Raw genomic sequence first — 71,773 nt, forward strand, 5'->3', positions numbered from 1 at the left:
GAAACGAAGTAAATCTAGCCTCAACATTGTCAACAAATTGGCTAACCGGCAAAATCATCTAAAATAGATCATAACTTGTAATTGATGTGAAAGTTCAAGCATATTTAAACCAGCGAGAGATACACACATGTATGTGTTTATACACTGTGATCTAACGGTTTCTAAACCCTGTGAAGCTTTCGTTGTACTATGACGAAAGCTGTAATCTAAAACTAGGTCTAAAACTAGATTTCGAGGTGCAAGATCACTGTGGTAAACACATATGTGTGTGCTTTATCATTGAATGGTATGGTTATGTAGATCCCCTCGATGTGAACTTGCTTGTAATAACAGAATGGAGCAAGAATGGGTGTCATTATTGATTTTGAGTCTTTGGCCCGCTCCCCTCTGAGACTCTGTAGCCTATAGTTGGTAGGGCGACGGTCCCGGTATGAATGGAGGTCGTAAGTTCGAACCTCGTGGCAGATTATAGTTGTTATGGTTGTTGAATTTTAACTATTTTAATCTTAGTATTTGAAGCTAAATACGTCATTTTAAAGCGAATTATAGTGCTTATTTTATTTTATTTTTTACGACTAGCTCGTTAACACGGTTTTCTCTACATACGTAAATAGAAATATTTTCTCTTTTTTTGGAATAAAACATAAATATATACGGATGTGTTCATAAGTTTAATGGTGAAAATAACGGCCCAAATAGACGTAAAAAACAATCACCCGATTCGATTTGTTTTCAACGCTTGTAGCGCTCGTATTGGGATAATTCGGGGCTTTGAAGCGTCTGTATTAGAACACCTGTTTCGGTCGCTTTACTCGTTTCCCGTGGAGGTCCACTGATCCACTGGTGGGGTATGTTTACTGCTTAATGCGGATAGCTTATTCCACTCGCTCAAAGCACTCACGAATCTCCGTGAATGTGATTTACTGGCAAGCGGCTATAGAGAAAAGCAACATTTTTTTTTTTTTATTACACTCAGGTAACGATTTAACCCGAAAATTATGAAAAAATAAACTACTTAAGTAATAACGCATAAAAACAGCAAAAAATATCTTTAGTTAACGAATAACTAGGAATCCTCCCTGATCACAACAATAAAATGGGGATTTCCCCTGTGATGTTTTTTGCAAGAAATAAAATTTATGTAAGGTTGTCTTCAATTATATAAAGTTGTGGAAAATACTTTAGCCAAATGTTGAGTCCAAGGCAATATAAGGTTTGACGTAATGCATAAATTATAATGCAGCTACCCTAGGAGAAACCAAAGGGAAGTAAGCAGCTCGAAATTCTTTGCGCAATATCTCCGGAAGTAAACAAGATATCGATTAGAAATGTTTACACATTACTCAAAGCAACCTAAGTAAGCTAGCAATCAGACTTTTTAAAAAATATAATAATTTGATTATTTACGAATATTAATATTCATATTTAGGAATATTAATATTCAGTCATATTCGGCCCTAAAATTAAAATGTGCCCTAAGTGACTTACATAGGGTGATAGCTTAAGCTACGAGTCTATACTCTTCAAAATGAGATATGACTCGACTGCCAATTATTCGGGGATAAGTTATTAATATTTATTCAAAAATTCAGAAATGTCGATCATTTTTTAGGAGAATAAATGTAATAATAACAATGACCCACCCGAAGTGTCCATCAGTTATTTTCCCCTGCTTGTCGGGTTAATTGCCTCTTTCAGTAACAAATCATGCAGTAGTACCTTTTAAAAAAAACTACTTGTTGCCTATAAATAATAACAGTCTTTAATTTTTATGCTTGTTTTGTCCCTTTTCAAAGCTCATGTTTAATATGTGGTGGTAAAACAATTTATGCTGAAAACTCAAAACAATTTTTGACAGTAATCTAAATTTTTCGAACCTGTGAGCTATACATAAGTTAATGCACTATAATGGAGCAGCAAAAAATGAGCAAAGCTGAGATTGAGGCAAATGAAAGCGCCATTAAACAGGTTTCTACAATGTTGCAAAGGCCTGATCAGCTCGACAAAGTGGAGCAATTTCGACGCAGAGTTGCCCGAAAGAAGGTATTTATTAATTTTTAATTAATATTTTTGATTATAATACTGAACTTTGTGACATAACACGTATGTTACTTATATGACGTTTTTGTGGGCCATTTTCTCTAAACAAGTGGTTTCCAAATTGGAATCTGAAAAGGTATAAAAGGGCCCATATAATAACATCTTTTATTTTATAGGATGAGTGTATGTTTTGTAATGAATTTTAATAATAACAAATGTTTTGTTTTACAGTACCATGATTTCAAACTATTATTGTACCGTAATAATTTCAATTTTCTCTGTTTTACACATTAAGGCAGGGGTTCCCAACTTGTGGTACGCGAAGGTTTTTCAGGTGGTACGCGAGTAGCCTTCCGTTTTTTGCACAAAACCCTGGATTTAAAACTTTATATTTTGTTTTTCTGGTTTTGTTTGCTTAAAAAAAATCCCTCCCACCCCCGAAGCCCATTCTTATTGTTACGAAACAATGCGATCTTCAAAATACAGGCCATGTCAATTGTCAACAAGGAGCACAGTTGATTTGAAAAGCGTAGAATGGCGCTGTTGGACAAGTGGGCGTTAATTCTGTCAAATGATTGCTCTTGAAGATATAATTTTCTGTTTTATAGCCTAAAAACTACAAATAGCGTTGAATAATGCTAGTTGTAAGCTTAAAATACATAAAAATAAGATTCAATCAAGTTATAGTTGTTCTGCAAGAAGTGGTACACGTGACACCACAGAGCGTCCAAGTGGTACGAGATCTTAAAAAGGTTGGGAACCCCTGCATTAAGGGGACCCAATTATTATTCTAACCTTTTTTTTAAACAACATCTCTTAAAGTCTATGCATACTGAGTAATGAAACTTACTAATCTACAGTTTTTTAAAACCCTGGAAGTATTCGTGATCATTAAATCAGATTGGAAGTTGTCTAACACGATTTTATCATAAAATTTAATTTCAATATTTTCTAGTTATTTTTTTGTGTGGTGTAATATAATTTTTTTTTTTTTTTTTATAGTTTAAATTCAATCAATTCTCTTTCCAAACTGAAATAGAGGACAATAGCTTAAATATTAGTTTACATTTTATGGGTTTCTTTCTAATGCTATTGGTATTTGTGGGTTTACAGAAAATAACATTTGTTGTATTTTAACAAACTGTAAATTACAAAGTTCAAAACTTGTGTCTAAAAGTAAAGAAACATTTTTGTTCAGGCATCTGTTGAGGCAAGATTAAAGGCAGCTGTGCAGTCACAACTGGATGGAGTTAAAACTGGATTGAGCCAGATGACAGAGGCTCTCAATGAAGTGAAAGAAATTAAATCTAACATGAGTGATGTGGATGACATGTACATGAACTGTGGATCGTTAAGTGACAAAATGAGGTGCTCAGAAACTGTAGTACACTGTAAAGATGATATTCAGTCACTCATAACATTGTTATCTTATATGGACATCCTGTCGATTTATATATATATACAGTGTCTTTAGTGTAAATTAGTTCTATTTCATTAAGTCAGTGTTTTTTTAACGTAGACCCCTTAAAAATTGTTTTGTGGTTTGCATGGACCATGGTCGGAGTGGGATTTTTAGAGATGATGGCTCAAATTCCAACAAATTAAAAACTGAAATAAAGTCTATTTGTGGTTAAGAAGAAGGCGCAAAAAAACGTTTTTTCACTTCAGCTATTTTAAATTTATTTCCTATTTTTAAATCATGCAGTATGAAAACAATAATGCCCTCATGAACCCCCTAAAATTCCCACTCATCCCGAAGGGTTCCACGTGCCCTAGTTTAAAAACCACTGGATTAAGAGCTACTATGTCTGACAGACTTGTAATAACTTTGTTGCTGATATATGTCACATGTTTCGAAACGCCAGATAATCACGTTGTAAAGCCATTATATATATACTAGTTGTAAATTCTATACTAGTTACTCATACTAAATTATATATATACTAGTTACTCATTGTAAATTATATACTACTTATTCAATGTAAATTATATACTAGTTACTCATTGTAAATGACAGATCTGGGTCTTGTAAATCCAAATTATTAGCTTTGTTCGTCTGCCATTGCCAAGAATACCAACCATATTTTTAAAGTTGGATACTTCTTATGTCTATACAATCTTTGATATTTCTGAAAGCACATTTTCTTTTCTGATCACGTTTGTTTTTTTAGACTGCTGTTTTTATTTTTAAAGAGATTAACTTGGTTTATGTTGCAAACTTAATTTTCCAATTACTTTTAAAGACATAAGCTTCAATGAACTTTTCAGAGACATTAAGCACATAAGTGCCCAGCATCGACAGTTGGCTGCAGCAATGGAGAACCTAAAGCACATATTTGGTGTTCCTGAAGAAGTGGCTAAAGCAAAGGAAAAACTTGAAGAAGGACAACTACTTGAGGTTCCCCAGTTTTTTTCGTAATAACTTTCTTTCAGCTCTTAATAAATTCAATAGAAATATGATCGCTTGACCATTTTTAGTACTGCCGTCAGGAATTTTTTTTTGAAGAGAGCTAACTGCTTCAGGTTCCCAAGTTTTCAATTTGCTTTACCTTATGTTTCAACTTTAAAAAAATTAAACTTATTTAATCACTATCAAACTATGGAGAACTTCTTTAACTTTTCATTTTATTTGCACGTCAACTCTCTAAAGCCTAAATGAAAGTTGTCAATTTTATTATGTTAAGAATTTTGTGTGGTACGACAATGTTTAGATTTTAATCCAAAACAGGGCTACTGACACAAAGTGTAGTTAGGGTAAAAAAACTGTTATTTTATGAAAGGTAGAGCGTTATGTGCAATTTAACAACCTGCCCCAATAAATGGCTAACTTATTTTTATGTTTACAGGCTCACCAAGTTCTTACAGACTTGGAAACGTCCAGGGACGACCTTTTGTATGAGCAGTACAAATTGGAGAACCACAGTGCCTCGGATATTAAGCAGCTTCAATCTTACTTTGCAGAGACTGAAACTTTATCTGTAAGTGCAGGTTCATATAAGACTTTGTCATGGGCCTTATATGTTATTCTACATATATTTTAGCTGGACTTGTTTTTGTTTGTTTACCTCCGGGGTTATTAAACTTTTGTTAACATGTATCCTAAACAATTTGTGTTTTTAAGAAGGGGTCAAAGCTTTTTTTTTTAAAATTCCTATTTTTAAATAATATACAAAGATTTTTATGGCATTCCTGGACCCCAGTTTACTTGTACCTGGTTTACCTGTATTTTTGTAAAAAATTGTTGTCACTTTTATTTTATTTTTTAAATATATTTTCTGTTTTGTATATTTAAACAACATACTGTTTAAATAGAGAAATCAGGTGGCACTGTATAAAGACAAATTGTATTTGATTCTCGACAAGCTTTCGCACAACCGTGCTTCATCAGGTCAACTGTTTAAATAGTTTCTTTTACTTGAATGTGCTTGGTTTTTTTATTACAATTTTAGTCAAACCAGTCATAAGAACTTATTTTTAAAATATTTTCCTTGAAAAGCTTTCTTTTATTTCTTGTTTTAGGAGGAATTGGGAAATGCTTGCTGGAAAATTCTTGCAAAAGTTTTAACCAATGTGAGAAAAGACTCGGCCATGATTGTAACTGTTCTTCGTATTGTTGAAAGGGAAGACAGGTTTGGCAATTGACAATAATACTTTTAACAGTGCTAACTTAATTTGGGTACAGTTCATAATATGCAAAATAATATGCAAAACAAAACGTTTTTTTTTGATAAAAAAACTTAAGCTGGGGTATTGTTGATATAAATAAAACAAAAAATATTTTTGATAAAAACTAGAGATAGACCGATATAACGGTTTACCAATAATATTGGCCGATATTTGGCTTCTATCGGTATCGGTGAATGTAGGTCGATAATTAAATATTATATAGTATAAATAGTACGAAAATATTATATAATTTTTTCGTGTACAAAAACAGTATAACAAACAACTTACCCGTTTTTGGAATAAAAAAATTTGGGTTTTAGCATCACCAAGTTAATATGCAAAATAATAGTTTAATATTTAGTAAAGGTATATAAAATAAAACGTTATTTGGATGTTATTTTTAATTAATTCAAATTTGAACATTTCCTAGGTATATAAAAAAAATCGGTATTAGGTATCGTTTGACAAAATTGTAAAAATCAGGTATCATATTGGTCTAAAAATGTGATATCGGTCGATCTCTTATAAAAACAATTGAAAAACGAGATTGCCGTGGATTTCGTATTTAATACAATTAGGTATTTTTGCTTGCAGGGCTGACACTAAGATGCAAGAACAAGAGCAACAGTCTGGATTTCTTCCTCCAGGAAGACCAAAGAAGTGGAGAGAGAGAGCAATGGAAACTTTGTGGAAAAGTGTTGATGACAGGTAATTTACGATGTTTTCCATCATTGTAGACTAGTAGGTAAACCTAATGGAATGTTTGCTTTTCACTAACAACATTGACATTTTTCTATCCGTTGCTTCAAATTGTTTTGCTTGAACGTAAGCCTCCTTTGTCAGAAGTAATTTATTTTATTTGTATAATTATAATACTAATTAGTTTTAATAGTTTTTATCTTTATAAAACATTTTTTTTTACAAAATTTTAGTTTTTATGGAAGTCTAACGTTTCCTTATTTTATCCAAAGTTTGTTTACAAAGACAGCTTTCTGCTTAAAGTGCTTAGTTGCTCTCTTCGTGTTTAAAAATATGCATTTTCTGTTGAATAATCTATAAGAAATATAAGATTGTATAAATGCGTACCAAGTTAGTTGAACTGCCCAAGTACCCAACCTTTGTGTGAATTGTAAGAGTCATTGTGCCTTTGCCGACTAACAAGAACTGCTTTTGATTGGCAGAATCGAGAGTGACGTTTACGATCTGCGCGAAGACGACAAGATGTGGCTTGTCAAGCATCTCGAAATCTTGCGCAAGAACACACTGGAGGATCTGAGAGTGATTAGGTTCCTTTGCCTTCCTTGCTTTCCGCCCAAGTACAACATATTTGATATGTACGTGAGATGGTATCACCTGTCGCTGGCAAAACACGTAAGTAGGCAATTCTGTGCGTTGTATTTAGATTGTAGATTATAAATACACATTAGGGATGTCTGATGCTTGTCATCTAATTTCGATACCTATACATAATATTTTCAACATACCAAAATGACGTGATTGATATGCCAAAACTAAAGTGATGAAATTCAAACGCAAGGTATTTTTGCGGGTTAATAGGCCAAACTTTGCTTCGGTGTTAAGAAGGTTACTTGTCATTAGGGATGTTCAAAGTAGAATACCAAGGTATTCTAGAATAATAGGTTTCGAATCTAGAATAACGAATTCAGAATATCGAATCCTAGTATAATTTTATTAAATTATTTAACCTCGTTTTTGTTTGGGGAAGGGATTTTTTGCTAACATGTGTACATTATAATAAAAAAAATCTCATATATGTTTAACATTCTTAACAACTGTCATTTGAAGCAGTTGTATAAACTGTAATATGTCCACTGTCCAGGTTGTTGCCAAAACTTATATTTTTGCCAATAGTGAGTACAATGCAACACCGAACACAGAACTATTTAGCAATTCGGCCCTGTTTTTAAAGCATTGTTGGGTTTTTGTGCTTCTTTTTTTGACTAAAATGATCTGTTATGCAGTCAAATAATAATGTACTGCAAAGAATAAGTTACTATTGACAATTACGCTGTGCATTACTGTATAACCTCGCTGAATATTGGCCTAAAGTTGACCTTAAGTAACCCTATAGCGCATTTGGTTACATCCAGCACCTCTTACAACGTAATGTTACGTTTGCAACTTAACGCATTTAGGGAAATTAGGAACTCCCCACCTGAAATTGCACGTTAGTCGCTCGCCCAATAATGCTTGATTGACACCTAATTATTAGACGAACGTTATCGCGAGACGCGGTAATTGGTCGCCCGAAAAAACGCTGACACTGCACTAACTGGTTACATTTAAGGCAATCACTATAAATTGGTCGCCGCAGCGACAGGCCAACTTACTACACGCGTTTGTGCAATTAGGCGCGACAGTCGGCGGTAAAACGTTAAATTATATCGGTTCCAATTACCCGAAATAAATGGCAGAATTGGATTCGAATCTCATCTGGATTCGAATCCAAGGATTCGATATTCTACTTTGAACATCCCTACTTGTCATAACTTGTTTACTCACTGTTTGTTGATAAATTTTCCTTAAACCATAGAAAACTTTCGGTTGCTTTGCAATAATGCTTGAATATTAATTTGCTGTCAGATCGGCACCGATGCCACCCTAGTATTGGACGAGATCCGATACTGTATTGGTTATCGGCTCCGATCCTGCATAATCGGACATTTTATTCTAGACATGCATATTTAAACTCGTATTAGCCCACTTTTGCGCTAACTTTATGTGTTAGTCCATGTTACTTAATCCTCCTAGGGAAATAGGGTGTACTGTTTTAATTTTACAATAGTGTGCTTTGAGTTACTTTTGGCAAATGTAAGTATAAGGCAAGAATGTTGCCTGTTGAAAAATGGTTTAGAAATCTGTTGATGATTTTTACACTCCTAAATTATTGAATAATCGTATTTTATCTGGAGATGTACTGCGAAAAAGTTTAGCCATGCCAAACTTTAATTGACACGTCATCTTTCATCTTAGCATTATCTTTTAAATTAATCACAATTTGCAGCTTTATTAAAAAAAGAACAACATTTTTGCTACGAATGGTCAAATTCACAGTATTGTTCTTCTAATCTTCTGTAAGTTTTTTTTGAATTTATTTATTCTTTTTAGCTAAAGAGGTTAATTGAAGAAGGCTTGGAGGGAAATGAAATTATATCGTTACTCACCTGGTTGAACCAATATGCAGGTATAAAGGGCTTATTTGGTATTTCACTTTTATGGAAACTACTTAAAGTAATAAATATAATTGATTGAATAGCTAGCAATATATGTTGCTTTTTATTTGTAATTTACACAAGTTGTCCGAAAAATTTTTCGAAACAGAATTTTGGAAAATCTATAACGTGCATGAGCCGTCAATATAACGTGTTTTAATTGTTATCTCTTTTCTAATTGTGCTATACTGATGGTGCAACTTTAATTTTTATCGTTCAGGACCTGACCTTATGGGCAACCCGGAGCTTGCATCCCACATCAAAACAAGTGAATTACCGGCGCTTTTGGAGGATTCTGTAAGCGAGAGTCTTATTCAAAAGTAAGAACAATTTTTCGAACTTATACTGCTGCATCGTGCTTGCCCAGTAGGTTTGTTCAAGACAACACAGTTTTATCGAATTTATTTGGGACCCCCTGGGTTTTTTTGGGTGCGTCTTAAAACCCCACAAACCAAATCGGAGAACGTATGGTTCATTATTAACTGTGCTACGTCAATTTGAAAATTCAGATTAAGGGTAAAATTTTGAAAAAAAAATGTTATCCCCCCCTGATTTTTTTTTAGTTTTTTTGCATTGCTTGCCTAGTGACCCAAATAGACAGGTCGTCTAAAATAACCTAATACGCTGGCAGCACTGAGCCTAAACGTTGAGATTGCAAAAAGTTATTTCTCGGCTAAGATGAGAGTTCTGGAAAAAATATCCGAACCTAAAAAAACTCCCGTAAAACACTGTCCTTAATAACACGCCGCGTTTTCTGCAGGACTACACGTTAGTAGTGTACCGGTATTGAAAGCCGAAGCCAACTGTTGCGCGCGTCAACCATGTCATACTTGTTTTATTTGAAACGCAAAAACAAGATAATAAATCTGTAAATTGTAACTGAGCGACAGTAAAAATTCCTTTGGTCCAGCATTCAACAAGCGGATCCCGGTAAAAACTCCTGCTACATTTATTCGATGTTTATTCACTTCGTCCAGGTTTATTGCTGAATCATACTATGTTAATACGGCCACGTAATTCTTCTATCAGGCACGTTTGCATTAAGCAGGAAAAATGGCGACTGTTTATTTCCAATCCAATTTACAACGTCAACACAAACGCCTGTCGCTTCATATTTGCACTAATGCGGCCCCACTACGTTTTGTGACCAGGTACTTCGCGACCACACAGAGCAACATGCTCCTGTGGACTGAAAAGTCGCTTCAGAAGGACGCAAGCGACTGGAGACGCGACGAGGAACCGGAGACCGACGTGGACGGTTACTACCGCACCTCACTCCCCGTTATCCTGTTTCAGATGATACAACAGACCATTCAGGTACCGCCGACCGTTCGTTGGCGGGCCTGTTCGTGAACCCGCCTGTTTAGATAGATAGAGATCGCTCTTATGGTGTAAACCAGGGCTAATCAACTATTTTTAACAAATGTCCAGTAAACAAAAGTTTAAAATTTTCTTAGATCTGTCATAACTCTCCTGAAATAATTTACAGTCATTCAAAATGTAACACGGTATAATTTACCTATGACCTTCGCTTCAACTGAGAATTTCTTATGTCCGTTACCAGAAAGGGGTTTTCAATGAACAGCTGCAGTTGTTTGCCAAGAAAAACTCATCAAATCGCATTTCTAAGTAAGTACTGAGACAGATAAGGTCCGGATTCAACACTGAAAAGGTCCGCATTCGGACCGCGGTCCTCCAGTTGAGTAGCCCTGGTGTAAACGATGTTATAAACCGACGTTTCGGCGGCGGATACCTGCTGGCCTCATCAGGGTTAATGAATAAAACGACAATGTGTTAGCCAGCTTATAGAAAACGAATATGGCAGTGATGTCTCGTATAACCATCACCTGCATGAGGTACTTTCGAGTCAAGAAAGTGCCTGTGATCCATGCAAGTCTACGACAATCTTAACATAGAGTTACCTCCATCAGGTAACATATTGATAGACCGATGTCATAAACCCACGTTAGCCAGCTTATGTAGTGTAGAAATTGTAGAATAAAAACTATAGATTGACGAAACTATTTCTACTCGAAATTAGCTGGCTAACGTATTCTCGTTTAATTATTATTAACCTTAATGAGGTCATCTGATATCTTCTGCCGAAACGTCAGTTTATATCTTCTTTCAAACCAGAAGAGCGATGTCTAGTTTTATCGTTAGTCTATAGCAGGGGTTCTTAAACTTTTTTCACCGCGGTCCCCTAAAATTTTTTTTTGTTTCGCGTGGACCACAGTAAGCAAGAGAAATAATTTTCAAAAATGACGTCATAAATTGACGTCACAACACAAATCGACTTAAGAAATCTGCAGTTTTCGGTCGGTCTAGAATAAGTCTAAATACATTCAGTGCAAAAAGGTTTTATTTTTGATTAAACACTAACAATAGATTACTTCTTAAATATACACTAATATTTCAGTTTGGCCTTCACGGACAAAAACGTTTTTTTTTAATTATTTAGACCGATGAGGTCAGTTTGTATCTGTTGGCGAGCCTTTAATTGATACCTAAAATTATTTAAACCAGAATATGGATTGCTGTATTTTTATATGTTGCTGAGGGAGCAAAATTTAATTTCGTTCGCTTAAAGTTGCGCTGCAACATTTTTTTCGGGATTTCCATCTTTACTCATTTTTGTTTAAATTATTTTCCAATTACCCTTCTTTCTGTCAATTTTTGATAAACAGTTCACTTCAAATTAAAAATGGCCTAAAAGTTTTTTTGTTTGCTTAAAGTGACAATGAAACTTGCCGCAATATATATTTTATTTCAAAACAATACCGAGATTGGTCTGTTTTTTTTACTGATGTGATTCTTTCCATTTTGCTTAAATTCTAATTTACATTCGTTTTTTCTCACAAGGTTGCCCAAGTCATTTCCGAAGAGTTAAAGAGGCGGGTGTTCGAAGTTTGCATCACGGAAATGAACAAGTTCGTCCGTTCGTACGGAGGTAAACGTTTACGAAATTACTCGCGCAAAAATAAAACATAAACTGTTTTGTTTGCCAAGATGAGCTCAACGTCTAACTCAGGGTTTCTTAAACTGGGGTCCATCTACCCCTTGGGGGTCTGTGAGCTAGTTTTAGAGGGTTCGTGAAGGCCAATTGAAATATTAGTGTATATTTAAGAAGTAAACAATTTTTCAAAGAAAACAGGTTATGACCGAAATTAGCAGATTTGTGAAGTCTATTTGTATTGTGACGTCAATATATGATGCTATTTAAAAAAAATTGCCTACCATGGTCAAAATTAAAAATTCAACTCTTCGTTTTGCAGAGGCCATTGAATCGTACAAGGATAAGCACTTTCAGGACCGTGAGCTTCCAATGTACTATCCCCTTTACATGGTGGCCGTCACCAATAATTGCGAGGCGTTCACCGAATTTGCATTCAAGTTGCAGGTGATTGAAGTTCGTTTTGCATGTTAAGAATGCAGCTAAATTTTTTTTACCGCTGCGCGGTCTACGTATCTTTACCAGGTTCAAGCACTCATACACAGCCCATTGTTATTTGTTCCCTGTTTGTCTGCTGTTATAACGTCAGTTGTGTGTATGACGATTCTTTATTGACAGTCGTAAAGTTGTTTGGTCACCCATTTATATTTTATAAAACGTTTTTGTTTTGGAATATTTAGGGTTGTTTTTTGACGTAGCATCAGTGTTGTAATGACTTTGGTAACTCATTTCAAATGGCTTGACTTGACTAAAGTATTTTGGACGAATTCCTTTGGTTGGAATGAAGTGTTTTCATTAGGAATTTTTATCGTAAAATCGGGTTATTTATCTCAAGTTTTCAACATCAGTATTGACTTGTTATTTTCATAAAACGACTTAATTAGGACTTAAGTTCTTTCCAAAAGCACTTGGACTTACGTCGTTTAAAAGCGACTTGTTTGAAACACTGCGTAGGACACACATTGTAATATTCACACAGAAAGCATTTTGTGGGCGTTTAAATGAAGATCGATTGGCTTTGATAGTTATCCTAAGAACCGTTGCTATTCATTTTTTATTGTTGTGTTGCCTTACTTTTTTGGTCGAATTTACTTACAATTCGGTCAAAAGATAATCGCTCAGCTAATAATAACATTTTTCTATTTATTTTTTGTGGTGGCTTTTACAGGGCGAGATGCACAGTGTAACGGAACAGACCGGCAACGCAGCGTCTAATGAACTTCTTCAGATGGACCGTGACCCTGGGGAAATTACGGGGGGAAACCCCTTCGAAGACACCAATGAAAATGACCTTCCTTTTGAACAGTAAGCAGTCGACTCGAATCATAATTAAACCCCTGGTTAATTCTGTTAAAGTGTGGCACATTGCGAAAGATGACATTCAAATAGAAATTGTATTGATCAATTTAATTTAAACAATTCAAAAATGCGTTTAGATAAAACGCGTAATTTTAAATCAATTAGGATTATGCTTGATTTCCGAAAAAAACCTTAAAATTTGCCCTAGTAAAACTAGAAACTCACCTAGTAATAATTATAAATATTAAACTAAAAAAATTATAATATATATTTTTTTAAGTTCTTATTTTCCTGTCTATCAGTAATTTTTGCTTAGATTTCGTCGTGAAATGGACCGAGTTGCCCAGTCGGCGTGCGGTTATCTACTGGACGAGGTTTTTCTCGATTTGGAGGTGAGAAAAATCCGTCTAATCGTTCTATCAAAAGCCAAACCGTTGGGTTCGAGTTTTACGCAGCGTTTAAAATAGAGAACTGGAAAAAGAAGGTATATGGAGGCACTGTATAAAGACAAATTGTATTGAGATATCGCCAAGCTTTCGCACAAAACCGTGCTTCTTCAAGTCAAATTTGAAAGAAGAGAATCGTTGCGGTTTTAAGGATGTTTTTTTATCTTTAAAATAGAAACAAGTTTTAAGGACACAGTCTTTTTCTATTTACTATACAGATGAATTTATAAAAAAATCTCCCTCCATAAAAAAATATTTTTCCCAGGTTACTGTATAAAGCAAGGCGCGTGCTATGGCTTTGTGTAGTTGAAATAGGACAGAAGTAGAGCAGCAACTAAAAACAGTTTTTAAACTTTTGCTTTAAATTGTCGTTTTACCATAATAATTTTCCCTTTGGGACAAAATACACGGGTTTTTTCAGTAATTTCACTAAAAATTAAAAAAAAATCCGTAATATTCAATAAAATCGACATTTCGCAATTTACAGACTCTTCAGCAATAACTCATGCCATCATCAGTGTAAAAATCAAGTGTCTCGATTGATGAGGGCACGAGTTATTGCTGAAACGTCTGAAAATTGCGAAATATCGATTTTATCGAATATTATATCTTCGATATTTTTACTGAAATTTTCCCTTTGCTTATTAGTCCCACTGCAAGTCGCTTTTCCAACGTTCGTGGCTGACCGACCGCTCGGCTGTCGATACAGTTTGCGTGACGATCGAGGATTACTACAGTGACTACGTTCACCTTAGGCCTCGCTACTTCCGCTGGATTATGAGGGAAGCCGAGAGACGGGTTGTGATCGAGTATCTGCGCGCCGTACTCGGAAGGTCAGTGTTGTTGGACCAATGGGCCATTGTGTACACTTATAGTGATGTTATATAATTAATTTAGGGTCAGAGCCGATGCCCTCAGCTAATTGGTAGTATTGCTACTCGTCGGATACTGAGGTTGCATAGACGCGGAACCGTTATATATATATAAGTGAGCTTACAGTTATTCCATACAGCGTTGGCTTAGAAGAAGAGTGGCATTTAATGGCCACCACGCTCACCTGACCTGACACCAATGGATTTATTTTTGGGGTTTTGTAAAGAACAATGCGTAGGAGAAGAACCCCAAAACAATAAATTTACTTTTAGACCCAAACCCTACTTTTTATAACCCTAAGCCTACTTTTCGTCCACTCTATATATATATAAATTAATATCGGGATTTCAGCCGTGGCTTGCGATTCATAGCAGAGACTCCACCTTGATAGGTTAATAACTGGAGTATCAATTAAATTTTTATATCTAAAACCAATTTGGGCCTGATATTCGGAAAAAAAATCACTTGAAACGTTTCAATTTCATCTACTTTGTTTGTTTGTTTGAGCATAGTAATGAAGTCATTTGTTATCGGATTTCGATACTTGTCCAAAATATCGGGTATCGGCATCGGCATTAATCGTCAAGAATCGGACATCCATTCTTCTATTGCAAAGATTGGGTTAGGCCGCCTTAGTGTTTGTTATCCGGTAATTTCTTCGTCGCGCAGCCCTAGAGCAGTGCTTCTTAAGCTTTTTTAGTTTCGTTCTCCCCTAGCATCTATATCCAGATTTCATTCACCCTTGTCTCATGATATGATAAAACTATCTCGTCTATTTTTAACCGCACAAAATGATGTAGGCTGTTTCGATTTTTGTTAAGATCAACTCAAGCTAAGTTTTACCATTGAAAATCTACAATTTCTCGAGTCCAGAAATGTAAAGCTACAAAAGCAGAAAACACAGTCACCAAATTTTGTACACACAGTGCAAAACAACTTCATTATTACATTAAGCAAAAAAAAACCCAGTTCAGTAGTCGATTTACTGCAGAGCTATCATACATTTCTGACGTTTCATCCTTATTTGCCCCTTTTGATTGGTTCACCCCTGCAAAAATTTTGTTCACCCAGGGGTGAACCATTCACCAGTTTAAGAAACACTGCCCTATCGCATCTTATCAATGTTTAAATGTCGTCGGATCGGATCATGATTTTCTAAATTAATAAATTAGCCGATGCTAAAATGTTTTTGTCATATTGCTTGGCGCGTCGCAAGTTAAATGATTTTGAGAACCACTGCTTTAATTTATTAAATTTGAGATTAAGAATGAAAAAAAGATGCATTTTTTTAATTTGTTTGGGTATATATTTAAAAGAGGGACATTTGTAATGTTCGCGCGAGAAAATAAGAAAAAAACGAAAATGAGTCAGAATTTTTCAAGGATTTATGTCTTATTAATATTAGTGCTGGTTATTCTGTGCAATTATTCCCATGGAATACAACATATCACACTTCACTAGGTGATACACCTACATTTTCTGGAGACCACACTCAGAGGAAAAATCGTTGTACTTTTGTCTTGTTTCAAAAAAGCCTTGAAAACGAAAAATCATTTCACGGTACAGGAAGAAGAAATATAGTGTTCTCGAAAATTGGTCATTGGTCATTGATTATCATTATTATTTACTTTGCACGTGTCAATCCAGATAAACGAACAAATATGCCAGTTAAGTCGGTGCGTATGTATGGCGAAGGCGCGGTTAATACGCCTCTGGCCTCTGTTAGCCACCAATATTAATGAGATATTATTAATACGTCTTTAGGAGAATAAAGTTCAACAACCAGCAAGAACGATCTCGGGCCGGGGAGAAGTTGTTGGAGGAACGCGAGCTTTTGTCTTCTCTTTTCAAGAAATTGTTGCCGTCTGGGGTTCGTTTGCTCTTAAGCGCTGTTTATCTAGCTAAACGCTGTTTATTAGAATGGTTAAAGCATTTTGCAATATAACCTAAAGGTAAAATCACTTTTAACTAATAAAAATGATAAGTCCAGTTACAGCCTAAATCATTTTCGTAGCAAGACAAGTCATTAGCTAATAAAGTATATATAAAAATATAAAGTAAGGTATACGTAGTAAAAGTATACGTAGTAAACAATTAAGAATGATCAACTTATTCTTTTGAGCATTATTGTAACATCAATTTACAGAGCTACATTATTAAAACTAGCGAAAACAAACTATTAAACTAAAATGCAATAAAACTGTTTCATGCGTACTAATATCAGGTAAACACCCCCATTTTTTTAAATTTATTAAATAAAGCACTATATTTAACCTTAAGTCAGTTTCCCTAATTGCTTAAAACAAAAGCCAAATATTTATAATTCTCTCAACAGACTTTAGTTAGTCCATATACAAGACATTTACCTAAAGTTACCTAAAGTGTGTTTAAGTGAAGTTTTTGACTTAATTAATTAGAACATGTTTGTAAGATACACATTAGGAAGACTCGAGTCTTTAGAGCAGTGCTTCTTACACTTTTTAAAGTTTTGTGAGCATCGATCTCCAGATTTCATTCACCCTTGTCTAATGATATGATAAAACTATCTCGTCTATATATAACAGCACAAAATGATTTAGGTTGTTTCGATTTTTGTTAAGATCAACTCAAGTTAAGTTTTACCATTGAAAATCTACAATTTCTCGAGTCCAGAAATGTAAAGCTACAAAAGCACAAAACACAGTCACCAAATTTTTGTACTTAAACACTCAGTGCAAACAAACTTAACTATTGCAATAAGCAAAAAAACACCAGTTCAGTAGTCGATTTTATTTCTGACGGTTCACCCTTATTCACCACTGCAAAAATTATGTTCACCCCGGGGTGAACCATTCACCATTTAAGAAACACTGCTTTAGAGGACGCATACTATGATGTTCAATAAACATTAAACATGAAAAATGCGGTAAGAGACTCCACCGAATCCAAAGCGATCCAATTTTGATCTCGACTTATGGGTTAAGAAACACTTAATCTAAAAATCACCCACTATCATATTTGTCGACAGCTTTATGCATTACAGACTGTGGTTAATGCGATGGATAATTGCTTACAAACGATTTCAAGAGCGCACGAAGAAAATACTGTATTAAAAAACGAACCGTCACTGTCTAAACGCAATTGGTTTGGCATAATTTATTGGAACCATTCATAAAAATCCGACCTTCTTTGCAGGGTGTTTCCCCGTGCGAGGCCCTCATTCCAATCGCCGAAGTCATCAAACTTCCCGACAAATCGATGATGTCACTCGAGCTGTCCGTAAGTCAAAATCGATCGCCTTTAAAAATGGTTCGCTTTGAAATAGTAGTAAACTAATTAGAAGTTAAATAATATTAAATAAAAATCAACTATGAATCAAAATTCTGGATCCGCGACTAATTAGTGAAGCGAAAAATATTCGACGACTTCCGCCCTCGGAACAACGAGAGTCTGCTTTGGCAATCACCGTATTTTATTTAAATTAAATTGCAAATTGGCAAAAAACAAACAATCAGTTTTAAAAATCCGTTTATTTTGAAAACTCCTTAAGTTATCGGCTGACATATCGGCTAAAATTTGCTGTTACCGATATATCGATGGGAGCGAAATATCGATCGATTGTAATTATCGGTCAACCGATATTACAATCCACCTTCAGTTCAATACCAACGAAAAGACACGAAAAAGTTAGTTGGCCACAACTTTTTACGCTGGTTTAACCAACAGGGCCTTGTGACCAAGTACAACGACGCCACCGTGGAACAGCTGCAAGCACTACTCGCGGTCAGGGGCGACTTCTCCGCCTCCGAAGCCAAAGAGGTGAGGCGTGACGTGACGTGATGTAACGCTATAATCAGTGACGTCATAAATGTGATGCTCGTGGATGACGTGGCCCTTAAGAACCAATCGATATTTTGAGCATGGGCCTTTTTCGACAACGGCAAATGGTTTAATTTTTTTTAGTTTTTTTATAAGAATTTTCAGCATGTCTCGTTATATTTTTAATTTCATGTGTCAATAGAAAATAAAAAAATAATGCATGATTACAAAAAAAATTAAGCATGCCGTTTTTCAAATGGTTGGAAAAAAATTCATTTTCACTTGTTTTTCGTTTGTTTTTCATTTTCCTTCCGCTTGGTATGCTACCGATTGCTTTTGCCTGCTCCGCGCGTTTCCGGCCAATCACGTCGCCCCGATTGGTGCCACGCCCACCGCTTCGACCAATAGCTGGCCGAGGATCTTAAAGAGGACAACCGGGACTCTCTGACCGACGACAGCGAACCAGAAATCCGGCTTTTTGCCGACGTGGAAAACGCCCCGGCCACTGGATTCTTTAGGAATTAACCCTAAGGTAGTTTTTTTTAAGTAATTGATTAAAAAGTCCGCACCACATTGGCACTGCTCGCTAGCGAGAAACTGAAAACAAAATTGTCGAGTGATGGCAGCTTATTTCGCAATATGGGAAATTTGCTTTATATGAAGTTGAACGGCTAGAAAAACAGAGAACCTATATTTGAATAAGCTAGTTTTGGAGGACTTACCTAATAATTCAGTAGAATCTTGCCTTTTATCCTATAGGAAAACCTGGCTTTTTATTGGGCAGCATGTCTAAAATTTAAAATAACTAAACATTTCCCTACTTGCTACTTACCTACTACTTATAACTGACCCACCATCACAATTAAAAATGTTAAAATGTTTACCTTTCTTTCTACCACCGTGGCGGCAGCTGCTCCGTATTGGATACAGGTTGTCAGAGGAATGGGCTCAGACCACTACTGATTTACTTAGACATTCCTGACTTCTTTTTCGGTCATTGGGAAGAACCCAGCCACCACCATTTTACTCCCTTTCTCTCAGTTAAGACCACTATTGATGGACAACAAATAAAGTAAAACAGAGAATGTAATAACTTTTTAAATCTCAAATTCGGGTCCATGCGTTACCCACAGCTAGTGTGGTTGTATTCTATAGTTGGGTGACTTGCAATCATACTTTAAACCTTTTTGCACACACAAAAAAGCCCTGTTTTCGCCCATGGACTAAAAAATACGGTTGTAATATTAAAATTTAACACTGCACAGTAAGAATATCGGGCTTTGTTAGAGAGTCTTGCACACTTTTTGTGTTCGGCCCCAAAATATCACTAAAATATGACTACTGATTTAAGCTGTATAATTCCCGGTAATAATACAAAGAAGATTAATCATAAATTAATATTTGTCTTTATTACACTATAGATTCCAAAAATCTTTATCACTCATCGTAAGACTTCACAGGTTATTAATGTATGCATCAAGGTATGACTGTGGACTACATTCGTAAAGGTTTCCTTTCGGTTCAATTCTTTTCAAGTTTCTAGGCTTAAAACAAATAAGTTTTATTTACTCAGATATCCGTTTGAATTTTGTAATGCTCGTTTGAAACATTTCATTTTGCTTGTGTGGCATGGTTTCATTATCGTCCAGCTTTTCGTTTTGAATTTCATTACGGTTGATGAGCAAACGTGATTTTTCGAAATATGAAGCTCCAGTTACCAGAGTGGACGTCGCTGTAGAAGTGACGCATTCGACATACAAAAACGATTTGCACATTATACACTTTGGCATTGATTAAGATGATTTTGACAAAAAACGTTGTAATAGCTATTGAAAAGTTTGTGTAAAAAGTGTGAATGATTCCGTCTTTAGGAAAGTTATAAGTTGAAGAGCAATTGCCGACGCGTTATTCGATATATTACCAAGACGTTATAAATTGGCGCAAAGCGCTAACGCAGTACTATGTATGGGTTAATTAGAATCACGCTTAGACACCTTTAAACAAAAGAGATTCTCGCAAATTGGTCTAAAATTTACTAGGAAAGCGCATGTTTATTTTTAGCTGTAACGTAGTTCAATCGGCAAAAGCAATGAATTGGAATCGAAGACATGGTTACGTGTCTCTAGGGTTCGCCTTTGCTTAAGCCGCAGTTTGTTTGTTGAGTGTCATCCTACGAAATAAATGGAACAAATATAGATAATTTTCAGGTATTATGATCAACTAATCAAATTATTGTTTTAGTGAGCAAGGGTATTTTAGGGCTGAATTATCAGAGTCGCAAATTAATAACGAGCTTTATGATATAAAACTAAAACACACATGAGTGTGGTGTGTATAATTGCTTAATCGTACTATCAATCATGACGTAACACATCATAGTATACCGGAGCCTTCAGAGAAGCTAACTAACCGAAATCAGTTGATCAATGTTTCAGTGACTCGGTATGTTTTCGTAGATCCCTTCTGTATAAAGTCGCGCATACGAGCACGATGCATCAGGCAATGGTGGATGGTTGTTTCTCCATACTGGTTCCGTCTGGGCCTGTGTAGCTCAGTTTATATAGCGACGGTCCCGAGATGGTCAAAGGGCGTGAGTTCGAACCTCACCGCAGGCTGGTTGTTGGTAAATGTAGGATCGACTTTCACAAATATACTAACAGAATACACATTGAATTCACTATAGGTCTATAGTTTAAGTTGTTGTTCATGCACTTTGCCGAGGTTTATTTCTAAATCTTGGTGAAATGTTGATCATTAAACATGAAAGTGCTCAAGAAGCAAATTTCAAATCGCAAATGTTCTTAAGGGGGTGTTCACACTTGCGCAATTGCGAACAACAAAGGGAGCACTGGTAGGACGTTTTTAGGGGAACTAAAGTATTTTAATACAACCATGAAATCTCCACTGACTCTTGGTCGATTTGTTCAGCTCTGTACTGAGGTGTGCGACGGAGAATGGAACTTACGCACACCAGTCAAAACCTCTGGCGGGCTGTACGAAGCGGCTGGTCTTCAATATGTAACCAGCGTTCCAGCCAAGACCGCCCCTTCATCATTGCTAAGCCGTATTAATAATCTAATCGATGGATAATCTTAGATGGAAAACTGACCAGCTATTTGCTATCACATTGCTTGATTTTGTGAAAAAAAATATGTTAGGTTGCGTTTTAGTAATTCTTCTGTTTGTATATGGACTGTAAAATTCTGTTGAGTTAGTTACGAAATGATGTGATGTTTTTTCTGATTACGTTTAGTGGTAAACGCCACTCGTGTCTTACTTTGCATACCAAACAAATATGTGCTAGCTTTATTACAACCTTGACTTGTATTCCGACATTAGCGCTGTGCAATAAAATAAATGTTGTTCTATGACATTTATTAGTATTTTGAATCAGCTTTTTAAAGTTGGCGAAAAGCGCGTAAACGGCGCGCACCAATTGCTGGTTATCTATTTTGGTTGAGCACTGTTCAAAGGAAAGGGTGCTTTGTGTGAAACGGTGGTAACTTTTTTGAGCGCGACCCAAATCTGAGTTTAATGAACTTGTCACGACCCAAGGCTCGCATCAAAAAATGTATTTTTTTACATGCATGAAATAGAAAAATACAGACAACCAGACGTAGTAGCCTACACAGTTCTATGAAACAATGATTTATTACAAACAAATGATTGATTCTAACTTTTTACAAAAGGCCTACTACCTGCAACTAATATCCTCATAGTTGAAAGGCACAAACCTATAGCTAGCATCGAAAGAAACGAACCTATTGGTCAAACTGAAACGGATGCTCGAACTGAAACGGATGGTTTTACGTTTGAAAGGAAATATATGGAAGTTGTTCATCAATTCGTTTCCGATTAATTTACCCTTGTATATATAAAATTATATTATGTTACAATCGACTTGCCTTCGGCTATTGAAAGCATTTTTCACTGTTAAATAAACTATATTTACCGGTACTTCACATTCTGTTTCGATGACGACCTTTGACATTTGAAAAAAAATTAACGCAAACTAATTCGAAATGACGTCATTATTGTACTTACAAGCAAAATAGAATACGAAATGTTCAAATGCATGTTTTGCACCCCCAGCTGTTGACCTGATCTTTTTTATACAGTTTTTTTTTAAGGTGATTAGTAGGCCTACAGATGTTATACCTAGGGCAGGTGAGTCCGCGACTCATGCGTAAAGAATAAGGTTGAGTCAGGAGTCTGGCTCCTACCAAATAAACCGACTGTGTCGAGTTCGAGTGCGTAAAAACTTTTTCAAGTCCTATCAAAACGACAGTGCTTGGCCTGCTAATCAGAAATAACCCATAAACCTCAGATATTTTAAACATAAGTTTTGCCCACAACGTCACAATGGTTTGACTCGATCGCCAATCGCGGTGGTAAAATCTGTTTAGATCAGTGGTTCTAAACATTTTCTATTTGCGGAATCATTTTGGTGGTTTTAAAGCGGCCACGTACTAAAATTTCAACTAATAAAAAAATATAACACCCGACATTTTCTTATACACGTACCAATTTTCCAAATGATCGACTTATTTTATTTTTTATAATACCATTACGGCTTTGCTAAATTAGGCTTTAATTAATAATTACTGGCGAACTTTAAGTGCATAATTTTAGTCACTAAAAAAATGCAGAGTCATAAAATGTTATATTCAAGCAATAAAATCTTATATTGAGAACCCGTAGTCACAGATTTAGATTGTTGTGATTTTTAAAGTTTGGGTACTATAGGCTCCTATCATTGCCAAATTTTTATATTGTGCAAAAGAATGTTTACTGTAGCCTACTGTTAAATAATGTTCAATTTTGAAGGTGTCTTCACGTTTTGTAATGTAATTATTTTGACCGCCAGCATTTTGAACCAAGAATCCACCCTCTGTTTTGGGTTTGTATATTGTTAAGCTTCTATTTTGTGTTTGAACAATATCATTAAAGTATTCAACAATATGATTAATAATAAAATGCTCATTTTCTAGTTTTACCGATACGGTTGTTTATTCTAAAACACTTTTAGGCCTCGTTTTGTTTGAATGTAATTGGGACTGTCTTTTATAAAGTAGTGTAAATAACTATTTAATACCAGGCGAAAACTGTTCCACAATTTGAACTGTTTAATTTTATCGTAGGCCTAATTAATTATCGTTAATCGAAAGTTTAGGAAAAAGATTGTCCCTGTAGCCAATATGTTTCTAATTATGTTAAACATTTTTGGGTCACTTAATAGTCTCTGAACAGATATACAAATAAATTTTGCTGTAAGACAATTTCTCTTTTTAGGAGTTTATGTTTGTCAGTAAATCGAATAAAAATCAAAGAGTATCAGCAAAACATAAAAGAGTATAGGCTATCAGAAAATCATATAATAAAACGCGTTAGGTCTATTCTTTCAATTATTTTCTTTACGAAGATTGTAGTTTTATTGCATAAAAATTAGGAATATAAATCATCCCTTATGTTAGTGTCATGATCATTGTTTTCACAAGCAAGGTTAAAATAGTTGTAGTAGATTTTTTCCAGCATCCAATTTGCTGCGCAGTTCAGCTTCTGTAATACATTTCAAACCTGTTATTTATAGAAATCTAAACGCATTGCAAGTTGTACAAGAGAGAACCTGTTTGTCAAAAATTCTTCCCGAAACAAGTAGGCTAAAAATAATTATAGAGATAACTTTCGTGTTTGAAATTGCTGTTCTTCAAAATACGCTATTCAGTGGCAGCATAAAATTTATGGTTTAACTCGTACTTACACGGGCATGTCGGCGGTTGTTCGTTCCAAATCTGAAGCGAACCATCTTCGACACAAGTTGTTGCTGCAGCTCCGTTCACGGGGCCGCCATCGCATTCAAACGTGCAAGTGCTTCCTACCAAGTTTCCATTGTCGCACGAGAACGACCCGTCGACCGGCGGAGCAAGAACCTCACATTCCTTCTCTGCAGAATTCGATTATTGTGCTGTTACTATTATCTTCAAATGTCTGTGGCATGGTCGTCGGTCGTGGACCAATCAAAACTTGAGCAGTAAACAAAAACGGCGTCACAATTAAACGTTGTTTCGTATAGGTCCTAGAACCTGGGGGATTAGTTTTGATATCGGTGTCGTAAGCGCCACGTTGACATTTAACGCTCAACGTCCACCCTGTAGAAATAGGCTTCGTGATTTAGGAGGGGTCATTATTGTGGTTATACAAGCAAAATAGAAGACAAATGTTTAAAAGGCATGTTTTAGATGCCGCCAGTTGTTAACCTTTTTTTAAAACAGTTTTCATAGGTGAATATTAAACCTACAGATGTAGGTTATCACCCAGAGCTGCATGAGTCCGACTCCGGCCTAAAAAAATAGGTTAAGTCTTGAGTCCGGTTCTCGCCAAATTAACCGACTGTGTCGAGTCCGAGTCCGTAGAAACCATAAGTCCTATCCAAACGACAGTGCTCGGCCTGCTTATCAGAAATAACCCATGCACCGTTATTATTTTAAATATAAATTACTCTCCAAAAGCCACCAGCTGTACGCCACCCATTCCTTTGCCTTCTCGATTCTTTAGCAAGCTATTAGGTTGATCCTAGCTTGGTTAATGAACTTGGATATATTTAATTCTAGATGGAATTTCTTTAATACGAGCACAGCCGATTTGTCGTTAAAAATATTTTAACGTTTGTCTAATATATCCATATATATATATATAATGACTAGGTAAATGAACATTTACGTTGGCAGAAGGGTGCAGGCACGTCCCAAGTAAGTATGCTGTCCCGTATCGTGCACTCAGATGAGGCGCTTCCAATGCGATCGTATCCTGCATCACAGTCGAAGGAACAAGTGCTGCCAAAATGGTTGCTGTTGGTGCAGGTCATTTGCCCGTTTTGGGGAATAGCAATACTCTCGCAACGTTCTCCTATTGAAAAATGCCAACTGTTTGTATCAATTTGTGCATTTAAAACAAAAAAACGACACGCGTAGGCGACGTGGCTAAATTTGTTTTGGAATAACAAAAGCAACGTTGCAATGAGTTAATTCAATGACTTTGACTGAAGTGCTGTTAAGTCACTGTTTTCAAATGACTTCGCTAGACTTAAGTCATTTTGGTAAAATTACATGACTTGGCCTAAGTCGTTTGGACAAAGGACTTGACTTGGACGTAAGTCATTGAAATAAAATGTTTTCATTTTACATTTTGTTTCAAAATTAACTTATTTATTTCAATGGTGCAAGTAAAACAATCAGATTGCTACATGTTTTTTTTCTTATTTTATAGTTGACTTATTGCTGCAAATCGGACGAGTTTACCATTTTTGAAGGTTTATCGTTTTATTTTGTGATTTGACTCGCAGAAAACTTAGTCTGATAATAATTAATGACTTAGTTTGGACTTGGGTAACTGAAGACTTCAGTGGAACTTGAGTCATTTTAAAATGTCTTGTTTACAACGCTGACAAAAAATTCTTTCTATATTAACATAGCGCATGATTTCGTCTTTTTGAATTCTACAAAATCTTTCGAAAAGCCGATTTTGATACACATTTGATTTCCTCCGGTAGTTGTAATTGTTAACCGACGTTTCGGCAACCTATTTAAGTCGCCTTCTTCTTCCCGAAACGTTGGTTAACAAATACATTCACCAGAAGAGCTGTTTTTGATTATTTACTATGCAACAGTTTATACATTAGAGGCCACAATATGTTCAGTTCCTTAATTAAGCACAATTTCGTTATCTCGCGTTTAAAACGTATTCTATATTATTTGAAGTTGAAAAACAGAATTTATATTTAGTCATTTTGAGGCACTTCCGCTTTTATGAAACTTAGCGCTTGAGTGAGAATCGAAATTAGCGTTACACTTACTCTGACATGTTGGCTCATTATTGCTCCACACCCCGCGAAAGTCGTCGAAATTCCCGTTCTCGAGGCAAATCAATTCATTAGAACCGACAAGGTTGTACGTTACGTCGCAGACATAGCTAAACAAAACACATTCTCAAATCTTGAGCAAACACACACACGTTTTCTTCGTGGCAGATAAGCATTTATCAGTAAAAAAAAAGCCACATGCGTACTGCAAGTTATTGTACACGTTTTATACTGTAATATAACCAGGCAAGACAAATGTCCTGGTGCCCATAGAATTACTTGCAAACGGTGTTCAGTTGATTGCCGTTGGTGCAGCTTACGACGCCGTTGTTGGGATTGGATAGCGCAGGCTCGCAAACTGTACTCCGGCATTGTGGAGCCGGAAGACTCCAGCGAAGTTCGCTATCTGCAAATCCAAGCTTTCAACTTATGGTTCGGGGGTTGACGATTTTAAGCATTTGCATTATAGGGTATATGGCGACGATTTGATATATAATTTAGCTAGTCATATTTGGTTCGTTTTGGGTTTTAAGTGTTGTAATGCATTGAATGAGTGACTTAACTTAAGTCGTTTTGGCAAAATGACTTGACTTGTCTTGAGCTACTCGGACAAAGGGCTTAACACGGACTGTACTCATTATGGAAAATGTCATACAATAAACTTTTAAGCATTTGTGTATGTGCTATTGTCATTTAAGTTACGGTTAGGAGATGATACTGTGCATGCGTTTTCTGCATCGTATTTCATGGAATCTCAATTACGCCAACTGAACCATATATTCCAAAATATAAACCAGCTGGTTAGTTGGCTAAAAATGAAAAAAAAACATATATCAAGTTTGTAGAGCTCTTCTGGCAAATGTAATTTTTATTCCGACGTTTCGACGTCCTATACAGGTCGTCTTCATCAGGGTAAATAACACTGAATGCGAGTACAGTGCACGATAAACAAAGGAAAAAAAGGAAAAAAACTCGCATTCAGTGTTATTTACCCCGTACTCGCATTCAGTGTTATTTACCCTGATGAAGACGACCTGTATAGGACGTCGAAACGTCGGAATAAAAATTACATTTGCCAGAAGAGCTCTACAAACCTGATATTATGCCTGGCAGCAATAGCTTAAACATATATCAATTTTGTTGTTTAGAGTTGACTAACCAGACAAGACACCTATACGGACTTTTCCAAATATACATAAACTAAAGTTTTACTTCGTGCAACTGGTACAGGTAGCTTTGGTATGTGCTTCAAATCTAAGTTATGTACGCTCGGTCGCTCGGTCAAGAAATATTGAAACGCTTTGGCGGTATAGCATGTCCGGCTTACCGCAAAAGTTGGAAGTGGTTCCGATGTGATCGTAACCTGGGTTGCAGACGAAAATGCACTCGCTGCCTTCGAAAAACTCGTTGTTGCACCTCATTATGCCATTCCGCGGTGCCTGCTGGGTCGGACATACCGTTCCTAGACGTGGAAAAAAATAATGCAAAACGGTTCGTTTCAAAGAGGCACTCGGTTCGAAATGATATCTAAGGGTGTGTTCAATCCGTTGTTTATCAATCATTTGTTCGCGGCAACCTAAATACTAATTTTAAATATAACCGCGAAGCTTTCGTGGCCGAATTAACCTTACTGAAGATCGCGACCCATAGGTTGACAAACACTGGTTAATTACACCAATAAAAAAGTGTAAAATTAAATTAAATAGAAAAAAATAGGAATAAGCGCCGATGCTTAACTATTATTCTGTGTCAACGGTAATACCCACCGTTTTTCTTTTGTGCTTTTTTTGTTTGGTTTTCAACAATACTCTGTATTCCCCATACCTTCTTACTGCCGACTTTAAGCCTGCAATTATGGCCCCAAAATATCCTTGATATATATATATATATATATATATAATATAGTCAACATCTTGCAGATGTGTTTGTATAACTTTCAGTTGTGCTTTTAAACAATTAACATGTCATTAAATACGTTCTTGTCGAGTCTGTTTTAATCCAATAAAAACAGTATAATCTATGTTTACAATTGCTATCAACAGATCTGATGTTGCCTGGACTTCACAGTACACCTCTTACGCTTAGCGCAAGGGTGCGAAGTCCAGCCAAAGAACGACTGTCTCTCGAAACAGCTTTATGACAATTGGGTGTATCTTTATATAATCCAAAAACCATCGGCGGCAGGTTTTAGCCAGTCGATCACTGCTCCGCCGACGCGTATATTAACAAGTAAAACTCATAGTTAAAAACATGAGTAAAAACAGGGTCAGACGTTTTGTTTAGAAGGAAAATATATAATTCGCCAAGTGGCATCCTCAGCTTCTTAATTCGACTGAGGATGCCACTCGACAAATTGTATTTTCCTTCTAAATGAAACGTCTGATCCTGTTTTTACTCATGTTTATCACTATGAGTTTTACTTGTTACTTACTACGACATGTTGGGGCCGGGCCGTTCCACGTGGCGACGTCTTCAAAGATGTTGCACGTCAGAGAGGCGACTCCCACCAGCTCGAAGTTGCGATTGCATGAGAAGGTGCAGACGCTCTTGTCATTGTTGTAGTCGCTACACACCTTTTTGCCATTTTCGATCTTGACGTTCGGGCATTCTGAAGCGAAAGTCAACGGAAAGTAGAAATTTGTAAAAATACCAGCAATGGTGAAAAGAATACCACCGCTTTGGCCACAATATCAATATAGTCCAACATGATACAATCATTCAAGAAATGTTGTGTGGTGCTACAGAGCTCTTTAAAATCTTATATTTGTGTTGGTGGGTGGGTCATTGAGTAACCCCCATATTTTATAACACTGGGTGCGACGCTTTTAACAATAGATTCCGAAGTAGACATACTATAGAAACGTGAGCTGTTCACCAATCAATCATCTTGCGCCACAAAACAGCTTTTTGTAGGATTGAGTCAAATTAATCAATTTAAGATTCAGGGGTTTCTTAAACTTACGCGCTCTTGACATGATTCATCAACACTGAGCAGAAGGCGTCGTCGTACTAAACCCTCTTTAAAAATCACTGCCTTGTAGCATTTGTTTAGTTTAGATTACGATAACCTTTATTGTAAGTGGTTTCCGTGCAAAGCTTGTTTACCGCCAACCCGATGTTATCTATAAGAGTTGTTGTCAGTGAAAACTGACGCATGATGGCATTTGGGGTTTAAACTTCGTCGAGATGCGGATCCGTTTTGTAAGGCAGCTCTTCCACTTATCCAGACAAGGTGACTATACAAGTGGCGCTTACTGGTTATCGAATTGTTAATCGACGCCGGTGGCTGTTTATTCAAAAAATCTCTCCTATTTATTTTCGTTGTACAACGATATGAATAAATTAGCAATCACGGCTCAATGGTCTTGGAAGATCCACTCCTTGTGATAGTTTTGTGTAATAAGCCTAAGGCATAATATAAAGTTCCTATCTACATACTTTTCTACTCGGAGCATTTGGAAGCTCCGATTTTGAAGACCAAATCGAACATTTAATTGTCTCGATATAGCTTTTATTTTACTCGTTGGAGCGTTATACATTTACCTGCTCTAAGACACCTCAGCAAAGGAGCGTTGCATTTATCAGTGTTGCAGCAACATCGGCACACGGCACTGTAAGGATGATCGAAGTTACACTGGGTCGGCCACCAGGCTGGTCGTATGTTCTGCAAATAAGGTAGCCCTAGTAAAATATGAGTTAAAAACACAGTTTAAAAAAAATACCTGTAAATCAGACCACGTATATACTTGCATTTTAAATTTGTTCGATTTTTTATCATTGATTCCCAACTCTAAAACAGCTATTAAACCACAATTACCGGCTAAATAGCGGCTACAGTGAGCAAATTTTTCGTGACATTGAAAATAATAATTAATTTTACTTGCAAGTTCTTGTTTTAACAATAACTCACCGTAAATCGACATTAGTAATTTTGCCTTCGATGTTTCGACAGCTTGGTGATCACGATTTTACTGTTTGAAACTTACCTGTACATAATTGTTGTCACACGCGGTTGCTTGCTTGCAGCGTTTAGTGATACTGAATTCTTTACCGTTTCTTCTCACCTCGTTTTCACACGCTCGCTGTGTGTAAAAAAATATTTTTTTAGTATTCATCGTAGCCCCACACCAGAGTTGGATCAATTACATTAATTCAGTTCAACTACAATTACAATTACTTTCTTAAATGTTTCAATTACATTACAATTACAAATAGATTTAAACCTGTAATTAATTACATCACTTACAATTGATTAAACTCTGCACCACACAGCGTTTATGGTACAACTTATTTATTTAATTACTTTACAACAGTGGTTTGAATATACACCGAATGACATCGCAGACTTAACGAATCTGTCGATCAACGATGCAAGCAAGGCAGGTTAGAAAAACAACTATAATCTTTCACAAGGTTCGAACTTACGACCTCCATGCATACCGGGACCGTCGCCCTACCAACAATAGGCTACAGAGTCTCACAGGGGAGCAGGTCAATATCAATAATGACGCCCATGCTTGCTACATTATGTTAGTACAAGCAAGCTCACATCGAGGGGATCTACATAACCTTACCATTCAATGATAAAACACACACATATTTGGTTACCACAGTGATCTTGCACCTCGAAATCCGTTAGATCACAGTGTATAAACACATACATGTGTGTATCTCTGACTGGTTTAAGTATGGTTGAACTTTCACATCAATTACAAGTTATGATCTATTTTAGATGATTTTGCCGGTTAGCCTTTAAATATGTTGACAAAGTTGAGGCTAGATTTACTTCGTTTCTTTGGCACGTTGTTATTTCCGTACAATCTTCATTCTTTTTGGCATTTTGGCAGGTCACACAGGATAGAGCTGTACAGGATAAAATATAAATAAGACAATCGTAACAGCAGTGTACTGTCCATACGACGTTTGTACATAAAAGAAGCGTGTCAAACCTCTTAGAACGCGCAAAATGTCATTGTTATAAGTTTACATGCAGTTGCCTTCAGGGCCGGATCATACCTTTTAGACTTAAAGGACTTAATCACGTAAAACTTTGATTCCCTATTATGTGTCCTTCAACATATAAGCACAATAAACCAAATATGATATTATACATCGAAGATATAGAGAGGTTTAAGATAATACGCAAAAATGTATTTCAACCGGGCCATTATTAAGCTCTGAGTCGTCTGATCAACTCGAATTATTTCATTAAACATTGTGGCACCTTCGGAAATTTGGCTATGAAAGCTCCTGTGGTGTCCCCCTCCCTTGGTGCTCTAAGCAAGTGCTTATTTTGCTTAATGTGTGTAAAATTTTCACTTAAAAAAAAGTTGTTGCTTTGATGTCACTTTTCTATAAAAACATTTGTGCTACGAAGAATCTTCAGCATGGACAGTAATGGACTTATAAAGCGTTATAAAACAGATTGTTAATTTTGCTAAAAGTCGAAAATGTTCAAAATAACCAGCACGAGCCTATTTTTTTTACTTCATTAATTTTTGTATGACGTTCTATAAATAATACTAAAATATAAATTTAGTTTAATTTATCATTTTATGAGATTTCCATAGTCTATATTTAAACACAAATTGGTTGTGCTGAGATTAAACCTTCTGACAAACGCACAGTTCGAGTAGCCGACGTACAAATCGTTAGGTCTTTTCTATTCACATTTTTTATTATCCTCTTACAATTAAAAAAATCTGTTTTCAACCGTATAATCAATTTACATAACTTCAGGTATAATTGAAAGTGCAATAAATATTAACAAAAACTAGCTCATTAAATGCCAAATGTAAAATATTTGTTTGAATATTGTCGTAATTGACAACTTACTGATCAGTTTTATTCCACTTATTACGAGACATTGTTATTTTGAATTAAGTTGTTTTAAGATGTTCTTTGAAATGAAAGTTACACCTAAAGTAAGTTAACTTATCGGAAATGTTTTGCAGAAGTAAAATCAAATTATAACAAAAACTACATACCTGAAGCCGAAACGGCAATGGTGGCCGCTACCGCAATACAAACGAATATCTTCATTTCTGATGTGCCTGATATTGTGTTGTGCTTCTGACAGGAGTGGACGACGAGTACGTCAATGAAAATGGTACTTGAGGCTTGGTAAGTTTATATTGTCCAATTGCGGAGCTGCACGTTTTAACCATAAACATTTTTTCAGGTAAAAAAGCCGTTTTTCCGGATCGTACATAGCCTTATAATCAGAATTTTTTTCAACCAAAACGACCTGCAACGTAGAGTATTCACAACCCCGGACTTATCAAAGCCAAGTGCCGTCTTCTTAGATTAGATGTTACGATAGAATTTCGTAAAGGAGCACTTTCCCTTATCTGACATTGCTTATCCTGAACTCAGCTCAAATAAACTATCCGGGCAATTTGCAAGACACCTGACGTCATGAGTGCGTTTGCCGGAGGGGAATATTTCATTGCAAGCGTCGGCAGTTTTTAAATTCAACATTGCGATACCGAAATATATATTAGCACCATAGTTACCTAACCGACTTCAAGCCAGACAAGCCAGTTAAACCGTTGCGCTGTTCTGATCAATTTGTTAATTATACGCCGAAATGCGTAAAGCCCGTAGACGTGTTTCACATTATTGATCCTCTTTCTTATACTGTTTGTTTTGTTCGTTTTCAGTAGAGTAATTTTGATCGTTAACATAAACCGCCAAGCCATTTGAATTTACAAACATTTGTTTAAACTTAAACTTTGGCTGTCACACTGCTCGGAACAGTTTGGGCCACCGGTACTTAACCAGTTCAATCATTGACGTGAGAATGTTCATAGCAGTCCTATAGCGAATGACCATGGGGTATGACTCATAAACGGCATTCCTTTAATTCTCGCTTTCACACGGGTCACGAACCACGATAAGTTTTACTTTTGGTTTACCAATTATTTAATTATATGAAATAGCTAATAGAATACAGAATTCAGTTCTCTATCTTCATACAAATTTAGAGTTTTGTTAAATGTTTCTAGTCAACCCATTCCTTTTAAACTTTTTATCGGAATGCCGGCCCGAAGATTTCAGGATAACTTTTACCACTCACGGTTCTCAATTTTTCAAGTGCGACCCTCAATAATCTGTTTTTTTTTGTGAACATTTTGCGACCCGAAAATGTGTGTAGTATGTAATGTTGGATTTCAGTAAATTTGGCAGATTTTTAACAAACAATTTATAATAAATGTGATTGGCGTTTTATTTCACTGGCCTTTTTACCGAGCTGTTTAGCTTCAAGGTAGTTCCGTAAACTACCACATGATTTGACAAAGCGTTTGACATGAATGGACTTAACTTATAAGAATAGCCGTAGTAAAGTCTAAATCGGCAAAGATTTACTTTAAGCCCATCAGAATAAGAACTAAGCGACCTAAATACAATCTGAACAACATTTTACGTAACCCCAAACCCCACCCCTAACTTACTAAAACCCAACAATACCTTAGTCAAGTCGAGTCATCTACCAAGAAGACCTCAACACAAGTCATTTGGAAACAGTGATCAAGAGGACTTAAGTCAATCGAATCTTGAAAACGTTCTCATGCAGGGGCGGGCAATATACGGCCCGCGCCGGGATCGCAGACAGTTTGTGGTCTTACATGATAATGCGGCCCGCGTCCACAGTCTGCCGTAATCCCCCACTACTTGCTTACCACGTCAAAAACAGTGACTGTTAGTTATTCTTTAGTTCTTTGTTTTCTTTGTGTTTTAAGTTTCTTTGTTTTGGGTTAAATATAGATTTAGAATTTACAATTAATATTTTGCCATGGATTTTGCCAAGAAACTTAAAGGAGTGCCGCAAACTTTAAGGTTTGGATGCCTAAAAATACATTGCCACTCAATTCGGCAAAGAACAGTATGTTTGCAATTAAAGTGTGTGTGTGTTTAAAGATTACAACAAAATACGATTTATTCCTTGTATAGGTGGATAAATACACGACCAATGTATCGTTTCAGGAATACGGCCCGGCAATTACTTTATTTTACAATATCCAGAACGCCGTCTGGTGAAGTTGCCCGCCTCTGTTCTTATGAATGCGTCTTAGGAAGTGGACAATAAAGTCTTAAATCAATTGAATCAAATGTATAGAGTTTCGTTAAACCGTTGTAGCCAACAAACCCCCTTTAAACACAATAAGTATACTTTGAGTCAATAGACTTAAGTCACTACAACACTGGCGAAGACCGGTGACCAAATGGCACCGTTCAAACTATAGACGTCAGTCGTCTATACCTGAGTTGCGGCGCCCCATCGCCATAAACAAGAACTCTCCCTACAAGTTTTAGGTGCTATTTAGATCGTATACCGATGGTTTAGCCTCGTGTTTATTGTGACAGGTTTAGTCCTACTCTATCCCCACGAGTTTAGGTCATGTCCAGTATGGCAATTAATATTGCGTATTTGATTTATGTCGCTTTTAATTACTTTTAATACAATTAGTCATTGCAAGATATTGTTGCTTTATAAAAGTCTTACTGTTTAATTCCTCAGAATGGCTATTTATATCTAAGAAAATTCCATTTATTAATTTACATTAGTTTCATTTATATCCTGAATCGTCCCTGCAGACCCACTTTGTTACCTATTGGAATTACTTTTCTAACGTGATTTTTAACCACTTTTTCTGCTTTGGCTGTTTTTGCTGCATTTTGTAGCTTTCTTTATATTGAACGAAAATTGGCTGCTCGCACATCACCAAGAGGCTTCATTGCATGTTAGAATTGTTTATTCGCAAGCGCAAAAGCCGGTTAGTTTCTTCGAACGGGAACCGATCGAGGCACGTAACAAATGTTTTGCGACAGACTAGATAAAGATAGTTTTACAGCGTTAACTATAAAATTTAATTGTTAAGTACAATAGAATTACAATGAAGCTGCTCGATGAGATATAGTTTGTTGCTACATATAGAGTTAGCTTTCTTCGATTTCAGAAGGTTTCCAGAAGGTGGAAGCATATAGCCTTGCAAAGTTAACAATAATTGCTGAAGCGACGGATCCACTGAATCCTATAAAACAAATGCTTCTGTTAAAAGTAAAGCTTACAAGACTATGGTAAAATAAACCTTATGAAGACATGCTTCTTTTTACTAAATAGTGTAAGGATGTCTGATAATATTGGATCGAACTGGATGTTCGATGTCAAGTGGTGGTATCGCTACTCGTCCGATACTATAGGGTTGTATCGGTGCCGACCCAAAACCAAATAGTTAAAATAATTTTAACCAAGTTTTGCGATTCTACACAGCGATGTATACTATGCAAAAGTATATTTTCGAAAAAAAGTTAAGTAAACAACTGAACACATCTAAAATTGACAATAGGGTGTATCTTTATAGAATCCAAAACCATCGGCAGCAGGTTATAGCCAGTCAATCACTGCTCCGCTGACGCGTATATTAACAAGTAAAACTCATAGTTAAAAACATGAGTAAAAACAGGATCAGACGTTTTTTTAAAAGGAAAATATATTTCGCCGAGTGGCATCATCAGTTCCTTAATTCGAATGATTCATTATAAACGGTAAAGCAAATTCTGGCCTAATGACATTAATAAAATTATCCACAGTTAACGGTTTGTTTATTTTGTTTGTTTTTATAATAGTAGTGATGTATTTTGATCTCGGATCTTACCGTGATACTTTTTAATCCAAAATAGAAGGTATCGGTATCGAAATGTTAAGATTCGATCATTACTGCTTAGAACATACTGCTCCAAATAGGCTAAAGCTGTTATACTTGCAACAAATACATGGCGCGCTGACACAGCTAAAGCTATATGCGACGGACCTGTACTATTAGTTTCTCTTTACGAGGTTTATACATCTTCGCAAGTTGGTGGAGTGGGATTGGACCAAATTCCGATCAATTCACTGTTGCCATCATATGTGCAAACAGTCGTTGATTCGCCGACCAAGCCAAAGCCTGCACTGCAGGAATATTCGCATGTGCTGAAGATCAGATTGCCGTTCGTGCATGTCACTTGACCATTCACCGGGTTCTCCTGTGGTGGTTGGCAGAAAATAGCTGCAAAAAGCGAAGAAAAAGTGGTTTATGTTTTTAGTCGCTTTTACTAAATATTGTATCAGAAGAACTTATCTCAGTTACTTTTAGGGCGGTGAAGTCTGACCCGGGGCTTAGGATTCGACAAAGTCGATTTATTTCGCTGGGGTCCGATTCGGAACTCGAGTAAAGGCCCGTTTACACTACAGCTGCACTGAGCGGAGCTGAGCTGCACTGGGCGTGAAATTATTTTCACTACAGCTGCAGTGAGCTGCGCTGGGCGTAAAAATCGCCCCAAAACGTAACATGTTTCAATAGCTGCACTGCGGGCTTGAGTTTAGCAAAGCGTGAAAATCGCTCCAAAGCGTAACTTTAAGCTAGCTGCAGCTGCTGCACGGGGCTTGAGTTTAGCAAAGCTTGAAACGCTCGCCACAATAGAATTTAAATGTAAATTACGCTTTGCTCAACTCAGTGCAGCTGTAGTGTAAACGGGCCTTAAGACCACGTATAAGACTACCCGAGTTCCGAGCTTGAGGCATACGCATGCGCGTTGCGAAGGCCAAAATTGCGAAACTAGGAATTGTAAAGATGGAATAGCATATATGGCTGGATATTTTCCAAATAATAATTGTGGGTAGATAGTGTACATAACCCTTCCTTTTAGTGGATTCCTGTGCATGCAAGTTAAGTAAATCGGTTGATTGGATGCTGTTGATTTGAAGCTGGTTTCGGGACTCAGGATTCGATGAAGTCGGTCTATTTCGCTCGAGTTGGACTCGAGATGACTTTGGGGCAAAAGTGCGCATGCGTATAACTAAATTCAAAAACGACAAGGCCGCAAACTGTGATTTCTTCCTGTGAAGATAGAATAGCATATGGTGGAATATTTTCCAAACAAGAATTGTGGGTTGATGAAATATATGACCCTATACCTTTCAATGTATTTCTGTATATGCAAGTTAGGTAAATGTGTTAAAACCATGCTGTAGAGTCGAAGCTAGTTCGAAAAAAATGACTATAGGCAGGCTTGAGTAAAAGTATACTTACGGAGGCATACTGGTGGTTCTGGATTTGACCATACCCCGATCGGCCCTGCGTTTTCATTTGGATTGCAGATGGTGAAAGATGGACCCACGAGAGCATGTGTTTGGACGCAGGCGAATGAACAAATGCTATCCATCAGGTTGTCGTTTGTGCAGAATACAGTCCCGTTTGCCGGATCTTGTTGTTCTGGTATACATGTGATGGCTGCACAGGAAACAAAAAAAAAGAATGGTAAGGGATGACCCATAGCCTTAAAAGCTACAACTTGAAAAGCGAAATACGTCATTTTGCCCAGTTTTATTCCACGGAATCCCTTCGAAAAGCATTTTACAGGTATAGGGATTTTGAATTACTTGTATCTGCGGACGATTCGCGAATATAAAATAAGGAGACGCTAAGTTATTTCATATCGAATAACTTAAAGCGTTTGCATTGCCAAAATTTTTAAGGCGTTACATTGCGAAATTAACGTTTTTCATTTTGGCTTTGTTGCTATGAAACATTTTATTCGTTGAGGGGTGGGCCAGAGTTTCGATAAATTTTAAAAGGAGGGTGGGGCCAAAAAGTTTAGAAAAACCGATCCCAACCTAAAGTTCTGGATGTGTCCCTGCACGGAGAGCCTTCTTTATCCTAACCCAGTGTTCCCTAACATTTTATACATCAGGGCGCAACTATATAGAGACATTTGAAAACGTGGTGGCGAACCTCCGAAATATGAGCAATGCCTCAACTAAAACATACGAAAAAACAACATTTAGCAATCAAATCGTATTACTTGCAAAATTGAGATAAATAGGTTATTATAAAATGTTGAGCGACAGCGCTCAATTTCAACCCAAGTTCATTGACTCGATGATTTAAGTTCAACTCAGGTCATTAGTCCAAACGACTTGAGTCAAGACAATTCATTTGAAAACAGTGACTTGAGTGCACATCCAATAGAAAATAATATTGCTACTTTAAACTAAATAAGCAATAAAACATAATATCACCATTCTGAAAGATTTTTTCTAGTTTACTGTGTGACTAAAGGTTAGCGCCCTAACTCTTTCCAAAAATTTCAGCTAATTTAATGTGGTTAATACATTTTTGTTCGAATCGATAACGACATTGTAATTTAATTATAAACAACAACTCAAACACTTTTTTACAGGGTTTATGACTTTTGTAATTTAAAAATTTAAAGTCAGCAAACTGTAAAAACGTAATTCTAATTAGCACAACGCAACTCTATAACCACAATGGACAAATTCAACTTAAAGCGTGCAATAACGTGAATGGACTAGTAATGATAATTATCAGCTTGGTTTGCAAAAGTAAGTTGCCTGAAAATTTTATTGCACAAAAAAAATGTTCTTCTTCAGGGGCGTCGTGTTGATTTAGAAAAAAAAATTCTTTCGCGGACCCGAAAAGGACCGCGAGCCCAGTTTGAGAACCACTGACTTAAGTCATTACAACACCTTAATATATATACCTGCGCAAGTGGGCGAGTCATCACTCCAGGTTCCGTAAGTCGGAAAATTGTCGCTGTCTTCGTCACAGGTGAGCACACTTGCCCCGATAACTGCAAAGCCGCGATTGCACCCGAACGTGCAAACGCTGCCGTTGTAGTTCGAGTTTGTGCAGGACACACCGCCGTTCAACGGCGCAACTTGTTCTGGTTGGCAGTTAATTTCTGCAAGAAGTCATGTGATTTATTGATGTAAATACGCCAAAACTTTGCCTTCCTTACTGATGTTCAAGAACAAGGTAAAACAGTTAAAAAATCAGAATACTATATTGCACTAGGAAAAATTCTCGCAGCATTTCGAGTTGAATGGGCCAGGCTTTAAACGTATATCTTCTTACTATGTGCTATATTTTATCTCTTGTGGGTCTTCTTTTTCCGCCGTGTAACTTATTATCACGTATTAAAAAAAATATGTCATACAGTTATGATTAAGGGTTATTCATAGAGAAACATCACGTACAAAATTTTATTTTTATATTTTATTATGAGTGAAAAGTATCCTGGTAGTTAGCACCAGGTTTTTTTTTTTTTTTAAGGTTTGGTTTGGGTGACCGCTAAGTAGTTTTAAGATACCGCAAGTGTTTCGGACCGTTTCGGTCCCCCAAAACACCTTAAAAAAACACTGGTTAGCACTATTATTGCTACAGCTAAAAATAGTGTTGAAACAGTCGTGCAATACACAAACATAACAATGACCAGCGGATTATTGTTCAAATACAAATAAGAAACGTTTATGTAGGATGTTGCCAATATTTATGATATATATGAAGTACACTAATTTTAAATCAGTCAGAACATTTTTCGTTGACTTTGAAGTTCATGCTGATTGTGGGTTACTTTACAAATGGATCTATATGTAGTTATAAAGCATTTTTCGCATGTTTAAAAATTCGCTTTTAACTCAGGGCATGTTCGAAACAGATCGCTTAAATTCGTTTGGCCTATACTTACGTGCACATGTTGGGAATACGCGATCCCATCTTCCCAGAGTATTTGAACTCACGGTAAAAAAGCAGGTGACCTCCGAACCACCTTGCACAACGTACCCGTCGTTGCAAGAATAAGTGCAAACGCTGTTTTCAAAGTTCTCGTTGGTGCAATCCACAGATCCATCCGCTGGTGCCGGTGCGGGCGGTTCACAAGTGATGCCTGGGGAAAAAATAAGACCGTTTAGAGCAGTGGTTCTAAACTTTGTTTAAAAAATTACGCAACGGTTCCCTAGCAATTTTGTAAAAGGCTTACGGTCCCCTTAAAAATATACACACTAATGAACACAAAATAACACGTTGTTTTTAATGGTATCAATGGAATGGGTGCACTTGCTTTTTTGCTATCAGGTCGGCTATGTTTGGTTCCGTTTTAATAAGGAATCGCATTATTTTAATTCCATCATTGGAACAACGAAACACTATGAAGTCATAATTCAACTGAAAGCATGCAATCATGTGAAAGAACAACTAATCATAGCTTGTGATGACGAGCGCAAACACGTTGGAATTACATTAGCGTAATGTCACTTTGCGCGTATAGGTCGAGCCTGAGTTTGACTTTCTTTCTTTTGTCCCACAATTAGGCCCATGTATGGCATAGTTATTATTATTGTGTTTTCTAAGCTTGGTTTGGAAAAGTAAGTAGCCTGAAACCAAGCATCACAGTTTGAGAATCACTAGTTTAGAGTAAAAAAATAATAATCTATAAAATAATCACGGCGTCTTTGCATAACAAACAAATTAATATGTTTTTTAGGAGGTGTGAGAAATAAGATTCCGAACAGTTTTGTTTTAAACTTGATCGCTTTTAAGCAACATGAATTCAGTCAGTTATTTTTATCCAAGGGTTAGTCATGTACAAAAATAGTTAGGAATTGCGTCTGCAATACAACTGCGTCAAACATCTTGTCAAATAGCAGACATGATGTCAATATTAACAGCAATATCTCACGGATGCAAGTTGGCACTGTTTGCGGCGCCCAATCGACTGCTCCTTCGAAATAGCGACATAGCAATACTCCGGGAGAAGACAGTCCGTAACCATCAGCACATGTAAAAGTGCACTCGCTAAGGTAGTTATTCGAATCTGTACAAACTACGTCTCCGTTGTCTGGCGCCTCCAGCGGTGGTAGACAGACGTCGGCTGCAAAAAAACAAGTTTTTTTCAACCAATATTTTGTAGCGCATTTTTAGGCGAAGCTTAATAAAAGTGTACTTGTGTTTGTTCAGGCGACAAAATGCAAATTACCGTTGTGCTTTTTAGTCGGAATAATTTATTTGTAAACGGCCCCTTATTGCCTTAAGCATAGTTTTTGGTTTAAGGTTTAACTCGTGGATTTCACCGCCACAATGAAAAGATTTGCCTGTGAAATACTTATTATGTGTTTATCCATGCATGGTTTGTTACGTTGGTGAGTGTGCGTGTGCATTTATAAATTAATGTGGCGCAAATATGTTGGAAAGTCTAACTTCAAACTCCAGGTATCATCCTTCATATCGAAATATAGATGTAACAAATTATGAGTTTTTTAAGTCGAAAGAAACTATTTTGGAATTTTGTGATCCTGTCGTTGTAAACTAAAATTTGCGACATATCAGTTTTGTAGAAAGGTATTTGATTGTAGCTTTATACCAATGGAACCAATCAAACGCCTTTAGTTTGACCTGCACCCTAAAACGAACTAATGCTTTTTTTTAAAGAGGTCAACCCGGGAATGGTTTGATTGTAAACACAGTACAGACACCTTTCGGCAATTTGGTAAGTCGTGTAACGTAAGGAGAACGCCCACTTCGAAGAGTCTGTGGTGATGGTGTCGAATTTCCTTCGCATCATTTCATTTATTTTTCACTGTTTTGTTTTTTTATCTTGCAGCAAACTATGTAGCCTAATAAATTGGGTTAAGTTGAGTTGCAAATAGACTCTCTTACATAAAACGGATTTCAAACAAAAAAGAATATATAGGCCAATCTGGATGCTTTAAAAACAACGGCTCAAGTCAAAAAAGAAAAAACAAATGGTGCAGATCACAAAAATTTATTGCAACTCAAACAACAGTGTATTACTGTTTAAAAGAACAGTTTAAGAACATAACGTTATTTTAAAATCTTTCCTGATCCGCTAAACACCAGGTGCTGCTATATCTGCAATTGTGTTAAATTCCAAAACGAAAAATCACCTAAAAAAGTTGTAACCTACAACTGCGTAAGGTCAAACCTACGTTCACATGTTGGTCTTTCGCCAGTCCATTCCCCAATATCGCCGCCATCAGATAACTCACATTCCCGGGTGCTGTCTCCTACCAAAACGTAGCCGTCCACGCACGAGAAACTAAAACAAACAAACGGCCATGCATACTTTGTCAGAAAGCTGAACAGCGCATAACGACATTTAAGCTATGACATTTTTTCATTTACGTTATAACCTTTTTTTTTATAAATAAGTGCGAAAACAAAAAGTAAACAATCTCATACAAACAGAGAAATATTTGTTTTTGTCATATATTTACCTTGTGATTAATTGTTAGTTATAGAAATTTAGGATTTTTTTATAACAATTCTACTAATTATCTGGACCTCAATACACGCTGATTAAATTGAATGTTGTCTTTATGAAATTTATGTCTCTAGCACATTTCTCTTTAACCTTTTTCCCCGTTGTGTTACAAGCTTTTAATATTTCGTATACCCTACAAGTAGAGGGAGACATGAAAAAAAAGGGAGATGTCGTCACATCTTTATATCACAACCTGAGGCCACAAAACAAAAAACCTTGAGAACTTGCAGTTTTCGGCAAACTCGTATGCACGTATGCTGAAGGAATCGAGACGAATTACATTCAGTGAGGGAAGGCGTTCGCGCGAAACCGGAAAAAGTCTGCTTTTATTAGGTTTAAATTGCAATTTTTCAGTTCAGCGCTTTAGGCTCAAAATCCTGGGATACGCTTAGGTATAGAATAGAATATACCCGGTTGAAGAGTTAAGCTCGGGCGACGGAACATTTTTAACTTTTATTTATTTGTAAAATAAAAGTGTATTAAAGTAATTATATGTGTGATCCCGCTGACATAATTTTTTACCATTTGAATTTTCTGAACTAACCTAATACTACACTTTAAAAAAACACTGTTTTTAAAGTAGGTGTCATCGTAAGATTGTAATCGTTAGTCCGAGATATGTCAAGGAAATGTTCACCTGCACACGCTGGTCAGTCCGTTTCCGTCTGAGCAGCTTACATTGCCGTTTAGGATAGCTCCTTGTGCTGGGAGACAAACGATTGCATGGCAGGTCGGGCGAGGGTTGCTCCAAGTTTGGTCATTCTCTGTGTGCAAGTAAATCTTTTTGTCGATCATGCGATTTGCTTTAATGATAATAACATGAAGTGATCACGCGGTTCTACTGCCAAAGATTGCCCGCGGCCCCTGAGTCGCGTGCTCTAGTCCAACTTCTAGCTTGTTAATTCATTAGCAAAATGCGGCTAATTCTAATTCTAATCTAATTCGGATTTTACCAAAAATGCTACTTTGTCCAACAGCATTTTTAGTTTCTCAGCTTAAACACAGAATTTCAATTAAAATTTTTTGGTTGGAACGTCTTGTATGCATTTTTACAGTCTAAAAAACACAAAAAGGCATAAAAAATTAGCACACACATAACTACCATTTCACGTTCTTTTAAGAATAAATTGCGATTAAATTAAATTGTTTTTAAATAATTAAATGTGATTCTAGTTCAAATTCTAGTTAAAACTTCATATTTTAAGAATTCGATGTGTAATTCTAATCTAATTTCAGAAAACTTAAAACGATCTAATTCTAATTTTAATCTAATTTAGAAAAACTAAAATGCTTTAATTTTAATTCTAATTTAATTGTTAATAGCTAAAATAAATCTAGTAGTCCAAGTCTGCTCTAGTCACGAGTTTCTAAACATTATTGTGTTGCGCATGGTCGTAATGCATATTACGCGACTACTCGCCAATACATGGTCATACTATTGGAATTAAACCGTTTGCCTACTTTGGGCTCCATTGTTATACTGGCAAGGCAAACAAAGGTAAAATATATTTTTTTTACCAATCTTGGTTAAACGTCGGATGTTTCATACTTAAATGCTGAAAGCAATTGGCACGGTTGAAAAAGATGGTAGTATTAAGTTGGGGAAATTTCGCACAACCGTGTTTCATCACGTTAGAGTCTGACCAGAGTCGTTGATATAAAAACACAATTTTTCAGCGTTTCACTTGTTTTCATACGTTTTTTTACGCCTACAACATTTCTTTTTGTAAAGATTTTTTCGAAATAACAGTGTCCGGTTTTGCTTTTTAGTTCAGTAACGCTATGTGTTGTATACTTACGACAGGTTGTGCTACTAGCTCCGGTCATACTGTAACCAGGTAAGCACGAAAAACTACAAAGGCTGCCGACATTGTTGTCGTCTGTGCAGGAAACTCCTCCATTTTCAGGAGCCTCTTGTGCTGGACACAAAAGCGCTGAAAAGCCAAGATTAAACAAGTTTAGCGTGGGATAGAATCAGTGGAGTTTTTAACTCATGAAAACAAGATAACTTTAGGTTGCTCTTTTTAGAACAATATTTCAACAAGGTCACTAACCAAACAAACACTACCTTTAACAAAGATATTCAGCAGTAAAATTATTTTATGGAATTTGTTTATCAAGGGTTGCAAACTTCTGTTTGATTGCGATCGACTGAAAGAAAAAAAACTAAAGACTTCAAAAAGTCACAGGAACAAACATTACGGTGCACCCTTTTTTCTGTGACTTATTTTGCACTTTTAAAACGAAAAATAATCAACCTTTACAAAATTGCTGCGTAAAAGGACAAACTTCTGTTAGCCTACATTCCAAGCCAGCGATGAAGTTCAATTTGTTAAGTCATAATACGCTTGGCCACCAACAACAATTGTATTGTTTCTCAGGTGTACAACAGTTACTATAATAACGTGACCAGTATTTTTCGACATGCCAAAGCCGTCAGGTAACCGGTATGATAAAGCATATTGATACAAGCTGGTACCCTATACGGACAAACACATACTATAACTTCACTACTTGTGCTGCCTGAGTTTATTCTTGTCTGATCAATGGACAACCTGATGTATATCAATAAACTGACAGGTTACATGTATATATGAAAAAAATTAAAATAGGAAAGGAAAGGAAAATGTACCTTCGCATATCGGAAACGCTGCATCCCATCGCCCGGTTCCCCCGAAGTCACGGCAAACTGTTTGAGAGTTTCCGACCAAAATGTGCCCGGGATCGCACTCGAAGTCGCACACGCTCAAGTCGTTGTTCGCATTCGTGCAGGTCACCACTCCGTTTTGCGGGTTCGCAATCACGAAACACGTCTCAACTTAAACGAAAATTCATTTGCTGACCGTTTTAAAAGAAAGCGGTACGTTGAAATTGTTTGCAGGTTCACAGTAAGGTTGAGTAGGATGATAAATTGTTATAGATTATTATATAAAAAAAAAATACGCCATGCCATATGTTGCGATTAAAGCTTCAGTCTAATCCAGTGGTTCTCAACCTTTTTTCTTCCGTGGCCCATTTACGTTGGAAAAGGATTATCTGTGGCCTCATAATTTTATAAAAGGAAAAACTGTAAAATAGGTTTAGAACAAAACACAGCAGAACATATTTCAAAACAGATTATTTATTCAACCGTGCATTAGTGAGATACTTGCGGCTAAACAATGCGTTTTCATTCCTTATTATTCCTCTCCAAGCCATTACTCCTGTAAAACTAAATATAGTGACACAAATTAAACTAAATCTATTTTTTTTTTAATTGGTCTGTGGCCCACCTGAAATGTTCTTATCGCCCACCAGTGAGCCATGGCCCACTGGATGAGAACCGCTGGTCTAATCTCTAATGCATAGTCCGGTTACTGATTGGTTTTCAATTTGTAATAAACACCTAAATAACATCCAATTTTTTATTTCTGAGTGTATTACTTTGTACCATGTTTGTAAAGCATGCGCTTTATCAGTCCAGAATGACCAAGTTTACACATATTTTCGATCAATACTTTGGGTATAGATGTCTCATATGACATTAACAATATAGTTGGCAATGTTTGTTCAACGTTATATGCTATTCGGGTCAAATCTTTGGGTATTGCTGTACCGAGATTAGTATAAATGCTTAATTAGTATAGCTCTCGCTTGAAATCAGAACTACTGTAAAATAAAGTTCACATTTGCCCTTTTCAAACCCACATTGGTGAATAAGAAGACGAACGTATTCAAAAAATAAATATACCGATACAACTTGGCGCAGGTAAGTCCCACAGAGGGTTATCTCCGACTAGGACGCAAGTTGTTGTGTCGAGCCCATCTAATATATAGCCTGGGTTGCAACTGAAAGTGCAAGCGCTGTCGAGGAAGTTCTCATTTGTGCAAGACACGTCGCCGTTGGCTGGGTCTGACTGCGGCGGCACGCACACGATTGCTGCAAAATAAAGATTGAAAATTTGTTCGGGCAACTCTGGTTTGATCCTGGTCATGAATTTCACAGTCGCTAGAAGCGAATCCGTGGTCGAGTTGCAAATATTCAACTGAGTCAGTTTAAGCGCTCGAAGCGCCACAACTTTGCTTTCATTGATAAAAGATTGCAGAATGTTACGGTATGTTAGAAGGAGGTTTGCAAAATATGAGTACATAACTCGATGTATAAGAGCTTCATAGACCTAAACCACGTTAAAATCTACACAAGCGCAACAAAACATACAATGGGTTGATAGCTTATTTTAAAAGTTTGATATTGGTGCCACGATACGATCGCCAAATTACAAAGACGTAACATTTGTGCAAACCGTATAAACAATAAATTAACTAGTAACTTAATTGGCAGAGGTTGCATCTGAGTTGATGCAGGGCTCATGGCTGTGAGTGTGGACACTAACAAAAATGTGGAAACATGATAGGCGCCTTTAATTTGAAAACACAATTGCATACTATAAGGGCGAACAACACGCCACTTACTTAACTTGAGTAACAAGTGCAATTTTTTTGAAAGGTGATAGTCATGGTGTCCAGCCGAGAAACATATTTGCATTTGCGGTTTAGCACGTTTAATTGATAGCAATAGGGAAAAAAAACATTGAGAACTTGATGCCAGCTATTTTTTGGTTCCAAAACGCATCACAGTATTTTTGTGGTTCAATTTTTGAACCAGGTCGCCGAGCCGGAACACAAGCCATCGCCTTTGCGGGCATTTAAAAAAGAGAACGAAATATTTTGTGAAATACCATTTGCCTGCATCAAAGTTAAATTGTTTGGCACAAATATTGTGCAAAATACCCAACATGAAGCATCAAGATTTTAACAAGCAAGTAATCTCACCCTCCAGAGATTGTTTGACCTTTCAGGCATAAAATAGTTGAAAATTTTGCGATTTTGCCAAATAAAATCATTAGAAAGTTTTTTTTAATGTTTTAACAATTTATAATAAATAACTAACCGTCGCAGGTGGGAGGATTGGGGCTCGACCATTCACCCAACGGGTCGCTGTTGCCGTCATCCTCGCAAACCATGGTCGTGATTCCGTTGGGACTGTAACCGGCGTTGCAGGAAAACTCGCACGCGCTGGCCAGGTAGTTGCCGTTGGAGCATTGAACGCTGCCGTTCGCCGGCGCCACTTGCTCGGGGTTGCACCTGATAGCTGAGCCAAGCAAAACAAAGGCGTTTGGTCAGGTAAAGCAGTGGTTCTCAACCGGGGTGCCGCGGCGCCCTGGTGTCCCATTTCTAATGCTGAAAGGTGACGATAGGTATTTGAAGTTTTTTTTCATTTGAAGTTTGAATCTGATGTTTGCTCGATTGGTAAGCTTTTTGATACAACTACTTTTGTACGATTTGAGATCATTATTTCAAATGACATTTTCCTTTATATTTTAAGTTGATTGTGTTGTTCCAGTTCTATTTATAGTGACATTTCAGTAAAACACTCAACGAAAATTCTAGTGGGGGTGCCGCAAAATGTAAACAAACTATTTATTAGGGCAGTTGGTGTTGTACTTAGGTGGGGTGTTTGTGGTTAGGTAAAATGTTGTATAGGCCTGTTTCTGGCCATTTAGATCTCATTCCGACCTTATTCCGAAGTAGGTTTGTCCGACATTAATGTTGTTTATATTTCGGTCTTATGGTTGTAGTACACCTTAGCTTGGATTGTGTCAACAAGTTCCCTAGTGCAGTAAGTCATTAAATCAAGCTGACGAAAAGCGCAGTCTAACGTAAGCCAAATCAGAAAAATGGCTTTCGCTTGATGACCTAATAAATACTGTGCTACAATCAGATTTTAAGCAAACTGCCCCTATAGGTTTTAGCGTCGTAATGTATTCGAAGTCTTAATATGGAATTTGCTCCGGCAGGCATCATATCAGTATAGCGAAATCGCTCTTCCGGGGTAAAGTAAGTTATAAACCGACGTTTCGGCAGCAGATACCAGCTGACCTCACCAGGGTTGAAAACGAGAATGCGTTAGCGAGGTTATATATTGAAAAAGTATAAAATAAAAGACTATGTTAGATTAAAATATTAATATCATTAGATTGAAATCGCTCTTCTGGTGTAAACGAAGCATAAACCGACGTTTCAGCAGCAGATACCAGCTGACCTCACCAGGGTTAGTAATAATTAAAACGAGAATGCGTTAGCGAGGTTATATAGGTACGGAAAAGAAATACAAAATAAAAGACTATATGTTAGATTTACATCATACTATCAATAATAGAAGTCTTTCGTCTGGTGTAAACAAACTATTGGAACTTATGCCTACTGACGCAGGTCCGTGGCGTGTTGTCGGACCAGATTCCAATCGGTTGATCGTCTCCTGCTGAAAGGCAGGTTGTTGCTGGCGAGCCAACCAGAGCGTGTGCAAGATTGCACGTGAAAGTGCAAACGCTGTCCATGAAGTTGCTGTTAGTGCAATCGACTGTGCCGTTGGCAGGTGCCTCTTGTTCGGGTTGACAGGTAATGGCTGTAAAGCGTAAATTATTATCACTACTTTAACGCTTTAGCTTAGTAAACACGAGACAAAGGTTATGTTTTGATTCTGCAGCAAACCACATATGCCAAGTCATAACAGTATTCGGCAAATGGCGTTTAAGACATAGCACCTTGTCTTCCTTATTACATTCACCCCACTTATTTTAAGCCTATTCATTTCCGGTGTTAATTAAGGTAAATAAGTTAAACTAAAAGTGTTCGTTCAGTTGGTGTTCAGAATAATACGTGTGACCTTTTTTTCACTATAATCCATGCACCCTGAAACGAAACGAACTAATTATTGTTCAGTGTTGAAACGACTTAAGTCAATGACTTGATTCAAGTGCGTTAAGTCGCTGTTTTTCAATGACTTGACTTGACTGTGCTTTAATTAAATATTTTTAGTAAAATTAGGTTAATTAGGCCGATTGTTAGGATAAAAAGATGTCAACTTGCTGTTTGTTTTTAATCAGAATGGAACGTTTTCACCATTTTGAGAACTTCAGTATTATTTTTTATGCTAATGCTGTTACTTGACATTGCCTTGCGCACTGAGAAAAAGTTTAGCAAAGCTGTTTGTTTTATGCAAAAAAATTAAGATATATAACCCATTTTCATAAAAATACATGCTTAATGAAACACTTTATTTCAACCCGAGTCATTTGTCCAGACTTAATTAAAGTAAAGTCAAATCATTTTACCGAAAGACTTTAATTATGTCAAGCCTCTTTCCCTAATGACTTAAGTCAAGTCAAGTCATATTACCAAAATACTTTAGTTACGTCAAGTCAAGTCATTTTTTTCCAAATTACTTAAGTCAAGTCAAGCCATTTGAAAACAGTGATTTAAGCGCACTTAAGTCAAGTCATTGACTTAAATCATTACCTCACTGTATATAAGGTGCTTTATCTTACGAGAACAAGATGTCGGCTAGCCGCTCCATAAGGTTGATCAGTTAAAGATGCCGCAACATGTTAAAGTCTCAAACCATGTCGCTTAACCTTATTTGGCCTGTACTTACGTGCACACGTTGGGAATGCGCGATCCCATCTTCCCAGAGTACTTGTACTCGTGGCAAACAAGCAGGTGACCTCCGAACCACCTTGCACAACGTACCCGTTGTCGCAAGAATATGTGCAAACGCTGTTTTCAAAGTTCTCGTTGGTGCAAACCACAGATCCATCCGCTGGTGCCGGTGCGGGCGGTTCACAAGTGATGCCTGGAAAACGAACAAAATGCTGTCTTTAGCAAACTACATAATTGTCAAAATATACCATTTCTCTTTTTCTATCTTATAGGCAACTGGTTTTGTTTACTGGTTCTATGAAATTTAGAAGATTTATTGACGAACGAGTTTCACAAATACGTTGCCTTGAAAGAAATTACCAAACTTATTTTTAAACAAATTATTTGATTTAATTGGGGCTTAATTATTCTGTTTCAATCCCGTTATTCAATTTTGCTAAATAGTTGCATGATTTCTGTTTTCAACTGCTTCCCCTATAGATGAAATATTTATTTGGCTATGGTTTCCACGCTTAAGTTTAAAAGCGTAATCTCACGTATGCAAGTTGGCACTGTTTGCGGCGCCCAATCCACTGCTCCCTCGAAATAGCGACATCCCAATACTCCAGGAGAAGACAGACCGTAACCATCAGCACATGTGAAATAGCAATCGCTGAGGTAGTTGTTCGAATCTGTACAAACTACGTCTCCGTTGTCTGGCGCCTCCAGCGGTGGTAGACAAACATCGGCTGAGATGAAATAGGAAAAATAAATCCTCTTGTTATAACCAACTAAGGGTACATTTTTAACCTGGCCGCTCTAGTTAAAATTAGCTTCTTTAGCTAAAAAACTAGTAATTTTGCTTGTGAACGGGCATTGGAAAAATCAGGAATGACGTCACACAGTTACGTCATAGCGTGATGCATAAAGTAACATTGAAAAATTTCGATGCAAGTTACATCTAAACGTGACGTTATTAAGAAATAAGAAGACCGCACAGATCGTTTATATTAAAAGTTCGAGGGTTGCTGCTTTCAATACAAAATCTACATTTCAAAGATTTCGCGTAAGGCGGAAGCAACGCCTTTATATGGTTCAATTTTCTCCAAGAATTATTTTCGAATGTGCTATGATACGCAGGGCGCCCTTGGTCTGGTTAAACTACAGTTTAGAGAGCCTTAGCTGACCTTTGGATTGGCGCAGGCCTCTTCGTGGCTAACCAAGTAAATACTCACGAACGCATTCCGGACTAGTGCCTGTCCACTCTCCAGCAATCCCGGTTGAGTCGGCTACGCATGTTCGCGTAATGTCGCCCACAAGGTTGTACCCGTCGCTGCAGGAATAACTATCGTACAAGAATAATGTTGAAATAACAATTTTCTTACTTTTTGCCCTCACTGGAATAGTGAACGTCACACCGATCGCTTCATAAAACGTGCTTTTTGCAATTAGGAAAGATAATTGCGACTCAATGTTGGCACAATGTTTTATAACCAAACAGCCTATACTTCTGCACGTAGCATATCTATGAATTATAGATCTAATTTATTAATCTGTATCAACTTGACGGCCAGCCAACCATTTTATATTTCGTGTTATCGGGATACTAGGAATCACATCCTATCTTTATATTTGCAAGTGACATGATAATTGTCGTATCCCCAAAGCGTTCATTGAAGTAGTAGTATTCCTTTGTCACCTGCAAACGCTGCTTAGCAAATCGCCATCGGAGCAGTCAACATTGCCGTTGACCAAGGAGTTCTCTTGCGGTGGAAGACAGACGACAAGAATACACGTTGCCACTGGGTTACTCCAAGTCAGGTCGTCCTCTGTAAAAGTTACGAAGTTTTGCATGTGTCGGTAGTTTTTTTTTAATTTCATTAGTGTTGTAAACAAGTCATTTTTAAATGACTCAACTCCCAGTTAAGTCAATTTTGAAATAACTTGAGCCCTATAGTCAAGTCATTTGTGGAATAACTCAAGTCCAAGTCAAGTGAAAAACAAATACAAAAGATAACTAGTTCTAGTCTAATAAGTCATCAGTTTTTTAACTAGTAAGTCGTCAGTTGCCGAGTCAAGCCCCAGAAGTTATTATTAGAGCAAGTCAACTTCAATATGAGCGACCAATATAAAGAACAATAAAAAATTAAAATTTTCTGCTCCGATTAGGTCGTCCAATTATTATAAGATTTAACTTAAATAAAAATAGCAAAAAAAAACAAAATGAAGCAATTTAATCATTTTACTTGTAGAAATTGATATAAATAGCTCAATTTGATAACAAAATCTTAAACGAAAATACTTAATTTCAAAATCATTTGACTTTATGATTTCAGTCCAAGTCAATTTCGTCCCAAAGACTGAAATCAAGTCAAGTCTTTTTACGAAAACCAGTCAAGTCAAGTCATTTGAAAACAGCGACATGACTTGACTTAAGTCTTTACAACACTGCTTTTTGTGGCGCTAATAATAATTTTTGCGATGCATTGCGACAGTATAGTCAGATAGTATTTTTCTTGGCGTCGCGACTTGTCCTGTTATATAGGCCTGGTAAGGCACGGCGCATAAGACGAATGATTCGAAAACCAAACTCTTATATAATTAACGCTCACGGCATAATGTGGTGTCTGGTCCGATCATGACGTATGATGGATCACATGTGTAAGTGCAAGTGCTTCCAACGTCGTCTCCGTTCGTGCAAGAAACTCCTCCATTCGTTGGTGGTATTTGCGGCGGGCATTGCGTCGCTACACATTAAAAATGCATTGGTAAGTTTGCACGAAAAAGGGTACTTTGCCTAAATATTACAAAAAAAAATGATTATACACTAACTTCTTGAGTATGGTCTTTTGTTTAACAGTGCTACTTATACTATAAGTTACTCGGGCAACCCGTCACATTTTATCTAACATGAACAAACTTTCTTAAGTAACTCGGCCAAGTTTTTAGGAAAAATAGGAATATAAAAGACGGTGTTTATAACGTTTCCATCTTGCAGGGGCTTTGAATATCCTACTTGGTCGCAGTCTATTTCTTCCAATAAACAAATCAGCTGGCTGTTATTGATTGTAGAACGACAAGGGTAAAATTACAACTGATCAATTCATATATACGAGGGGTGTTCAACAAGCGGCACGCGTGCCAAATGTGTCAAGCGAGCTATAAAAAAATGGCATGCAAGCCCCCCTAAATTAGTTAATTTGCTATTCAGCCAAATTCGAATTTTTTATACAATAAATTGCCATTCTTTATTCAGAATATAAAAGTCAGTTCAACGACGGACATTTAGTTGCAGTATTTTATTATTTGAAAAAAAAACCTTTATTATTAGAAAAGAATTATATAATTAAACTTTGGCACAGGAGGAAGTTATAGGTTAAAAATTGGCACGCCGGCATGTTTGTGTTGGACACCCTGAATATACAAACTCGCATCAAAGCGTCCAGAAGCTTTAGCATCGAATCGAAACGCAAGAAAAAAATTTACTCACATTGACAAATCGGAGGAGGGAAACTCCACGAGGCGACGTCGTCGATCACATTACACGTCGAACTGATTTCTCCCACGAGAAAATAGCCAGGCGAGCAGGAGTAAGTACAGGAGCTCAAGTCGTTGTTTCCATCCGAGCACACCACTCGCCCGTGTATGGGATTAACACGCGCGGAGCAACCTGTAGACAAAATACTGTAAAGTGCACAGAACAATAGCCTATTCTCTATGAAAAAAATTGTTGTCTATTCTGTAAAGCACGTGTTGGTCAAAATGCGGCTAATAGTCACAAACGCTTTTAAAGTCACTAAAGTTGTTTGTTTTAAACGAATGCGGTATTTTTTTTAAGTGCGCTCATGGCACACAGCAACCTATGAACAATATAGTGTGAAGTCCTGTGCACAGAACAATAATTTCTTTGAAAAAAATTGTTAAATGCGGCTAATAGTTAAAAACGCCTTTGAAATGGCCAAAGTATGTTTGTTTTAAATGAATGAGGTATTCTTTTTCGGGGGGTGCACTGATGTCAAGAAGGGTTGGGATAAAATTTACGCAATTTACGCAAATAATACGAAAAACAATTTGGAACGTGAGCCGACTGAGCCGTGCTTAGCACTGTTGGAGATTTTGAAGTCACCCGGTTGCCTTGTGGGATCGCGTTTTAATTATTATAGATATCTTCACAAACTGTGCTTAAAGTGACCAAAGAAACGGTATCTTAGACAGAGAATAGCTTGTTCATTGCAGAACCGGTTTAATCAGTTTTGGCAGTTGTGACGCGCGGCGGTCAGCCACGCAGGACTTCGATATTTGCATACTAGTTCTGTAATCACGCGGTTTATTTGCAGTTTTAAATGGCATATCTGGACGAATATGCACAACTGTTTTTCTTGTTAAAAATTACAAACTTAGCGTTATTTTAAAACAACAAATGCCTCGTTAACCAAGGTTATCTAGGCTTACGCTAACCTCTGAAGTTCGCCAAAAAAATATGACAAAATATAAGTTTAATTTTCATCAAACGTTATGCCTTATTTCAGGCCTTATTCCGATGAAATTACGACTTGAATTCAATTACTGTTCAAGTTGCGAGCTTAACTTGGATGTTATTAAATAATTTGGAAGTTTACAGCAAAATGTATCCATGTGGCAACTAACCATTTAATCCATCGTCTATAGCTTAAACACTTACTCATTTCGCCAAGGTCGACTCATTTCGCCAAGGTCAAACCCAGTACAACACAGTTACTTGTCACTTACTGCCAAGGCAACCCAGCATCGGAGCGTTGCACCCATCCGTGTTGCAGCAACATCGGCACACTGTGCTTTGGCTTTTGATGTTACACTGGGTTGGATACCAAGCAGGGAGCATGTTCTGCACATAAAAACGTTTTTAATGAATACGCATTGACGACATATCGGTTACTCGACTCTACAGTTAAACTTATAGTTAAGTCGTACATCTAGCACCGACGGATGGCAATTTGTTTTTCAAGTTTCTGCCAAAAGTTTCCTGTGCATTTGTGCATACAAGCTACGTGCTTAAATTTACAAAATCATTTGTTGGGATCTTTACAGAAATGTAGAAAATCATTAACCAAAGTTTTTAAGAGAAACGTCCCAAAAAGTTCGCAGCGGGGTTATAAACTTTTGTTGTCTCGCGATTATAGGAAATGATTTCTGGTAAAAGTTTGTCTTTAAAAGTTTTCAGTCGATTATTATGGACAGCGATTAAGATAGGAGATTTGAAAGAGGACCCTTTTTGGACGATTTCTTGCAAAACTTGCCTGTTTGAAGTTATTGTCACAAGCTTCAGCCTGCTTGCAATTCTTGGTAATAAGGAAGTTTTGTATGCCGACGGTCCTAACCTCGTTCTGGCATGCTTGCTGCAAAAACATACATGGTTTGATTATTGTCTCTGTGGCGACTAAGACTTATTTTTATATTTTACAAGAAATCCAAAATCCTTGCTCAAACACGCGATAAAATACATTGTCGTTAAAGCTTTAAAATAAAAGTTTTTATCAAAGAGGACCTACCTGATTAGCCAGACAGTTTTTCAGTACACCTTGTGTGTTGCACTCTTCATTGGTCTTCGCATTGACGCACGTCCAGCATTTTAAAGCTAAAATAAAAAAATCTACGTCAAATACGCCTGTTTTTTTTGCACTCAAATGAAAGCGCCCAAGTAGTTTATACTTTTTAACTACTTCAAAACACAGTACCAGAAAACCGGGGCCATGGACCCTTCAACTAGTTTTAGGGGGTTCATGAAGGCCTAAAAGAAATAGTGATGTATATTTAAGAAGTATTCAGTTTTGAAAATAACATTTACTAAAATTAAAACGGTTTTGCACTGAATGTAGACTCCATTACACTTTCACATTTTTGGACCGAAATTGGCAGAAAGCCTATTTGTATGGTGACGTCAATCTATGAGGTAATTTTTTTAAATTTTTTGGCCTGCCGTGTTCCACGCAAAGCAAAAAAAAATAAGGGTCCGCGATAGAAAAAGTTTAAGAACCCCTGCACTAAACCAAACAAAATGCAATCGTTACCTGACGCCGACAATAGAAATGTTGCAGTAAACGCCACAAAACAAAAAAACTTCATCCTTTTTCCTCACTTGTCTTGTTTCCTCCGAAAAGAAAATGGTAACGAATTCCATTTTTCCGTCACACTTTATAGTTGACCATCCCTCGGCTCGTCCAATAGGAGCCGGCCAAGTTTTTTCGGGATAAAACCACTCGTGAAACTCGAATTGCTGCTTTTTGCGCAAGTTCCATTAAGGGACTATCGTTTGTTTCGCGTGTTTGTTGTAGGTTGGTTATTTTCAGTAGGCATTCAGCCGATATTTCGCGATATGCCGCCTACGCACGTTTATCATAAACCGCAGACGACCGCCGTGTTGAAGCAAACAGGTTCCAATAAACAAGTGTTTATTTGCAAGTTTTGCGTTTTGTTCAGCACGCAGATTCACGGGACGAAAATTTGCAAGCTAAGCGATATTATTGTTTTTAAACTCGGTTAGCTCACTTGCAGTGGCGATAAACCAGTGTTTCAATGTTGTAATCAATTAAGTTAATAAACTTAAGTGCTTAAGTCATTGTTTTCAAATAATTTGACATTACTTATGTCGCTTTGGTAAAATTACTTAACCTGACTTAAGTATTTTGGACAAAGAACTTGAATTGGACTAAAGTCATTGAGTCAAATAACTTGGGTTGAATTTAGTGTTTTTATCAGTGTTGTAAAAACAAAAAGTGCACTTAAGTCAATTTGTCAAATGACTTGACTTGACTCACATCCTTTTACCAAAATGACTTTGACTTAGGTCTTTCGGACAAATGACTTGACTTAGACTGAGATTTGTTTTGTTAGTTTTTGAAAATAATTGACTGGGACTAAAATTATTTTAACATGACTGGTTTACAACACTGCGATAAATCAACAAGTTAGTGTTTTACCAAGTTTGATCTAATATTATCAAGGTTGTTTTTTGTTTAATGCAAATGTTTGGCACAAGATCAACGTTAATAGCCGCAGTACGATAGAGCTTACAAGCAAAATTTGTTTTATAATTTTATTGTAAAGAAAAACGAATTTTTTTTAAATCTCGTTCGAAAAGTTGTAAGGTGCAATATAAAGTTTGCTTATTGTTCTTTGCACGAAACTGGTTAATTGTATTTGGTTGTGAATGGAGGATTTTTACTGCGACTATATATTTTGTATTTTTGCGCACGTATGTTATGCAGCGACGGCAAATTTCCTATATAATAGGTTTGTAATTAGTCCCCGCGTCAAAAACCTCATTGTTATAAAGTAAAGCGGTTATTTTACGACTACTGAATCGTGTTAAGCGCGACATGTTTTGTGAGTTGCAACACCGAAACACCAGCTGTCGCCTATTCGATAAACCGGTGTGTTTCAAGATAGAATCTGTCCCACCACTAATTAAACTCTATGTAGAAATAGAGCGCCGTTGGCGAAATAGCATTCTGACGGGCAAGGCTGCTTATTACGCCGAGTCTTGGTTCGACGAAAGTAGACTTCCTAATAAAAGCTCTTCTTTAATTGGTTTGCCACCAGATATGTGACATTTTCTAACTTCACGGAAGTGTTTTTCAACTCTCACCTGTATTTTCAGCGCGATTTTGCACACGACGTAAAATCGCTTGCTAAGCAAATTTTAAAATAGATTCGATGATTGCATATTAAAGAGTTCCAATAAGTGTTTTGCGCAGGACGAAGGATTAACTGAAATGGATTTAATCAAAACTATTTTTCTGAAAGGGAATCAAGTCATGCCTTGCGCGATTTCCAAAAACTTATTACATGTTTTAATAATTTAATTAGTATGGTGAATATCGCCAATAAATCTGCGATTAATCTTGCCAATCCTTTTGCCTTAAACGTTCTAAAGCAGGGGTTATTAATTTTTTTGTATCGCGGACCCCTATTTTTTTTTGCTTCGTGTGGACCACGTTAGGCCAGAAAATGACGTCATAAGTTTACATCACAATTAAATAGACTTTGGAAATATGTTTTGTTTTTCATAAATTTACGTCACAACATAAATGTACTTTCAGAAACATGCTGATGATTTAAGTAAAATAAAGCCTTAATATCATCAGTGCTAAAACGTTGAGTTTTAGTTAAATTATTTAAAAAGAAAGTTGATTACTTCTTAGATAGACACTATAATAATTCAAATTGGCCATCGCGGACCTAAAGTTAGTTCACGGACCCCTAAGGGGTTCATGGACCCAATATTAAGAACCCCTGTTCTAAAGGTACATATTTTTTTGCAGAATAAATATTTTATAACAGACGTCGGCAACCTTTGGAACGCAATTTATAACCTTTGACTAACTGTTAATGACTTATTATGAAAACGTTTTTGTATGATTTAGCTGTAAGTAGTTCAATGCTACATAACCTGTTACTTTATAATTTCTCACAAAGGGTTTGTTCGAGTTTTAGGAGTCAACCATTTTTAGGGGAGCGCAAGCTTTCTGCAATATTGAACTTTTGAAAGCGATTTTGTTAGTTTCATATTTTGTTTGGTGTTAATTCTGATTTCAAGCTGTCCTATGCTTTAGATATTAAAATTACACATGTGTGATAATTGTGTTGTTGGGCAACTGAATAAATGATTCATGTATATAATTTTTAATAGTTTTCTTTTTTAATAGTTTCTCTTTTTTTTACTATATTTGCTACTTATTATGACCGACTTGGCCTATGTTTTGTTAGAACAATAAAGATCTAAGTTCTGCTTAGAGGTTGGGCACTATGCCACCCCTCAATTAACTTTTTTTGCCAATTTTATTAAAGAACTGCAAAAATACTTTGCGCTTTTTTGTTTTATAGTGTTGTTTTGTCCAGTTTTGTTGACATTTTAGCACAAAGTCTCTTTGAATATGCCATTGCATGTTTTCTGTTTATTCAAAATAATCATATCTTTGAAAGTTTATTGGCGTTTTCAAATTAGAGTATTGTCCACTTAGATCCATCATAAAAATTCTCCCCTTCCCACGTATGTTTTAGACCATTTTTATATACGACAACAGGCAGCGCCTGGCTTATTCGATTTTAGCGTGAATCCATAAAGTTTGTGCAATATGGCCATTGCATTGTGTGCCGTTACACTTTTTTAAAACAGAACTACCTCAATTTTTGCGCTTTAGGCGACAGTTTTACGTGGTTTTTATACAGCCGTACAACTGAGAACTCAATGCCTTTAAAATGTTGTCACACCAGCTTGATAAAAAGCCAATATATCGTGAAATATCACTTTTTTACGTGTCCGATGCGTCATGTCACCTTAGCCTCAGTTCAAACCAAACAAACTTAGTTTGTTTGCGCTTCGTCCTATTAAGACTGGACTTCACTAGTTTCAAGTTGTCTCAGTGATATGTATTCGAAAAATGAAATTGCTCTTAAACTGATAATAATTATTAAATAAAGTGTTGTAATCTAATGACTTAAGTCATTGTTTTCAAATGACTTTTGACTTAAGTCTTTCGGACAAATTACCTTATTTATAGACGTAATTAATTTACAAATGTGATAAAAAAGTATTTTTGATGCACATGACTTCACTGGGGCATGGGTTTGACTTGTATTAAAGTTAATTAGTATATGGCTTTGACTTATCTTAAAGTATAACTGTTTACAAGACTGCTGCCTAGGGTTGTTGTTCCAGGAGACCATTACAATAACAAGGAGCATTGCGAGGATTTGATAGAAGCTTACAACCTTTAGTTTACATATAGGCAAGTACTGTGCTTCAAAATTGTTTTATCAGAAAAAGTTAATGTGTACAAGTAATGCTGATGCTTAACGTTTGATGGTTATATTACACATCACATGTATTGAAGTAAGTTTGTCCTTAAAATAATATTTCAGTTGGCGTATTTTTTCCGCAAAAAGGGCTTTTTAACCGTTCGTCGAACAACTCTTAATTAACAATGCGGTTTTCTAAACTTGCTTTTCTGGTTTGCGGCTTTGCCTTTTCTCTGAAGCTGACCAGATCTTTTCACAGAGAAGCCACAAACAATCTCACATCACCTTTGGTTTCATGCTAAATATCTTATTACTTTCGACTTATTTCGATGAAGTATTATTTTTGGAAATTAAACCGCTTAAAAACAACGTCGAAGCCTCTAGAGTTTATACAATCCTCTTAGTCTCAAATTTGGAAGTGATGTACATTTTTTTTAATTTGACACGTTTGCTAAAATAAAGACAGAAAATTATCAAACCTCCTTCAAAGCCCAGGTAAAATTAAACAAGGAAATATTTGCGATTTTTTTTACTTCTCAGTATATAAGATGGCTAACGCACTCTCGTTTTAATTATTAACCCTGATGAGGTCAGCTGGTATCTGCTGCCGAAACGTCGGTTTATACTTTTACACCAGAAGAGCGATTTATATTTATTGTTCAGCTAATTTTAAACTTCGGCCTTCTTATCGTGCCACGTTTTATGAAGTACACAACCTAATCAGTTACACAACCCAAGCTGTTTATTTGCTAATAAACAAAATCATAACCGCTTGTGCTAAGCTTGCAAAACCTGGCCGCGCTATATTGTATGCATTCGGTAATTTCCATCTTTTCAGGTCGAAAGTTAAGGCGCTGAATATCAATATTTTATTTTTATTTTTCGCTAAAAGTGTGTTTGCTAAGAAGAGTTTGTCCTCTAGTTCAGTGGTTTCCTACCTGGGTGTCGCGGCCCCAAGTGAGGACGCCTAAAATTTTTTGGGGGTCGCCATAACTAACCATACTTCTGCTGTGTTAGAACTATTTATATATATTTTTTAAGTTTTCTTTACAATGACGTCACACTAAGAAAAGTGACTGAGTACATAGCAAAGATAGGTTTTTGTTTCTTCTACATAAAATAGGTGTTTTTAGCTCTTAAGAGCTGCTAGGTTACAAAGATTTCAGCAAATAAATGTTTGCTTTTGGATTTCGATACAATTAACCCGACTCTGTCCAATTTTGTGAGTTAACAACTCTTTTCGATTTCAGCCTAGTGGCTTTCCACCACACTAAATGCAATTTAGCAACCATCCCACTAAATTCCATTTAGTGTTAAAACTTGATTTTTTTGTTCTCGTTCGTGTGTTAAATTCAAATTCCTAATTTCAATAAAACTTCCGAAAAGAAATCGTTTTTGTGCATATATGTAGCCACAGTTCTCTAGTAAGCTTACATTTTATTGCTATGAGAAAACAAAATGTGTCGCAATGTAAATTCTGATTTCATTTTATTTAAATTGGGGTCGCTTATTGAAATGTTGAAGACCACTGTCTAGTTCAGCGTTTTTCAACCAGTGCGCCGAGGAGCACTGGTGCGCCATGAAAGGCTGCTCGGTTCCATTTTTCCGTCACACTTTATAGTTGACCAACCCTCGGCTCGCCTAATAGGAGCCGGCCAAGTTTTTCCGGATAAAACCACTCGTGAAACTCGAATTGCTGCTTTTTGCGCAAGTTTCATTAAGGGACTATCGTTTGTTTCGCGTGTTTGTTGTAGGTTGGTTATTTTCAGTAGGCATTCAGCCGATATTTCGCGATAATATGCCGCCTATACGCACGTTTATTATAAACCGCAGACGACCGCCGTGTTGCAGCAAACAGGTTGAAATAAACAAGTATTTTTTGCAAGTTTTGCGTTTTGTTTAGCACGCAGATTCACGGGACGAAAATTTGCAAGCTAAGCGATATTGTTGTTTTTAAACTCGGTTAGCTTAATTGCAGTGGCGATAAACCAGTGTTTCAATGTTGTTCAATTAATTTAATAAACTTAAGTGCTTAAGTCACTGTTTTCAAATGATGTGACATTACTTGAGTCGCTTTCGTAAAATTACTTAACCTGACTTAAGTATTTTGGACAAAGAACTTGACTTGGACGTAAGTCATTGAGTCAAATAACTAGTGTTGAATTTAGTGTTTTTATCAGTGTTGTAAAAACGGAAAAGTGCACTTAAGTCAAGTTTTCAAATGACCTGACTTAGGTCTTTTGGACAAATGACCTGACTTCGACTGAGACTTGTTTTGTTAGTTTATGAAAATTCTTAAAATCATTTTAACATGACTGGTTTACAACACTGCGCTTAATCAACAAGTTAATGTTTTACTAAGTTTGATCTAATATTATTCAAGGTTGTTTGTTATTTAATGCAAATGCTTGGCATAAAATCAACGTTATAATAAAGCTACCATTTGACTAAAGTTATCTAGGCATTTTTACAGGGTCATGTAAAATGAAATCTTTGCCGACTAGCCGAGTCTCAATCAAAATCGATATGACAAACAAAAACGCGCATCCATGTTCTAAAATCGACAATGACGGTTTCAACAAACACAACAGTAGGTCTGTTGTGAGTGAATTGCATAAAATAAGCAAGGCGTTGTACTGTACTTGACAATGGTTTCGCAAGTTTTACCTTTATTAAAGTCGCGCAATTTGCGTGAATTTCTGGCATTTGAAGTAAATGTTTCCATCTTTTAGATGGTCTAGATCAGCGGTTCTCAACTTTTTTTTTTCGTGGCATAGGCGTAGCCAGGGGGGCCTGAGGGGCCATGGCCCCCCCAAAATTTATAAATATTTTACTCTTAATGCTTTGTTTTTTAGAGCAGTACCATAAAAGTCGATCACAGGCATGCCACACCTTCAATTGTCATGCATTGTTACGTCACAAACGATGTAGTTATTATAACATTTACTATACATTAATGTACTTTTACGACTTTCAGATTTTTGCTCATTGACTGTTTTTTAGTATTGCGTTAACACTCCGTCAGTTGCTGCTCGAAACGGTTTGCTAGCATTGTTACTTTTGTTCGTTACGGCAGTTGATACAATGCTAAGAGCTAAACAAAACATTCCAACTTTTTGGCCCCCCCAAAAATTTTCGGCTGGCTACGCCACTGTTTCGTGGCCCATTTTCGTTGCACAAAAATTCTGTGGCCCAATACATTTTTTTGAAAGAACAAACTGTACAGAGGCTTAGAACAAAAAATAGCTGAGCATATATCAAAACAGATTATTTATTCAACCGTGCATTAGTGAGGAACTTGATTCTGAACAATAAATTTACGTTTATTTACATTTCTTCTTAATTCCTCCCCAAGCAATTATCCCTGCAAAATAAGGTATAGTGACACAAATGAAACTAAACTTTTCAATAAATCTAGCTTATTTAAATTGGTCTGTGGCCCACCTAAAAAGTTTTTATGGTCCACAAGTGAGCCATGGCCCACCGGTTGAGAACCGCTGGTCTAGATAATGTGTCGTAACGTTCGGCCGTTATAATACATTATGCCAAATATATTCTTTTATAAAGCACTTCGTCACATTTAACACCAAGTACAGTAAAAATGATCACAGAGTAATGACGTATTTTTATCGGTTTGTACGGTCCTACTTTTTGTTCAAAATATTGTGCAATGGCGTCGAAATGAAATGTCAAGTATCGGCCATCCGCTTTTTTATTATTTTTATATTTTTTTTACTTTTATCGTTATTTTTTTTAGGCTTTACGATAGAGCAGTGGTTCTTAACCTTTAGTAACCTGTCGAACCCCTGTGTTATTCTGCAAGCTTTCGTCGAACCCCAAATTTTCGGTCAGTATTCGTTTCTTCCTCCTAGCTAAAACTGGGCATATTCAAATTATAAATTTGTATAGGTTAAATTCGCCAAACTTTTAATTTATAACGTTACATGACACCTTGGCACATAAGAGAGATTCGAATTTAGCTTAAAATAACAACATTAAATATGTTTCAGAGGACGTTCTAGCCGAACCCTTGAAACAGCTGCGTCGAACCCTGGCTAAGAACCACTGCGATAGAGCTTACAAGCAAAATTTGTTGAAGATTTGTTTTGCATTTTTCCAAGTTTATAATTTATTGTAAATAAAAACGAAATATTTTTAAATCTCGTGCGAAAAGTTGTAAGGTGCAATATAAAGTTTGCTTATAGTTCATTGCACGAAACTGGTTAATTGTATTTGGTTGTGAATGGAGGATTTTTACTTCGACTATATTATTTGTATCTTTGCGCACGTGTGTTATGCAGCAACGGCAAATTTCTTATATAATAGGTTTTTAATTAGTCCCCGCGTCATCAAACCCTTAAAGTAAAGCGGTTATTTTACGACTATATTGAATCGTGTTAAGCGCGACATGTTTTTTGAGTTGCAAACACGGAAACATCAGCTGTCGCCTATTCAATAAACCGGTGTGTTTCAAGATTAAATCTGTCCCACCACTGATTAAACTCTACATAGAAATAGAGCGCCGTTGGCGAAATAGCATTCTGACGGGCAAGGCTGCTTATTACGCCGAGTCTTGGTTCGACGAAAGTAGGCTTCCTAATAAAAGCTCTTCTTTAATTGGTTTGCCACCAGATTTGCCACCAGAGATATGTGACATTTTCTAACTTCACGGAAGTGTTTTTCAACTCTCACCTGTATTTCTAGCGCGATTTTGCACACGACGTAAAATCGCCTGCTAAGCAAATTTTTTTTAATTGGCCATCGCGGACCTAAAGTTAGTTCACGGACCCCCAAGGGGTTCATGGACCCAATATTAAGAACCCCTGTTCTAAAGAAACATATTTTTTTGCACAATAAATATTTTATAACAGACGTCGGCAACCTTTGGAACGCAGTTTATAACCTTTGACTAACTGTTAATGATTATTATGAAAACGTTTTTGTATGATTAAGCTGTAAGTAGTTCAATGCTACATAACCTGTTACTTTATCATTTCTCACAAAGGGTGGTTCTAGGAGTTTTAGGAGTCAACCATTTCTAGGGGGGCGCAAGCTTTCTGCAATATTGAACTTTTGAAAGCGATTTTGTTAGTTTCATATTTTGTTTGGTGTTAATTCTGATTTAAAGCTGTCCTATGCTTTAGATATTAAAATTACACATGTGTGATAATTGTGTTGTTGGGCAACTGAATAAATGATTCATGTATATAATTTTTAATAGTTTTCTTTTTTAATAGTTTCTCTTTTTTTTACTATATTTGCTACTTATTATGGGCGACTTGGCCTATGTTTTGTTAGAACAATAAAGATCTAAGTTCTGCTTAGAGGTTGGGCACTATGCCACCCCTCAATTAACTTTTTTTGCCAATTTTATTAAAGAACTGCAAAAATACTTTGCGCTTTTTTGTTTTATAGTATTGTTTTGTCCTGTTTTGTTGACATTTTAGCACAAAGTCCCTTTGAATATACCATTGCATGTTTTCTGTTTATTCAAAATAATCATATCTTTGAAAGTTTATTGGCGTTTTCAAATTAGAGTATTGTCCACTTGGATCCATCATAAAAATTCTCCCCTTCCCACGTATGTTTTAGACCATTTTTATATACGACAACAGGCAGCGCCTGGCTTATTCGATTTTAGCGTGAATCCATAAAGTTTGTGCAATATGGCCATTGCATTGTGTGCCGTTACACTTTTTTAAAACAGAACTACCTCAATTTTTGCGCTTTAGGCGACAGTTTTACGTGGTTTTTATACAGCCGTACAACTGAGAACCCAATGCCTTTAAAATGTTGTCACACCAGCTTGATAAAAAGCCAATATATCGTGAAATATCCCTTTTTTACGTGTCCGATGCGTCATGTCACCTTAGCCTCAGTTCAAACCAAACAAACTTAATTTGTTTGCGCCTCGTCCTATTAAGACTGGACTTCACTAGTTTCAAGTTGTCTCAGTGATACGTATTCGAAAAATGAAATTGCTCTTAAACTGATAATAATTATTAAATACAGTGTTGTAATCTAATGACTTAAGTCATTGTTTGCAAATGACTTTTGACTTAAGTCTTTCGGACAAATTACCTCACTTATAGACGTAATTAATTTACAAAAGTGATAAAAAAGTATTTTTGATGCACATGACTTCACTGGGGCATGGGTTTGACTTGTATTAAAGTTAATTAGTATATGGCTTTGACTTATCTTAAAATATAACTGTTTATAAGACTGCTGCCTAGGGTTGTCGCTTCCAGGAGACCATTACAATAACAAGGAGGTGTCATTGCGAGGATTTGATAGAAGCTTACAACCCTTAGTTTACATAGGCAAGTACTGTGCTTCAAAATTGTTTTATCAGAAAAGTTAATGTGTACAAGTAATGCTGATGCTTAACGTTTGATGGTTATATTACACATCACATGTATTGAAGGAAGTTTGTCCTTAAAATAATATTTCAGTTGGCGTATTTTTTCCGCAAAAAGGGCTTTTTAACCGTTCGTCGAACAACTCTTAATTAACAATGCGGTTTTCTAAACTTGCTTTTCTGGTTTGCAGCTTTGCCTTTTCTCTGAAGCTGACCAGATCTTTTCACAGAGAAGCCACAAACAATCTCACATCACCTTTGATTTCATGCTAAATATCTTATTACTTTCGACTTATTTCGATGAAGTATTATTTTTGGAAATTAAACCGCTTAAAAACAACGTCGAACACTCTAGAGTCCAAGCAATCCTCTTAGTTTCAAATTTGGAAGTGATGTTCATTTTTTTAAATTTGACACGTTTGCTAAAATAAAGACAGAAAATTATCAAACCTCCTTCAAAGCCCAGGTAAAATTAAACAAGGAAATGTTTGCGATTTCGAGAACCAACAAAAAAATGTTTGGGAACCATGGTAATAATCCTAAACAAGTATAGTGCTTTGCATGGGCAGCCCTAAAAACTAAACACTTACTAACATGTTGCACTTTAATCTCACTAAAATTAAACGAGCAAAATATTATAATAGGCGCCTTAAGTCGACAGTATAGTTATTTGCGAAAATAGTTATGTTTTAATGGTGAAAAGAGCGGCCAAATAGACATAAAAAGCGACAAGCTTTATTGTTTTTTACGTCTATTTGGGCCGTTATTTTCATGATTAAACTTATGAACAGATCCGTATATATTTATGTTTTATTCCAAAAAAAGAGAAAATATTTCTATTTAAGTATGTAGAAAAAACCGTGTTAACAAAATAGACGCAAAATAAGCGCGATAATTCGCTTTTAAATGACGCAATTAGCTTCTAATAATTGATGAAATAATAATAATATTATTATTATTTTTGTTAATTTTGGGTTCTAAGCCTGCTCCAACATTACTAGTTGTTGATCTCTTCTCCATAAAAATTCGAATGAATCATTCGAATTAAGAAATATTAGCAGAACTGACCATGCGTTTTGCGTAACTATAGTATTCTGCTTTTTTTGACTAAAGTTGTTTTGGATCTTTTTTACAACCTTTGTGGTTTTGCTTGGATCTTAGCTTCTAATACTAAGATTAAAATAGTTAAAATTGTAAAAAGCCAAAATGAACTAATCTACAGCTTATGAAAAAATTATACCGATCAACCTTAAAACGTTTTAACATTGTTAAGCTAATTTTAAACTTTGGCCTTCTTATCGTGCCACGTTTTATGAAGTACACAACCCAATCAGTTATACAACCCAAGCTGTTTATTTGCCAAATTATTTGCCAATAAACAAAATCATAACAGCTTGTGCTAAGCTTGCAAAACCTGGCCGCGCAGTATACCGCTCGGCATAAAGCATCGGTCCAGGTGCGGTGTATTTGGCAATGAATGTTTTTATGGTCTATTTTATTGCCTATTTTTAAGTTAACATTTTACTTGTTGTTTTTGCTCCGCAGGGTGTTTTGCCTTTGTTTTATCTCAAATCTCCGTTTGATTGCTGCCGCGTTCCATTCGATTAATTGTTCAATTACTGTCGAGTGGTCGCCGTCGGGCAATATTCAACGCGTGTTTTTTTCGTTAATTTCACAACGCCTCGTTTCTACTGATGTATTGTTAAATAATATTTAATATATTATCATATTATGACATGTATGTATTATTTATTTCTATGTGCGGAATCGAGTTTTATTTAATTAGATTCTAGCAAAAGTCGCAATTGTGTTGTACGATCATTTTCTCTCAACTTTTTTTTCTTCGCCTATTCAAACTAATATATTGCTAAAATAGAAAGGGTCGGTCTCCTTGTATAACCACTTGTGGTTCAAGGCTGATCCTTCCCCAGATACAGTAACGTTATTTACTTTTCTATTTTGAGTGTGTATGTATTAAGCGTGGATGGGGAGAATAATAAAAACTTGAAAAACTTGAAACTTACTTGAATTTCCCAAGTCGACGATTTTTTTTCTTCTTGCTTTAATGTTGTTACTGTCATATCACATTACTGTTACTGTTACTGTTACTGTATCACATTACTGTTACTGTTACTGTCATATCACATGGCTTTTGGCAGGTGCACCGTTCTTAATCTTCCGTCGAGTGACGTACAAGTCCAAAAGGACATTGGAAAACTGGAAAAGGACACGCGATAAAGTTCTTGATCTTTGCGCACTATGTTGTTATATACAGGATACGTAGATTTTTCTTTGCATTTGACAAATGTTAGTGCTGTGTGAGTGTATGGTGTAACATTCAATCGGAACATCACGTACTGTATGCCAATCTTGTTGATAACATTAACAAAAACATTACACAAGTGACGAGGTATTTAAAACAGGAAGACGGGATTGGATTCAGACTCGGGCTGGGGACGGATCCGGTTCATTTTGCATGATGTCGGACTCTAATACGTATGACTACGTATGACCACCTGAGCCCAAGTCCGACGTGCACAAAAACAGTAGCAAATACTAAACCGATAAGACCGCAAACTGTAAATTGTAAAAGCGGAAACAAATAGTTAAATATTTTGCAGCTACGTATTCTGGGTTTAGGAGTAGATGAGTTATAAAGACCACATCTCAGGATTAATTGCTGTATATTCACCCTATTGGTTATGTTGATGGATGGAAAATAAGCTGCAAAGTCAGACTAGGGCCTCCAGAATTCGGGCTCGAGTTTATTTTTTCGGCTATGGTTGGACTCCAAAATGTGGCTCAGGTTATTGTGTTTAACCGACTACTTAGCCCTGGTTTAAAATTAAGTGTTGAAACGATTTAGGTTATTAAGTTACTTTTATAAATGACTTCAGTTAACTTTAGTCCTTTTGGAAGATTGGCTTAACTTGACGTAAGTCTGCTGGCAAATGACTAGACTTGGACTTGAGTCAGATAAAATTTGGGGTTTTCAAAACATATTTTATGAAATTTGGTTATTTATCTCAAACTTTCTACCGAAAACAATTGACCAGTTATAGATTTTTTTATTTTTATAATTGAATTGTTGTTCATAATCGTAAAAAATATCATTTTTAATAGCTTGACACTTGATTTTATAGAATGACTTAACTTTAAGTTTACTTTCTTCAATATTTACTTGTGGACTGTGACTTGATTCGGGCATCTGAATACTAGAACTGAAATTTGACTTTTTATGAATTGTAATTAACTTGGTTTGGTGTAAATTATTTCACAAATGACTTGACCGGACTTTTTAAAATGTTTATGTATAGCTAAGCAATCGTCGAAGGACACATCTATTTTGGGGGGAAACAGTAAACAGTAGGTTCTGTCGTTTGTGTTTTATTCAGTTTTTTTTAGTAATGGCACTTTTTTTACTTTTGTTTTGTTTTAGCCCGAGCAATAACAGATTACAATTTAAGACATTCAAAAAGTCTTTATATTTCGTGTTTTGATGATTTATTGATTATTCTATTTCTCAATTTTAACATTATGCTGCGAAATTCAGTTTCTCACTTTGTTTAAAATTCTCGTATGACCTCGTTCTGAAACTTCCCCTAAAGTGCAACTAATCAGGCATGTTTTTCACATTTCAATGAAACCGTATATTTGCCTTGCTTTTAAAGGCAAGATACAACACCAACCCAGGCAAACATAATATAGTGAAACGAATACCTCTCAAATTTGTCAAGAAAGCTTTGTTTGCTGATTTAAAAGTATGTACAGGATTGCACAGATTACGGCAATAGCGACGGCGACATAGGCAAAGAAAACACAGGCAAAAAATGACCGTTATCGTGATAGTTATAATATAGAGAATTTGTCAACCGAAACAAGAGAAAACCGGTCCCGGATTTAAATGTATGTTACACCTCAAGATAAATTGCACGTGGAGAAAAAAGTTTAGGGCGCGACTGTGCGAGAGGCGGCGGCGGCAGCCGAGGCACGAAGGTTCTCGTTGTGGTCATGGTTGTCAGCGCAAGGGTCACCGCAAATCTGTGTGGCAAGTTGGGCCGAAAGTTCCTCACCGAGGTCATCGAAACTGCCCTCGGTGATAAGCAGCCTGTCTGGAGATCCGGCGATGTCGTTCAACTGTCCGACATCGAGAGCTCCTCGTGGTGGTTGGATACCAAGGGCGTACGTCTGAAGGTCACAGTAAAATATTGCTATTAGCAAATCGCTGACGCTTCAAAACAATCATCCACTACCGAAATGTGTAATTTTACGTCATATTTTCATCACGTTGGTTTAAGGATAAGCAACTTTATGTGTTCGACAGGTAAGCCTATTTTGATGCATGATTGGTTTAAAAATACTAAATCTATAGTTTCACTTAGCCGGGGCTCTATGCGACAAAAAAAAACAGTCGATCTATGAAGGGTTAAGGACCAGGCTTAAAAAGTTAACGAACAATATTGACAAAATTCCATGAAATGCAAACATTGAAATGGTACACATTACCTAATTGTTGCACTCTTTTAAAAATCCCGATATCTTAGAGTATAAGGAGTACTTGAAAAAGCGATTCAGGTAAAGATGTGATAAACAAATTTACGCGGCTAGAAAGTTTTATCTATGTACTACATTTAAAGCATAAAATGAAAACAGCGATATCAATGAATTCGCTGCTGTATAAACCTGGTAATACCATGATGTGTACCATGATGAATACCATGATGTGTTATTTTAAAAAATACCATGATGTGTTATTTTTGTGACACTTTATGTCGACAAAAAAATTTTCCAAACAATCCCGAACAATAAGTAAAACCAGCAGCAAAGTGGCACGCTCGAAAAAGAGTCTTCACTCAGTCGTGACAATAAGACAAAGGCGAGACAATAAAGTGTTACTTTGTGAGGGCGTTTTGAATGTGTCGAACAAGCGCAAAACTCACCAAAACTCCTTCCGAACGCAACTGACTAGCAATTGTCGAGACGGGATCCTGTGAGCGACCGTCAGTGATAATCACAGCCACATTCTTGACCCCGGGACGGTCTCCGTTCTCTGGCTTAAAGATCACATTGCGAGTGTAATTGAGGGCATTTCCGGTCCTCGTACCTGGAACGAGCATTTTTCGTTAGTTCAAGGTTTCCGACTTTATCTATTTTCCAAACAAAGTTTATTTCTAGAGGCTATATATTTGAAACTGCAGCACTAGTTTTATTACAACATTAAAGTGTTGTGAAAAGCGCGCTATTTTGAAGTTATACAAGTTTAATCGCGCCAATGTGGGTTTGTCACATGTAATATATGTTGTTGCACTCACCAGAACCGTCGTATGGAATGGCATCGAACTTGTTCAAAAAGGCATTAATGTCGGTGAATTCGTTCAGGAGAATCTGGGAATCAGGGTCGACTACTCTATTGTATCGGAATACAGCAAGTCTGGCGGAATCTTCAGTCATGGCGAATGACCTGTAGAGAAGAGTTTGTTAGAAAACTATATCACACATTGGATGGGCGTTTGAAGTACTGAGGGTCAAACTATATTTCGGTTTATGATACTTATCGAAACATTACAGATTGTTTAACCTTCAGCCTGGACTTTCATTTTTGCCTTTTATGTATCAGTTTATCTTTATTTTGGCTTTCAGTTTTTTTTTGGTGATTAATCACTTACTTTAGGATATCCTTGGTGAAGTTCTTCATGATGGGCCAGTTCGAAGCTCCAATTGACGAGGAAGAATCAAGAATGAAAACGGCATCCATGAGAGCAAAAGGAGGACAGTCACCTGAGTATGAAAAGTACCTTATTTATGCAGGTGTCTTGGACAAAATATTTAAGACTATGGATTATGGATTCAGCGCTTTTGTCGACGTTTGTCAAGCTAAAGTATTTC

The 71,773-nt window shown here is 36.5% G+C and overlaps 4 protein-coding genes across 5 annotated transcripts in view; 1 reads left to right on the top strand and 3 right to left on the bottom strand.

The window, feature by feature from the left end:
• The first annotated feature begins 1,807 nt into the window (after positions 1-1,807).
• LOC146136841 (exocyst complex component 3-like) lies at positions 1,808-21,863 on the top strand. Of its 2 annotated transcripts, XM_083395131.1 has the most exons (20): positions 1,808-2,043; positions 3,239-3,408; positions 4,309-4,438; positions 4,887-5,018; positions 5,560-5,669; positions 6,301-6,414; positions 6,888-7,077; positions 8,836-8,911; positions 9,160-9,259; positions 10,091-10,256; positions 11,802-11,889; positions 12,215-12,339; positions 13,061-13,197; positions 13,508-13,583; positions 14,286-14,470; positions 16,275-16,380; positions 17,685-17,768; positions 18,216-18,308; positions 18,717-18,840; positions 21,237-21,375. In XM_083395131.1, exons 1-19 carry the CDS (start codon positions 1,909-1,911, stop codon positions 18,831-18,833), a joined length of 2,334 nt encoding a protein of 777 aa, XP_083251257.1. In that variant the 5' UTR covers positions 1,808-1,908; the 3' UTR covers positions 18,834-18,840; positions 21,237-21,375. The 2 variants fall into 2 exon arrangements, with proteins under 2 accessions (XP_083251257.1, XP_083251256.1); XM_083395130.1 differs by lacking the exon at positions 18,717-18,840 and having other exon boundaries at positions 21,237-21,863.
• Positions 21,864-23,605: 1,742 nt separating this feature from the next.
• LOC146136842 (E-selectin-like) lies at positions 23,606-32,273 on the bottom strand. Its single transcript, XM_083395287.1, has 11 exons — positions 32,154-32,273; positions 30,953-31,029; positions 30,153-30,248; positions 29,710-29,830; positions 28,598-28,774; positions 27,494-27,628; positions 26,446-26,572; positions 26,161-26,276; positions 25,029-25,214; positions 24,070-24,252; positions 23,606-23,867 (listed from the first exon to the last, which is right to left on the bottom strand). Coding segments are annotated over exons 1-11 (1,275 nt in total). The 5' UTR covers positions 32,209-32,273; the 3' UTR covers positions 23,606-23,865.
• Positions 32,274-34,904: 2,631 nt separating this feature from the next.
• Positions 34,905-55,894, bottom strand: LOC146136843 (sushi, von Willebrand factor type A, EGF and pentraxin domain-containing protein 1-like). Its single transcript, XM_083395286.1, has 23 exons — positions 55,797-55,894; positions 55,278-55,363; positions 55,026-55,124; positions 54,499-54,613; positions 53,240-53,419; positions 52,362-52,496; positions 51,449-51,578; positions 50,985-51,094; positions 50,307-50,498; positions 49,766-49,963; positions 48,536-48,736; positions 47,222-47,422; positions 46,022-46,210; positions 44,924-45,109; positions 44,091-44,225; positions 42,929-43,055; positions 41,957-42,066; positions 40,690-40,881; positions 39,700-39,897; positions 38,713-38,913; positions 37,242-37,442; positions 35,982-36,218; positions 34,905-35,201 (listed from the first exon to the last, which is right to left on the bottom strand). Exons 1-22 carry the CDS (start codon positions 55,849-55,851, stop codon positions 36,010-36,012), a joined length of 3,450 nt encoding a protein of 1,149 aa, XP_083251412.1. The 5' UTR covers positions 55,852-55,894; the 3' UTR covers positions 34,905-35,201; positions 35,982-36,009.
• A 13,670-nt stretch (positions 55,895-69,564) lies between these two features.
• LOC146136844 (sushi, von Willebrand factor type A, EGF and pentraxin domain-containing protein 1-like) overlaps positions 69,565-71,773 on the bottom strand; it is a 16,845-nt gene continuing 14,636 nt past the window's right edge. The window contains exons 19-22 of the mRNA XM_083395285.1: positions 71,554-71,665; positions 71,200-71,348; positions 70,828-70,991; positions 69,565-70,075 (exon numbers count right to left, since the gene is read on the bottom strand). Coding sequence (XP_083251411.1) covers positions 69,836-70,075; positions 70,828-70,991; positions 71,200-71,348; positions 71,554-71,665 — 665 coding nt within the window. The 3' untranslated portion in view covers positions 69,565-69,835. The remainder of the gene's footprint in view (positions 70,076-70,827; positions 70,992-71,199; positions 71,349-71,553; positions 71,666-71,773) is intronic.

This window comes from Ascidiella aspersa, chromosome 8 (genome assembly GCF_963924565.1).
Source record: "Ascidiella aspersa chromosome 8, kaAscAspe10.2, whole genome shotgun sequence".
In the NCBI taxonomy this organism is placed as follows: domain Eukaryota; kingdom Metazoa; phylum Chordata; class Ascidiacea; order Phlebobranchia; family Ascidiidae; genus Ascidiella; species Ascidiella aspersa.

Excerpts from the sequence above, each read along its gene's own strand:
- LOC146136841 (XM_083395130.1), top strand. The coding sequence starts at position 1,909 with ATGGAGCAGCAAAAAATGAGCAAAGCTGAGATTGAGGCAAATGAAAGC. Across the intron at positions 4,439-4,886 it reads AAGAAGGACAACTACTTGAG|GCTCACCAAGTTCTTACAGA; the intron begins GTTCCCCAGTTT and ends TTATGTTTACAG. Across the intron at positions 5,670-6,300 it reads ATTGTTGAAAGGGAAGACAG|GGCTGACACTAAGATGCAAG; the intron begins GTTTGGCAATTG and ends TTTTGCTTGCAG.
- LOC146136842 (XM_083395287.1), bottom strand. The coding sequence starts at position 32,208 with ATGAAGATATTCGTTTGTATTGCGGTAGCGGCCACCATTGCCGTTTCG. Across the intron at positions 29,831-30,152 it reads GTGACAACAATTATGTACAG|AACATACGACCAGCCTGGTG; the intron begins GTAAGTTTCAAA and ends CCTTATTTGCAG. Across the intron at positions 24,253-25,028 it reads GCCTGCACCCTTCTGCCAAC|AGAAGGAATGTGAGGTTCTT; the intron begins GTAAATGTTCAT and ends CGAATTCTGCAG.
- LOC146136843 (XM_083395286.1), bottom strand. The coding sequence starts at position 55,851 with ATGAAGTTTTTTTGTTTTGTGGCGTTTACTGCAACATTTCTATTGTCG. Across the intron at positions 53,420-54,498 it reads GATGCTGGGTTGCCTTGGCA|GTTGCTCCGCGCGTGTTAAT; the intron begins GTAAGTGACAAG and ends TTTTGTCTACAG. Across the intron at positions 51,579-52,361 it reads ACCAGACACCACATTATGCC|AGGACGACCTGACTTGGAGT; the intron begins GTGAGCGTTAAT and ends TAACTTTTACAG.